The 70,237-nt window shown below is 48.4% G+C and overlaps 3 protein-coding genes across 3 annotated transcripts in view; 1 reads left to right on the forward strand and 2 right to left on the reverse strand.

The window, feature by feature from the left end:
- Positions 1-977: 977 nt before the first annotated feature.
- On the reverse strand, positions 978-11,740 carry LOC132571023 (zinc finger protein 665-like). The gene is made up of 5 exons (XM_060237654.1): positions 11,708-11,740; positions 9,886-10,015; positions 9,129-9,319; positions 5,858-6,038; positions 978-3,634 (listed from the first exon to the last, which is right to left on the reverse strand). Exons 1-5 carry the CDS (start codon positions 11,738-11,740, stop codon positions 978-980), a joined length of 3,192 nt encoding a protein of 1,063 aa, XP_060093637.1.
- A 9,326-nt stretch (positions 11,741-21,066) lies between these two features.
- Positions 21,067-60,257, reverse strand: LOC132571024 (zinc finger protein 208-like). Its single transcript, XM_060237655.1, has 9 exons — positions 60,051-60,257; positions 53,206-53,335; positions 50,418-50,585; positions 49,253-49,443; positions 45,536-45,665; positions 39,962-41,826; positions 26,589-26,599; positions 22,520-23,359; positions 21,067-22,351 (listed from the first exon to the last, which is right to left on the reverse strand). Exons 1-9 carry the CDS (start codon positions 60,255-60,257, stop codon positions 21,067-21,069), a joined length of 4,827 nt encoding a protein of 1,608 aa, XP_060093638.1.
- Positions 60,258-69,545: 9,288 nt separating this feature from the next.
- The window catches only part of LOC132571025 (zinc finger protein 213-like), a 6,315-nt gene continuing 5,623 nt past the window's right edge, over positions 69,546-70,237 (forward strand). The window contains exons 1-2 of the mRNA XM_060237656.1: positions 69,546-69,740; positions 70,194-70,237. The exon at positions 70,194-70,237 is cut by the window's right edge and continues 71 nt beyond it. Coding sequence (XP_060093639.1) covers positions 69,546-69,740; positions 70,194-70,237 — 239 coding nt within the window. The remainder of the gene's footprint in view (positions 69,741-70,193) is intronic.

The following is a 70,237-nucleotide window of genomic DNA, read 5'->3' on the forward strand; positions in this document are numbered from 1 at the left end:
TGAGTTCGCCATAGCTCTCAGAGGAGTTGTCCTTGAAAGGGCAACTGCTGGGAGAGCTCTCTCAGCCCCACCCACCTCACAGGGTGCCTGTTGTGGAGCAGGAAGATAAAGGAGATTGTGAGCCGCTCTGAGACTCTGAGATTCAGAGTGAAGGGTGGAGTATAAATCCAGTATCATCATCTTCTTCTCTGGTGGGGGAAGTCATCCACAGTGGTTAGGTCACCCCCCCCCTCTCCCTCCAGGCAGGGCTGTGCAAACTTTTGGGATGCCTTCCAGATCACGGGGTGGGGGGAGAGTGTCCTTCCCAGGCGTAGAATAGCCAAGCCCCAAACTACTGAAAACTCCACACAGAAAAGGAACTAACCAAGTAATACGACTTTATTAATCCAACCATGCCAAAGGGGAAGAAAAGAAAAAAGAGGCAACCTTTCAAGTAGGCGTAACAACAACCTCTTGGGGAGGGAAAAATAACTGGATGATTTCGCCCCACCGAAGAGAAGAAACCTTCAGGTAAGCCAAAGTTTCGTTTTCAGAATTCCTCAATAGCATTTTCTTGTTCAAATGCTTTTTGCACCAGAGTCTCAGAAAACCAACTACATGGAAAGTGCTGTAAGAGACAGGTTTATTCTCCCCCACCGACATGTCTGAGAGACGGGCAGCTTCGCTGGAGATGAAAGTCACTCCTTATCAAGAGCAGTGGAGCACTCCTCTGAAGTTTAGCATGGGAGGAAGGGACAGGCTTCATTCCCCGACCCCCCCCCCCCCCCCAAAAAAAAAAAAAGACTTTGGCAGGGCTCTGAGCTGGATCATAAATCTCACATCTCCAGGGCTCTAGCCCTGAGCTAACACAAGAACTCTGTAGGAAAACCCGGAGAGCTCCTGACACTGGACAAAAGGAGCCAGCTTTTCACCATCTCTTAAGACCCAGAGAGACCAATCAACAGCTGCCATTCCTCAATTCAGCCCACACTCATTCCTCACCGGAGGTCCCCACGATGAATCTTTTGATGTACTCTTAGTCTGCCATTAAGGGAGAAGCACTTCCCACACTCCAAATACTTAAATGGATTTTCCCCAGTATGAATCTTTTGATGTTTTTTTAGGCTGTCATTCCAAGAGAAGCACTTTCCACACTCCAAGCATTTAAGTGGCTTCTCCCCAGTATGAATCTTTTGATGTTCTTTTAGGTTGCTGTTCCGGGAGAAGCTCTTCCCACACTCCAAGCATTTATGTGGCTTCTCCCCAGTATGAGTCTTTTGATGTTGTTTTAGGGTGCCATTCTGAGAGAAGCACTTCCCACACTCCAAGCATTTATGTGGCTTCTCCCCAGTATGAATCTTTTGATGTGCTCTTAGGGTGCCATTCTCAGAGAAGCACTTTCCACACTCGAAGCATTTATGTGGCTTCTCCCCAGTATGAATCTTTTGATGTTCTTTTAGATTGCTGTTCCGGGAGAAGCTCTTCCCACACTCTAAGCATTTATGTGGCTTCTCCCCAGTATGAGTCTTTTGATGTTGTTTTAGGGTGCCATTCTGAGAGAAGCACTTCCCACACTCCAAGCATTTATGTGGCTTCTCCCCAGTATGAATCTTTTGATGTGCTCTTAGGGTGCCATTCTCAGAGAAGCACTTTCCACACTCGAAGCATTTATGTGGCTTCTCCCCAGTATGAATCTTTTGATGTGCTCTTAGGGTGCCATTCTCAGAGAAGCACTTTCCGCACTCATAGCATTTATGTGGTTTCTCCCCAGTATGAATCTTTTGATGTGACATTAGGTGGCCATTCCGAGAGAATCTCTTCCCACACTCCAAGCATTTATGTGGCTTCTCCCCTGTGTGAATGTTTTCATGTGACCTTAGGTGGCCACTTTGAGAGAAGCACTGTCCACACTCAAAGCATTTATATGGCTTCTCCCCAGTATGAACCTTCTGATGAGCTCTTAGGGTGTCATTCCGAGAGAAGCACTTTCCACACTCCAAGCATTTGAATGGCTTCTCCCCAGTATGAATCTTCTTATGTGTTCTTAGGGTTTCATTCCAAGAGAAGCACTTTCCACACTCTAAGCATTTATATGGCTTCTCTCCAGTATGAATCTTCTGATGTGCTCTTAGGGTGTAATTCCGAGAGAAGCACTTTCCACACTCCAAGCATTTGAATGGCTTCTCCCCAGTATGAATCCTTTGATGTGCTCTTAGGATGTCATTCCGAGAGAAGCTCTTCCCACACTCCAAGCATTTGAATGGCTTCTCCTCAGTATGAATCCTTTGATGTGACCTTAGTTGGCCATTCTGAGAGAAGCTCTTTCCACACTCCAAGCATTTATGTGACTTCTCCCCAGTATGAATCTTTTTATGTACAGTCAAGCCACCTTTCTGGGAGAAGCACTTTCCACACTCCAAGCATTTATATGGCTTCTTCCCAGTATGAAACCTTTGGTGTGTAGTTAGCTGGTCATTCCGAGAGAAGCACTTTCCACACTCCAAGCATTTATATGGCTTCTTCCCAGTATGAATCTTATCATGTCTTCTTAGGGCATTATTCCGAGAGAAGCACTTTCCACACTCCAAGCATTTGTATGGCTTCTTCCCAGTATGAATCTTTTCATGTGTTCTTAGAGCGTAATTCTGAGAGAAGCACTTTCCACACTCCAAGCATTTGTATGGCTTCTCCCCAGTATGAATCGTTTGATGTTGCTTTAGGCTGCCACTGAAAGAGAAGCACTTTCCACACTCTAAGCATTTGAATGACTTCTCCCCAGTATGAATATTTTGATGTGCAGTCAAGCTGCTATTATGGGAGTAGCACTTTCCACACTCCAAGCATTTATATAACTTCTCCCCAGTATGAATCTTTTGATGTGCTCTTAGGTTGCCATTCTGAGAGAAGCACTTTCCACACTCCAAGCATTTGTATGGCTTCTTCCCAGTATGAATCTTCTTATGTGTAGTTAGGCTGCCAATGAGAGAGAAGCACTTTCCACACTCCAAGCATTTATATGGCTTCTCCCCAGTATGAATCGTTTGATGTTGCTTTAGGCTGCCATTGAAAGAGAAGCACTTTCCACACTCTAAGCATTTGAATGACTTCTCTCCAGTATGAATATTATGATGTGCAGTCAAGCTGCTATTATGGGAGAAGCACTTTCCACACTCCAAGCATTTATAAGGCTTCTCCCCAGTATGAATCTTTTGATGTGTTTTTAAGGTGCTATTTTGAGAGAAGCATTTCCCACACTCCAAGCATTTATATGGCTTCTCCCCTGTGTGAAATCTTTGATGGACAGTTAGTGACCAACCCCAGTGGAAGCACTTTCCACATTCCACACATTTATGCCTTTTCAAGAATGCTGGAACTTTGTGAGATGTTTTAGTACTGAATTGGCAGCTGGACCCCTTCTGGTTCATGGTACCATTAGACCTTTTCTTTCTCTTCCGTGTTTCATCTTGGGATGAGACCTCAGGCTTCTTTCTACTCTGAAAGACCATCAATTCTTTCCTTTGCTTCTGTTTCCATTCCCTGTTCTTTCTGCAATGTCTCTTGGGTATCGCTTGACCGCCAGATTGTGCTTCCGCTTGTATGTTGTTGTCTTTTACCACAACTCTCCCTCCTGATTCTTTTCCAAACACATCTGCCACTGCAAAAGAGAGACCAAAATCATATATGAATGAAAAAGTTACAAAATACCAGTTAGCAGGTAAGGTCAGTAGTCAATGGTGCTTTCTATAACCACAGCCAAGGGCTTGGAAAAACCTCAGCAATATCTAAAGACACATCAGGATGACCTGGAAAAGAAGAAAGGGGTGACCAAGGGAAGAAGGAGCTGATTTCTTTCTTTCCACTCTTAGAGAACTTTGCTCTTGAGCTCCCATTCAGGTTAATAAGGTTTCTAGCAGACCTTTAGGCAACACATAAAACAGAACAGGAAAAAGAATGCTTAAAAAATCTTGAATTTTGTTGAAACATTTTGATTAAATAAAAAAGAATAAATATATCCAACAATTAAATCGAGAGACTGGCGATGTGGACAAAATAGATAATCCTAGAAACCTGGAAAATGATCTAGACTTGCAGAAGAATTGGAGAGGTGGGGAGAATATAGGGGGTTTCAACACCCCAAAATAATAGAAGCGGTGCCTGTCCCATAAGAAACAAAGGCCTTCAGTGGTCTTTGCAAATCCACCACTCAATATTGTCTGCCTTCAAGCTCTGGCTGAGGCAGGCGACAGGGCCTTGAAAGGGCTGCTCCAGCCTTTGAAGTGCAACTCCCCTGGGCCGGGCCCAGCAGCAGTCGGAGCCAGGAACTGGTCTGTCTGGCCCCTTCCGGCTCTATGATTCTATGACTTGCGGGGCTCGGCCAGGACTGGCTGCCTGCTACTCTTCAACAGACCAAGCAAATGCTGTGACCTTGATTACTATGAATAATCCATGAACAGTTTAAAGGGAAAGTATCCAGCCACCTTTACTATAATTAATATACCGCCCAAATCCTTACTGCATTAGAAACATGCAATTCCTTTTCAGAGTCATCAACAAATAAATAACATGCTATAAGCAGTGAAGAAAGACTCAAATTGCAGTGCAGCTCCTGTTGAAAGTCTTCAATATCAAAGTGAATCAATTGAAAATGTATTTCTCAATCCTCCATTAAAGGAAACATCGAGAAAGAAATCCACTGCCACAGGAGGTGGTGGCAGCTACAAGCATTGCCAGCTTCAAGAGGGGTTTGGATATGGAGCAGAGGTCCATCAGTGGCTATTAGCCACAGCATATCATTGGAACTGTCTGGGGCAGCGATGCTCTGTATTCTTGGTGCTTGGGGGGGCAGAATGGGAGAGCTTCTAGCCCAACTTGTGAACCTCCTTTTTTTACCCACTGTGTGACACAGAGTGTTGGACTGGATGGGCCATTGGCCTGATCCAACAGTGCTTCTCTTATGTTCTTATGAATGCAACAGGTGAGCCAGCTCTCGTCCTGTTTCCGAATTCTTCATCAGGCAAAGGATTAATCATAAATCCATACAATAGTAAAGGCTTGCTTGGGCCCAATGGTCTCCGCAAAGGTTTCAAAGCACGCGAAATGCTCTTGGTGGCTCACGAGCCGCACTGCAGCCTCTGTCTTTCTTCGATGCCTGTAGCACGTTATTTATTTGTTGATGACTTTGAAAAGGAATTTGGGGGGGCTTCCCGCTCATGGTGGAAGACAGCAGGGCCTGGCATGACGTGGTCCACGGGGTCACAAAGAGTCAGACTCGACTGTGCGACTGAACAACAACCCACTCAAACGCCCTCCATGACTCTGGGCCTGAGGAAATGATGACTCAAGAGGCAGAGGTAGTCTTGGAAACACCAGACTGGGGAATTCCTGGAGGTTTGAGGTTACAGCCCAGGGAGGGGAGGGGGGCCCTACAAATGAAGCTCCTCCTCTCTCAACTCCTTTTCCAAGTGCTGTCGACTAAATCAGGGACTTTGGAGACGCACAACTGAAGCCCCTTCTCTGGCCTGGTCCAATCCGTGGGGCTTTTCCTCCCTCCTCCCCTCAGCCCCACTCAGTCCAAGGAAGAGAGCCGCTGGGCCTCCAAATAGAAAGTCCGAAGCAGGAAACAGGAGCTGTGGGGATGTCCTAGCAGGAACCCAGCTGGATAGGGTCCATCTCTCCCGGTCAGAGCCCGCTTCATTAACAGGTTTCTCTTTGCAGAGTGAAAATATGCTATGCTTTCTTTTTCAGGAGCTGAAGATCCCAACTGTGCTCTTTCCTCTACAGGACATGAAAGTGTGCCCTGAAATGAAAGACTGTCAAAGGAAGTTTCCCCTCCCTCCCTCCTCTTCTGCGATTATAACAAAGCAGAAAAGATCCTTACCCAGAGAGGCCGCGGTCTCCAACATTTCCTCCATAACAGCCCAGTAGAGTTTTCTTTGGCCTGAATCCAGAAGAGCCCATTCCTCTTCTGTGAAGAACACGGCGACCCCCGCAAAGGACACGGGGGAGCTCTGGAAGAGGAAAACATGGCCCTCTCGATCATCTGTTCCTGTCTCTGACCACTGAAGAAAGAAGGAAGAACCCCACCAGCCAATCAATTGTCTCTTCCTCGTCTGAAGAAGTGGGCATGCACACGAAAGCGGACGGTCTGAATACAACTAGGTTGGTCTTAAAGGTGCAACTGACTCCTATTTTGTTCTACTACTTCAGACCAACACAGCTGCCTATTTGGATCTAGCCAATTATAGAATCCAATACATCAAACCAAAGGCACGGAAAATAGAACTAGTTTCTTTTTCAGACTCTGCCAGCTATTATATTCTGAACGTCTCCAAGAAATATAAACTCCGACAATTGCAAAGAACTGAGCTTCTCTTGGTCAAATCCAGTTAAATGTGTGTGTGTGTGGGGGGGATAATTGACTGTAAGGCTGACATTATACTATCTTGCATGTTTAATCCCAGAAATAAAGACAAGGAATGCTTGAGAGAAGATTTCTGCTTTTAACACTGTTGTCCGCAGAGACATTTTTGTGTTGCTCTAATGGTTACATCCAGCTGTGTAAACATAAACTGCCCGTCTTAAAGGCAAAGCGTCTTCCGTTTTGCCTCCTCTCTAACCAACCAAAGGCTGAGTCGCCCCAGGCCGTGTGATCCGTGGGGGCTGCTGAGGGACAGATTCAGGCAAAAAACTGAATAAATCCATTCCCTGTTTGTTCTTCCTCTTTTCTTGCTGCCTTCCACTCTCCCTAGCATGATTGCCTTTTCTAGTGACTCTTGTCTTCTCATAAGGTGACCAGGATATCTTGGCCAGCAGCGACACAACCTCACCCTTAAAAGCCTTTCCCAGCTCCTGCAGGGGCTGCCTTTCCCAGCCTGACTTCTCCTTCTGGTTTCTTTGGTCCAGTCTCCCTTTGGGTGAGGAGGGAGCCAAGAAACAGAGAAACTTGAACCATTTAAATTTCTCCATCGCCAGCCTGGAAGTTGGAGAATTTGCGAGCACTCCCTACTTCTGTCTCCTGGATGTTCGGGGCTACCCTTGCCCTGGGACCCCCCTGCTTCAGCCTTCCACAGGAGTCCTCTTTAGTCTTCACCGTTTCTGCCACCAATCAGGTGCCCGCTGCCTGTCTCAAAGTTGGAATGCTCCTTCCACCAATGTTCACTCCAGCTCTATAGAACTCTAATACAGCAGTGCTGAATTCGTTTGTTATGAGCTCCAGATCTGGCATAAATCAGACCTCCTCAGGCCGGGCCATCTGCCTCATAAAGTGTAATGCCAGGTAGGAGAGAGATAACTTTATAAAGGACACAGACAAACACAATTAAAGATTTTAAAAGACTTTAAAATAAAACACGCTTAAAACATTGGCACTTGTTGGTCTTAAAGGTGCTTTCTTTGTATTTCTCCCCTGAGATGCAGGGAACTGGGCAAAGGAAGCTCCAGCTCTTTCCTTCCTTCCCCAGGGGACCAGGAGGGGGAGGAGCCTCAGCCAATAGAAGGAATAGAGGCTTGGCTCAGTAGCTCTGCTGTGCAATTGAGAGAGCCTGGCAAAGCAAGCCCTCCCTCTCCCCCCCTTCTTCCCCAAGGGAGGAGCGTCAGCCAATGGAGAAAACAGAGGCTTTGCTCTGTAGCTCCTGTGCGAATGAGCAAGCCTGGCAAAGCAAGCTGTGATGCAGAAGGAAGCAAGGGAGAGGGAGAAGGAGGCAGATAACAGCCAGTTGCTCAGGGGCCTGATTCGGCCCCCAGGTCGCATCTTTGACCCCACTGCTCTAACCCATCTTGCTTTAGGAGATGTTCTGCATGTAGACTGAAGAGAGGGGGAGAGAAGAAGCCTCCTTGTCGTCTGACATCTTGGCCTTCTGGTTCTCCATATTCTGACCTAAGAGTAGCCTCTTGTCTGGAGAACAGGATGCGAGTCAAAACAAAGTGTGGGGGGGAAATACTGCCTGAAAAATTTCTAAGCTGATCTACGATAAAAATGTGAAAGAGAAGAGCCTCAGAATTGGCCACCAACCCATTTCAGCAACAAAGAATAAAAATATTGTGGCCCAGATTCATCCCACAACGGTAGTCACTTTCTCAAAAAAAGAGATCAGGTTAGTCTGACAGGAGTTGTTCTGGAGAAACCCTTAGTCATCACAGCCTTCCTTTCCAGGACTGACTGACTTCTTTATTTAAATACGTACATCCCACTTTTCTCTGATAAGGCAAAATCATAAATCATACTAAAAAGCATAATAGGGGTGTGAAGAAATACGCTTCCCCCCCTGCTCCAGTTTAGCCTATAGAGACCAATATAGTCTATGGGCCCCATAGGCTATAATGGAGAATTGACCTGCAATATCTGGGGCTTCAGGGTTGCTGTTGCTTTTTTATGTAGAGGCACCAAACTTGCAGCATAGCTGCTGTTGCCTCTCCTCAAACACCTCCCCAAGTTTCAAAAAGATCATAGAAAGGAGTCCAATTCTATGAGCCGTAGAAGAAGGTGACCGCATCCTCCATTGTTTCCAAAGGAAGGAAAATGCCTTGTGGGCATACAGCAGAAACCTATGAGCAGCCTGTTGAACATCTGTGCACCAGCACCCCCCAGTGCAGCATAGAGAGAGCTGTGCCGGTGAGGCAGGCAGGGCTGAGAGAGCTCTGAAAGAACTGCTCTTGAGAGAACAGCCCCGAGAGAACTTGTGACTGACCCCAGGTCACCCAGCTGGCTGCACGTGGAGGAGGAGGGGGGAATCAAACCCGGTTCTCCAGATTAGAGTCCACACACTTAACCACTGCACCGAACCAGACAATGAGCCCTGCTGGGTCAGACCGGGGGTCCATGTAGGAGTTAAGGATAAGAAGAACCCCAGGCTGGCTGTAGGGAACATATTCAAGGGGGTGAAAGCACAAGTAACCCACCCCCCACTCCACGGATCTTGGCCAGGAAGCCTCTCTCTCTGTCTGTCTCTGTCTGTGTCTGTCTCTCTGTCTCTGCCTCTCTCTGTCTCTGTCTCTCTGCCTCTCTCTCTGTCTGTCTCTGTCTCTCTCTCTCTGTGTCTCTCTCTCAGGGCTTCTTCCGGCCACCACTTCCTCCTCCACTCCTCTTCCTGCATGTTTCTCCCCCCTCCCCTGTTCCTGCCCAAGAGTTGGGGATGAAACCCTGAACTCACCTTTCCTGCAGACGAGCAAAGGCCAAGTTCTCCCTCCAGCCAGGGGAAGCACGAAAGGAGAGAGGCCTCGGGGAACTGCGTATCCCATACATTTTTATTTCCATCTGGAGGGAAAACTGCCCCCGGGGCACCTAGGAAAGGCAGGGTAGATCTCTCTTGCGCTCGCAAGTCCTCCTGGGAAATGTAGTCTTCTGCAACAGCAACACCCAGACAGAATTTTAAAAAGTGAGGCACTTCAGAATGTGGAAAGAAAATTTCTTTGCTCATTTGTTGTTTTGTGGGGCAGCTTCCTGTGCATATGAATCAGTCTTCCTTCTGTTTTCTCATCCCCCAACCCCCTTTCCATGTCCTCTTCAGCTCAACACAAAGCTTCCCTCCCAGCAGTGACCCAAAGAACCTCTGAAGCTGCCTTCTACTGAATCAGACCCCCCTGGGTCCCTCAAAGTCAGTCTGGTCTACTCAGACCGGCAGCGGCTCTCCAGGGTCTCCAGCTGAGGTTTTCCACTCCTATTTGCCTGGACCCCTTTGAGTTGGAGATGCCGGGGATTGAACCTGGGACCTTCTGCTTACCAAGCAGATGCTCTGCCACTGAGCCACCGTCCCTCCCCAAGCACCTCATCCCTGAGGGGAAGCCTTACACCACAAGGACAAAAAGGAAGAAGTGGAGAAATGAGTTCGAAACACCAAGAGGGTCAAAGGAAGATGCCGCCCCCTCTCTGCTCTGCCGTGTTCATAATAAAAGGGGAAAGAGCCTCACTCAGAGAGGTGGCCATCTCGTACGTTTCCTCCATCACTTCCCAGAAGAGTTTTCTTTGGCCTGGATCCAGCAGGGCCCATTCCTCCTCCGTGAAGAACATGGCCGCCTCCTCAAGGGTCACCGGGGAGCTCTGGAAGAGGGGAACACGGCCCGCATGAACAACCGTTCCTGTCCTTTCAAGAAGAAAAGCATCCCATCGCCCACTCCCTTGATTATATACTGAGAGTCTCCAAGAAATACAAATCCAGAAATCTGCATGAACTTGGGCTTCTCTCAATCTAAACCAATTAAATGGGGGGGGGGGGGAATTGACCCTGACTGTAAAAAGACTGTCTAGTATATTAATGGGATAATAATAGTTGGATGGGAAATCTTTTGAGATATAAATACCTTCCTTTGGCCAGGCTTAATACAATATAGTTATTAACAGACATTCTTACATTTTGACATATTACTGTTTTATTGCTTTTGCATGCTCATGCGACTCAGATCAAAGGTTTGCTCAGTTTGTTAATTTTACCATTCTGTCATTGAATCTTACATCTGTACCATTTCGCATTCTGAGCCACTGACTACCAGCTATGTGTGGTTTTGCTCACTGAACCGGATTCCTCATCGGAAGAAGTGTGCATCTACACGAAAGCTGACGTTCTGAATAACAATAAGTTGTTCTTCCATTTTAAAAAGTTTTGTTTCAGAAAGAGTAAGGGTAGGGGATAGGGAGAATAGAGAGCAGAATACATTTTAACCTTATTCTGCATAAAGATACTTTCAAAAAATACAAGCTTACATCTTCAATACTTTAGTTACATAAATTGTCCCATATTATTATCTCTATACTAAACATCATCAACATTTTAAAATTTTATACTATAAATCTTTTGGTTAAGTTATCTATTAGTTTGACAATTCCAGAAAAGGCAATTTTGTAATATAAAATACAGGGGGGAAATGGAGAAAAGTTAACACCAGAGAATCTTAAGAGCCTTGAGTGTCTAGCCAGGCATAAAATTTCATCCAGTATTTTCTTGCTTCTTCCTTAGATCTCCCAGCCAACAGCTGGGATAAAGTCCATCTCTGCAAAACTAAGTTGGTCTTAAAGGTGCCACTTCACTCCTATTTTGTTCTACTTCAGACCGACAGGGCTGACTACTTAGATCTAGTATATTAATCTGCATGTTTGACCCCAGAAATACATCAGCATTGTGTTTCCAGAGGTTTCTGCTTTAACTTTTTTTTTTGCAGAGACTTTCTGTGCTGCTCTAAAACTTACCTCTAGCTCTGTGAACATAAACTGGCCTAATTAAACCCCTCCTATACATTGTTCTATTTCCCCCCTTGCAAACCCGAGGCCCGCTCCTTCAGGCTGCCTGATCCTCAGGGCTCCTCCGCAGGGAAGTGCAGAAAGAGAAGCGGCCCCGGATCAGCCCGGCCGCCCCTCCAAGGCTGCAGAAGGAGCTGAGCCTCTCCTCCCCCCGGCCCTCCCTCTTGCACGCCCCTCCTCGCCCCAGATCCCATCACCTGCCCTCCTGCAGCTGCTGCAAAGGTGCCGGAGCCGGATCCTGCCCCCAGCAGGCGGGGGAGGGGAGGGCTGCTCATGCTGCCCCCTCCCACCCCTGGAAAAGGCGGGGCTGACTTGACTGGGGCTTGCAAGGCCTTCTGGGAAATGCAGTTCTCTCCCCCAGCTGGAAGGAGGAGGAGGGGCTGGCAAGAGAGGCTGGGGGGGGGGAGATGGTTGCCAACTCTCTCCCGGGGAGCTCCTGCAGCCCCTTGGCCCTGGCTGGCCTTCTGCCTGTCATCTCCTCCTCCTCCTCTCCCTCACCTGGGCTTGGCGCTGCAGCAAGCTCACCTGCATGGACATGAATATCTGGGAGGGATAAGTTAGATGCCCCTCCCGGAATATGCCAGGCAAGATGTTTCTTGCTCTTGCTAACCTTGGTGAAAGATCGCATTTGTCACGGCTGAACAGCATTTTCCCATTAAGCAGGAAACATGGGACACTTCTGGAAACGTGGCACACCTCCGAGGTCATCTAGTCCAGCCCCCTGCACAATGCAGGACACTCACAAGCACCTCCCCCTAAATTCACAGGATCCTCATTGCTGTCAGATGGCCATCTAGCCTCTGTTGAAAAACTTCCAAGAAAGGAGAGCCCACCACCTCCCAAGGAGGAAGCCTGTTCCACTGAGGAATCTTTCTAAACTCACAAACCCCTCCCCCTAAATTCACAGAATCTTCATTGCTGTAGGTGGCCATCCACCCTCTGTTGAAACACCTCCAAGGAAGGAGAGCCCACCACCTCCTGAGGAAGCCTGTTCCACTGAGGAACCGCTCTAACGGTCAGGAATCCTAGAGTTGGAAGGAACCTCCCGGGTCATCTAGTCCAACCCCCTGTACAGTGCAGGAAACTCACAAGCACCTCCCCCTAAATTCTCAGGATCCTCATTGCTGTCAGATGGCCATTTAGCCTCTGTTTGAAAACCTCCAAGGAAGGAGAGCCCACCACCTCCCAAGGAGGAAGCCTGTTCCACTGAGGAACCGCTCTAACAGTCATAGAATCATTGAGTTGGAAGGGACCTCCAGGGTCATCTAGTCCAACCCCCTGCCCAATGCAGGAAACCCACAAACCCCTCCCCCTAAATTCACAGGATCTTCATTGCTGTCAGATGGCCATCTAGCCTCTGTTTAAAAACCTCCAAGGAAGGAGAGCCCACCGCCTCCCAAGGAGGAAGTCTCTTCCACTGAGGAACCACTCTAAACTCACAAACCCCTCCCCCTAAATTCACAGGATCTTCATTGCTGTCAGATGGCCCTCTAGCCTCTGTTGAAAAACCTCCAAGGATGGAGAGCCCACCACCTCCCAAGAGGAAGCCTCTTCCACTGAGGAAGAAGAGGAGGAGGAGGAGGAAGAGGAGAAGGGAGAAGAGGAGGAGGAAGAGGAAGAGGAAGGAAAGGAGGAGGAGGAATAAAAGAAGGACTAAAAGGAAGAAGAGGAGGAGGAAGAAGAGGAAGGAGGAGGAAGGAGGAAGAGAAGAGGAGGAGAGAGGAGGAAGAGGAGGAGGAGGAGGAAAAGGAAGGAGAGGAAGAGGAGGAGAAAGAAGAGGAAGGAGAGGAAGTAGAAAAGGAGAGGAAGAAGAAGAGGAAGTAAAAGGAGGAGGAGAGGAAGAGGAGGAGGAGGAAGAGGAGAGGAAGAAAAGGAGAGAAAAAGGAGGAGGAAGTAGAAGAGGAGAAGGAGGAGGAGGGAGGAATAAGGGAAGAGGAAGAAAAGCAGGAGGAAGAGAGGAGGAAGAGGAAGGAGAGGACAAGGAGGAGAGGAAGAAGAGGAGGAGGAAGTTGACGAGGAGGAGGAGAAGGGTTTCCTCCGCTCTGCCGGGAGGTAGTTGGGGAGGGGGGACACTGGCAGGGGACATCCTATTAAAAGCCTCCCTATGACAGGGGGAGAGATGGAAGCACCCACCTCCTTCTCCTCTTCCTCACCACCTCCCACACCCCACTGGCTGGATCTGCAAAAGCGAAGCATCCCCCGTCCCAGGCCTGTAGCTACAGGGGCCCTTTGGAGGTCCCGCCCCCTGACTTCCTTTGGGGTGCCCCTGACGTCCCCCTCCCCCACCACGGGTGTAACAGCTGAGGGACTGCCCCCCTCCTTCTCCCCATGTTTAAATGGCGTGGGAGGGGCACCTTGGAGCAGCCGCTGCTCCCCCCAGACCTTGCAATGGCTGCCACTGGGTCCCCCTCCCACCTCTGCTAGCCCCCAGGGGCTTGTGCTGGCGGGGGAGGGCAGAAGGGAAGGTCAGGCCCGGGGTCAGAGCCACGCTGGCCAGGGGAGGGGACCTGTTAAGTGCCCCCTGACTCTTTAATATGCCCCCCTGGCTACGGGCCTGCCCCCTCCCCTCCCCTGCAGCCCAGGCGAGATCTAGGGCTAGAGCCCAGGCGAGATCTAGGGCTAGAATCCTAGAGGCAGAGGGGACCTCCAGGGTCATCTAGTCCAGCCCCCTGTACCAGGCAGGAAACTCACAAACGCCTCCCTTAAATTCACAGGATCCTCATTGCTGTCAGGTGGCCATCCAGCCTCTGTTGAAAAACCTTCAAGGAAGGAGAGCCCCCCCCCCCAAGGAGGAAGCGTCTTCCACTGAGGAAATGAGGAAGAAAAGGAGGAAGAAGAGGAGGAGGAAGAGAAGAGAAGGAAGGGAAGGAGGAGGAGAACAAAGAGGATGAGGAGGAAGAAGAGGAAGTAGAGGTGGAAGAGGAAGGAGAGGAGGAGGAGGAGAGAAAGAAGATGAAAAGGAGGAGGAAGAGAAGAGGAAGAAGAGGATGGTAAGCAGTGGGGTGCCGCAGGGCTCAATACTGGGTCCCATGCTCTTTAACTTGTTCATAAAGGATTTAGAGTTGGGAGTGAGCAGTGAAGTGGCCAAATTTGCAGATGACACTAAATTGTTCAGGGTGGTGAGAACCAGAGAGGATTGTGAGGAACTCCAAAGGGACCTGTTGAGGCTGGATGAGTGGGCGTCAACGTGGCAGATGCGGTTCAATGTGGCCAAGTGCAAAGTAATACACATTGGGGCCAAGAATCCCACCTACAAATACAAGTTGATGGGGTGTGAACTGGCAGAGACTGACCAAGAGAGAGATCTTGGGGTCGTGGTAGATAACTCACTGAAAATGTCAAGACAGTGTGCGTTTGCAATAAAAAAGGCCAACGCCATGCTGGGAAGTATTAGGAAGGGAATTGAAAACAAATCAGCCAGTATCATAATGCCCCTGTATAAATTGATGGTGCAGTCTCATTTGGAATACTGTTTGCAGTTCTGGTCGCCGCACCTCAAAATGGATGTTATAGCATTGGAGAAAGTTCAGAAAAGGGCAGCTAGAATGATTAAAGGGCTGGAACACTTTCCCTATGAAGAAAGGTTGAAATGCTTGGGACTCTTTAGCTTGGAGAAACGACTGCAGGGTGACATGATAGAGGTTTAAAAAATAATGCATGGGATGGAGAAAGTAGAGAAAGAAGTACTTTTCTCCCTTTCTCACAATAAAAGAACTCGTGGGCATTATTGCTGAGCAGACAGGTTAAAACGGATAAAAGGAAGTACTTCTTCACCCAATGGGTGATTAACATGTGGAATTCACTGCCATAGGAGGTGGTGGCGGCCATAAGCATAGCCACCTTCAAGAGGGGGTTAGGTAAAAATATGGAGCAGAGGTCCATCAGTGGCTATTAGCCACAGTGTGTGTGTGTGTGTGTGTGTATATATATATATATATAAATATTTTTTTTTGGCCACTGTGTGACAGAGTGTTGGACTGGATGGGCCATTGGCCTAATCTAACATGGCTTCTCTTATGTTCTTATGTTCTTATTTGCAAAACGTCAAAATAGCACCCTTAACGGAAAATATGAAGAAAATTTTGAATGATCCAATAGAAAAAGTTGAAATTGAAGCAGCTATTAATGCAATGAAAATTGGTAAACCACCTGGGCCAAATGGATACACGGCTAAATTTTTCAAAATTTTTAAAGAAGAATTAGTACCAAAATTACAAAAATTGATGAATGTGATAAGAATAAACGGGGAAATACCAAACACTTGGAAGGAGGCTGTAATTTCGTTGATACCCAAAGAAGATAGAGATGTCACGAATGTACAGAACTAGAGACCAATTTCATTATTAAATAATGATTATAAGATATATACAAGAATCTTGGCAGAACGACTTAAACAATATTTGATTAATTTTATAAAGGAAGATCAAGCAGGATTTCTCCCTAAAAGGCAAATAAGAGATAATATAAGAACAGTTGTAAATATTGTAGAATATTATGAAAAACATCCAGAAAAGGAAGTTGCATTATTCTTTGCGGATGCAGAGAAAGCTTTTGATAATTTGAACTGGGATTTTATGTTTGCAGTAATGAAAAAGATAGAACTTGGAGAGCACTTCATAAGAATGATAAAAGCAATATATACGGAACAGAGTGCAAAGTTGTGTATAAATGCAGATCTTACAGATAATATGATGATTAGTAAAGGTACAAGACAAGGTTGCCTGCTTTCACCATTGCTGTTTATTATGACTCTTGAAATTTTGTTGATGCAATACAAGATGATAAAGAAATAGAAGGACTGAAAATTAGAGGATTTACTTATAAATATAGAGCATTTGCTGATGATATAATGTTTATAATTGAAAATCCAATACAAATAACACCTTTGCTGTTAGCTAAGATACAAGAATATGGAAAACTGGCGGGTTTTCATGTCAATAAAGAAAAGTCAAAACTTTTATGTAAAAATATGCAAGCAAGCAAACAAAAGGAATTGCAGAGTTTGACAGGATGTGAAGTTGCTACCAAAGTAAAATATTTGGGCTTAGAGATAACAATGAAGAATATTGATTTATTTAAAAATAACTATGAAAAGCTATGGCATAAGAGGGATGAAGATTTGATAAAATGGAACAAACTTAATTTGTCATTGTTGGGCAGAATAGCTGCAATTAAGTTGAATATTTTGCCGAGAATAATGTATTTGTTTCAAACCATTCCCATTGTGAAAGACAGTAAACAATTTAATAAATGGCAAAGGAAGATTTCAGAATTTGTATGGGCTGGGAAGAAACCAAGGATTAAAATGAAAATTTTAACAGATGCTAAAGAAAGAGGAGGATTCCAGCTACCAGACTTAAGAATATATCACAATGCAGTTTGCTTAGTATGGATAAAAGATTGGATGACGCTGTTAAATAAAAAACTTTTAATGTTGGAAGGTCATGGAAATAAATTCGGCTGGCACGCTTACATGTATTATGGGAAGAAAAAAATGGATGGTTTTTTTCTCTCACCATTATATAAGAAATAATTTGTTAAATATATGGATGAAGTTTAAGAAGTATGGTGATGAGAGAAAGCCATTATGGATAGTGCCAGAAGAAGTGATAAAAATAACAGCTAAGACCGAAGAAGAAAGAGGGTTGTCATACAATCAACTATTAAAAATACAGAGTGACAAAATAGAATTGAAATCTGCAGAGGAGTTGAACAATAAATATGATTGGTTTCAAATGCAACAAATAAAGAGCCTGGGGAAAATCATATCAAAACTGAAGGAATAAGATGAGAGCAAACAGAAATGGAGAAAGTTCTGCTTAGAGAAAATGAAAAATTAATTTCAAAAATATATGTTACTTTTAAAATGGTCTACGGAAGATGAAGTATTAAAATCTCAAATGATTAAATGGGCAATTAATGTAAATAAAGAAATACAGATGGACACATGGGAATATCTTTGGAAGAACTCTATGAAGCTTTCAACATGTCAGAGTAGTAAAGAAAACTGTTTTAAAATAATGTATAGGTGGTATATGACTCCAAAAAAATTGGCAAGAATGAATAAAAAGATGCCAGATAGATGTTGGAAATGTAAAAAACATGAAGGTTCTTTCTATCATATGTGGTGGACTTGTGAAAGAGCAAAAAAATATTGGCAGATGATTCTACAAAAAATGTCTAGAATCTTGGGATATGAATTTAAGAAAGCTGCAGAGACTTTTCTGTTGGGATTACAAATGGAAAAATTTCCAAAAGAAGATTGAGCTTTGATTTGGTACTTGCTTTCAGCGGCTAGGACATTGTATGCGCAGTTGTGGAAACAAGAAAAATACCAGAAAAATGGGATTGGATTATAAAAGTTATAACATGGAGTGAGATGGACAAGTTAAAAAGAATCTTAAGAGACTATGATTTGGAAGTTTATAGAAAGGAGTGGAAAAAGTTTAGAGGTTATGTGGAAGAACAATGGAAAATAAAAGGACATTGGACAATTTTTTAAATAATGATTAAATATTAGGGGGAAAATATATAAATCCAGGTTCTTATGGTTTAAGGGTACCTTTAAGTGTTAGTATTTTAAGTTTATAACATCGGCGGGAGTCAAGTAACGGGGGGAGGGGGAATTAGAAATTAGCATATGGGATAAATAAAAGAAGCTATTAATGGATATTCTTACCATATGTTACTAATAAAATTGTTTAAAACTATAAGATGCCCCACGGACAGAGGGCCAGGTGCAGGGCGCCCACGGTCTTTGTGCTGCTCCCCCCTCTGGCCTCCTACCTCCTGCTCCAAATGACTGCCAGGACCAGTGGGATGAAATGGAATTGAAAGAGTTTCCGGCTCAACATGAGGAAGGACTTCCTGACCATTACAGCGGTTCCTTAGTGGAACAGGCTTCCTCCTGGGGAGGTGGTGGGCTCTCCTTCCTTGGAGGTTTCTCAACAGAGGCTAGATGGCCATCTGACAGCAATGAGTATCCTGTGAAATTAGGGGGAGGTGTTTGTGAGTTTCCTGCATTGTGCAGGGAGTTGAACTAGATGACCCTGGAGGTCGCTTCCAACTCTATGATTCCTGACCGTGAGAGCGGTTCCTCAATGGAACAGGCTTCCTCCTCGGGAGGTGGTGGGCTCTCCTTCCTTGGAGGTTTCTAAACAAAGGTTAGATGGCCATCTGACAGCAATGAGGATCCTGTGAATTTGGGGGGGGGGGTTTGTGAGTTTCCTGCATAGTGCAGGGGGTTGGTCTAGATGACCCTGGAGGTCCCTTACAACTCTTCTATGATTCTAACAGGCTTCCTCCTTGGGAGGTGGTGGGCTCTCCTTCCTTGGAGGTTTTTCAACAGAGGCTAGATGGCCATCTGACAGCGATGAGAATCCTGTGAATTTAGGGGGAGGTGTTGGTGAGTTTCCTGCATTGTGCAGGGGTTGGACTAGATGACCCTGGAGGTCCCTTCCAGCTCTAGGATTCCTGACCATTAGAGCGATTCCTCAGTGGAACAGGCTTCCTTCTGGGGAGGTGGTGGGCTCTACTTCCTTGGAAGTTTCTAAAGAGAGGCTAGATGGCCATCTGGCATCAATGAAGTATCAGACATTGTAACTTGCCTTTAATCATACTGTAGGTACATATGCTTGCTTGACATGACTAACCCCATTTTGTAGGCTATATTTTCTGCATTGCTACTAACCTTGAGAATAAAGATCTGCATTTCAAACAAGGACAGTTGCTAACCGCAAGGGAGGAATTTCTCACTTGGTACAGAAACATCTGGGGCCTTTGAAGATGGCATGCCCCAAGGTGACCAGCGGGGTTCCTTCCCTGAGAAAGAGATAAGGGAGTATGGGAATCGTCAACTGTCTCTTAGAGTGTGAGAATGGTTTTATTGTTGTGCTTTCATGTACTATACAAAAACACCAGGCTTGGCCTTGGAATGTATCAAACTCAATTTGCTTCTACACCAGACCGCTTGTTCTCAAATAAATGGATTAATTTTGAAACAAAATGATTTGTTCTTAGTTGAAGTTCCAACGTCTGACATGAAGGTTCTGTGAATTTAGGGAAAGGTGTTTGTGAGTTTCCTGCACTGTACAGGGGCTTGGACTAGATGACCCTGGAGGTCCCTTCCAACTCTAGGATTCCTGAATGTGAGAGCAGTTCCTCAGTGGAACAGGCTTCCTCCTTGGGAGGTGGTGGGCTCTCCTTCCTTGGAGGTTTTTCAACAGAGGCTAGATGGCAATCTGACAGCAATGAGGATCCTGTTAATTTAAGAGAAGTGTTTGTGAGTTTCCTGCATTGTGCAGGGGGTTGGACTAGATGGCCCTGGAGGTCCTTTCCAATTCTAGGATGCTATGATTCTATGACAGCATTGCTGTTTCTGTGTCCAGTTAAAGGCTGATTGTCACATCGAGGTCAGCAATTTTTCTCCCCTTTGGCAGGGGATCCTGGAGGTTTTTGCCATCTTCTGGGCAGGGAGGAGGGGCACTGGGAGTGTCGAGGTGGGGGGAGGTATTTGTGAAGTTCCTGCAGTGTGCAGGGGATTGGGCTCAATGACCTGGGAGGTCCCTTCCAGCTCTACAATCTATGGCCAAATAGATCCCCGTGGTAACAACACATCAACAATTAAGTCATAAACGTAGAAATGTCCATCCAATTAAAAGTGTCTCAGAAAACTGGTGATATCCCACACTGTCCCTTCTCACCTGCAGCTCCACAGCTATGCAGCTTTCTCCAAATGCAGATTTGCCAAAAAAAAAAACACCCCCTCCTACAGCTGTTTCCCTGGTTCATTCTCCTTCAGTTTGGTGTAGTGGTGAAGTGTGCGGACTCTTATCTGGGAGAACCGGGTTTGATTCCCCACTCCTCCACCTGCACCTGCTGGAATGGCCTTGAGTTAGCCATAGCTCTCAGAGGAGTTGTCCTTGAAAGGGCAACTGCTGGGAGAGCTCTCTCAGCCCCACCCACCTCACAGGGTGCCTGTTGTGGAGCAGGAAGATAAAGGAGATTGTGAGCCGCTCTGAGACTCTGAGATTCAGAGTGAAGGGTGGAGTATAAATCCAGTGTCATCATCTTCTTCTCTGGTGGGGGAAGTCATCCACAGTGGTTAGGTCACCCCCCCTCCCCCTCCAGGCAGGGCTGTGCAAACTTTTGGGATGCCTTCCAGATCACGGGGTGGGGGGAGAGTGTCCTTCCCAGGCGTAGAATAGCCAAGCCCCAAACTACTGAAAACTCCACACAGAAAAGGAACTAACCAAGTAATATGACTTTATTAATCCAACCATGCAAAAGGGGAAGAAAAGAAAAAAGAGGCAACCTTTCAAGTAGGCGTAACAACAACCTCTTGGGGAGGGAAAAATAACTGGATGATTTCGCCCCACCGAAGAGAAGAAACCTTCAGGTAAGCCAAAGTTTCGTTTTCAGAATTCCTCAATAGCATTTTCTTGTTCAAATGCTTTTTGCACCAGAGTCTCAGAAAACCAACTACATGGAAAGTGCTGTAAGAGACAGGTTTATTCTCCCCCACCGACATGTCTGAGAGACAGGCAGCTTCGCTGGAGATGAAAGTCACTCCTTATCAAGAGCAGTGGAGCACTCCTCTGAAGTTTAGCATGGGAGGAAGGGACAGGCTTCATTCCCCGACCCCCCCCCCCCCAAAAAAAAAGACTTTGGCAGGGCTCTGAGCTGGATCATAAATCTCACATCTCCAGGGCTCTAGCCCTGAGCTAACACAAGAACTCTGTAGGAAAACCCGGAGAGCTCCTGACACTGGACAAAAGGAGCCAGCTTTTCACCATCTCTTAAGACCCAGAGAGACCAATCAACAGCTGCCATTCCTCAATTCAGCCCACACTCATTCCTCACCGGAGGTCCCCACGATGAATCTTTTGATGTACTCTTAGTCTGCCATTAAGGGAGAAGCACTTCCCACACTCCAAGTACTTAAATGGATTTTCCCCAGTATGAATCTTTTGATGTTTTTTTAGGCTGTCATTCCAAGAGAAGCACTTTCCACACTCCAAGCATTTAAGTGGCTTCTCCCCAGTATGAATCTTTTGATGTTCTTTTAGGTTGCTGTTCCGGGAGAAGCTCTTCCCACACTCCAAGCATTTATGTGGCTTCTCCCCAGTATGAGTCTTTTGATGTTGTTTTAGGGTGCCATTCTGAGAGAAGCACTTCCCACACTCCAAGCATTTATGTGGCTTCTCCCCAGTATGAATCTTTTGATGTGCTCTTAGGGTGCCATTCTCAGAGAAGCACTTTCCACACTCGAAGCATTTATGTGGCTTCTCCCCAGTATGAATCTTTTGATGTTCTTTTAGATTGCTGTTCCGGGAGAAGCTCTTCCCACACTCTAAGCATTTATGTGGCTTCTCCCCAGTATGAGTCTTTTGATGTTGTTTTAGGGTGCCATTCTGAGAGAAGCACTTCCCACACTCCAAGCATTTATGTGGCTTCTCCCCAGTATGAATCTTTTGATGTGCTCTTAGGGTGCCATTCTCAGAGAAGCACTTTCCACACTCGAAGCATTTATGTGGCTTCTCCCCAGTATGAATCTTTTGATGTGCTCTTAGGGTGCCATTCTCAGAGAAGCACTTTCCGCACTCATAGCATTTATGTGGTTTCTCCCCAGTATGAATCTTTTGATGTGACATTAGGTGGCCATTCCGAGAGAATCTCTTCCCACACTCCAAGCATTTATGTGGCTTCTCCCCTGTGTGAATGTTTTCATGTGACCTTAGGTGGCCACTTTGAGAGAAGCACTGTCCACACTCAAAGCATTTATATGGCTTCTCCCCAGTATGAACCTTCTGATGAGCTCTTAGGGTGTCATTCCGAGAGAAGCACTTTCCACACTCCAAGCATTTGAATGGCTTCTCCCCAGTATGAATCTTCTTATGTGTTCTTAGGGTTTCATTCCAAGAGAAGCACTTTCCACACTCTAAGCATTTATATGGCTTCTCTCCAGTATGAATCTTCTGATGTGCTCTTAGGGTGTAATTCCGAGAGAAGCACTTTCCACACTCCAAGCATTTGAATGGCTTCTCCCCAGTATGAATCCTTTGATGTGCTCTTAGGATGTCATTCCGAGAGAAGCTCTTCCCACACTCCAAGCATTTGAATGGCTTCTCCTCAGTATGAATCCTTTGATGTGACCTTAGTTGGCCATTCTGAGAGAAGCTCTTTCCACACTCCAAGCATTTATGTGACTTCTCCCCAGTATGAATCTTTTTATGTACAGTCAAGCCACCTTTCTGGGAGAAGCACTTTCCACACTCCAAGCATTTATATGGCTTCTTCCCAGTATGAAACCTTTGGTGTGTAGTTAGCTGGTCATTCCGAGAGAAGCACTTTCCACACTCCAAGCATTTATATGGCTTCTTCCCAGTATGAATCTTATCATGTCTTCTTAGGGCATTATTCCGAGAGAAGCACTTTCCACACTCCAAGCATTTGTATGGCTTCTTCCCAGTATGAATCTTTTCATGTGTTCTTAGAGCGTAATTCTGAGAGAAGCACTTTCCACACTCCAAGCATTTGTATGGCTTCTCCCCAGTATGAATCGTTTGATGTTGCTTTAGGCTGCCACTGAAAGAGAAGCACTTTCCACACTCTAAGCATTTGAATGACTTCTCCCCAGTATGAATATTTTGATGTGCAGTCAAGCTGCTATTATGGGAGTAGCACTTTCCACACTCCAAGCATTTATATAACTTCTCCCCAGTATGAATCTTTTGATGTGCTCTTAGGTTGCCATTCTGAGAGAAGCACTTTCCACACTCCAAGCATTTGTATGGCTTCTTCCCAGTATGAATCTTCTTATGTGTAGTTAGGCTGCCAATGAGAGAGAAGCACTTTCCACACTCCAAGCATTTATATGGCTTCTCCCCAGTATGAATCGTTTGATGTTGCTTTAGGCTGCCATTGGAAGAGAAGCACTTTCCACACTCTAAGCATTTGAATGACTTCTCTCCAGTATGAATATTTTGATGTGCAGTCAAGCTGCTATTATGGGAGAAGCACTTTCCACACTCCAAGCATTTATAAGGCTTCTCCCCAGTATGAATCTTTTGATGTGTTTTTAAGGTGCTATTTTGAGAGAAGCATTTCCCACACTCCAAGCATTTATATGGCTTCTCCCCTGTGTGAAATCTTTGATGGACAGTTAGTGACCAACCCCAGTGGAAGCACTTTCCACATTCCACACATTTATGCCTTTTCAAGAATGCTGGAACTTTGTGAGATGTTTTAGTACTGAATTGGCAGCTGGACCCCTTCTGGTTCATGGTACCATTAGACCTTTTCTTTCTCTTCCGTGTTTCATCTTGGGATGAGACCTCAGGCTTCTTTCTACTCTGAAAGACCATCAATTCTTTCCTTTGCTTCTGTTTCCATTCCCTGTTCTTTCTGCAATGTCTCTTGGGTATCGCTTGACCGCCAGTTTGTGCTTCCGCTTGTATGTTGTTGTCTTTTACCACAACTCTCCCTCCTGATTCCTTCTCAAACACATCTGCAACTGCAAAAGAGAGACCAAAATCATATATGAATGAAAAAGTTACAAAATACCAGTTAGCAGGTAAGGTCAGTAGTCAATGGTGCTTTCTATAACCACAGCCAAGGGCTTGGAAAAACCTCAGCAATATCTAAAGACACATCAGGATGACCTGGAAAAGAAGAAAGGGGTGACCAAGGGAAGAAGGAGCTGATTTCTTTCTTTCCACTCTTAGAGAACTTTGCTCTTGAGCTCCCATTCAGGTTAATAAGGTTTCTAGCAGACCTTTAGGCAACACATAAAACAGAACAGGAAAAAGAATGCTTAAAAAATCTTGAATTTTGTTGAAACATTTTGATTAAATAAAAAAGAATAAATATATCCAACAATTAAATCGAGAGACTGGCGATGTGGACAAAATAGATAATCCTAGAAACCTGGAAAATGATCTAGACTTGCAGAAGAATTGGAGAGGTGGGGAGAATATAGGGGGTTTCAACACCCCAAAATAATAGAAGCGGTGCCTGTCCCATAAGAAACAAAGGCCTTCAGTGGTCTTTGCAAATCCACCACTCAATATTGTCTGCCTTCAAGCTCTGGCTGAGGCAGGCGACAGGGCCTTGAAAGGGCTGCTCCAGCCTTTGAAGTGCGACTCCCCTGGGCCGGGCCCAGCAGCAGTCGGAGCCAGGAACTGGTCTGTCTGGCCCCTTCCGGCTCTATGATTCTATGACTTGCGGGGCTCGGCCAGGACTGGCTGCCTGCTACTCTTCAACAGACCAAGCAAATGCTGTGACCTTGATTACTATGAATAATCCATGAACAGTTTAAAGGGAAAGTATCCAGCCACCTTTACTATAATTAATATACCGCCCAAATCCTTACTGCATTAGAAACATGCAATTCCTTCTCAGAGTCATCAACAAATAAATAACATGCTATAAGCAGTGAAGAAAGACTCAAATTGCAGTGCAGCTCCTGTTGAAAGTCTTCAATATCAAAGTGAATCAATTGAAAATGTATTTCTCAATCCTCCATTAAAGGAAACATCGAGAAAGAAATCCACTGCCACAGGAGGTGGTGGCAGCTACAAGCATTGCCAGCTTCAAGAGGGGTTTGGATATGGAGCAGAGGTCCATCAGTGGCTATTAGCCACAGCATATCATTGGAACTGTCTGGGGCAGTGATGCTCTGTATTCTTGGTGCTTGGGGGGGCAGAATGGGAGAGCTTCTAGCCCAACTTGTGAACCTCCTTTTTTTACCCACTGTGTGACACAGAGTGTTGGACTGGATGGGCCATTGGCCTGATACAATAGTGCTTCTCTTATGTTCTTATGAATGCAACAGGTGAGCCAGCTCTCGTCCTGTTTCCGAATTCTTCATCAGGCAAAGGATTAATCATAAATCCATACAATAGTAAAGGCTCGCTTGGCCCAATGGTCTCCGCAAAGGTTTCAAAGCACGCAAAATGCTCTCGGTGGCTCACGAGACGCACTGCAGCCTCTGTCTTTCTTCGATGTTTATAGCACGTTATTTATTTGTTGATGACTTTGAAAAGGAATTTGGGGGAGCTTCCCGCTCATGGTGGAAGACAGCATGGCCTGGCATGACGTGGTCCAGGGGGTCACAAAGAGTCGGACTCCACTGTGCGACTGAACAACAACCCACTCAAACGCCCTCCATGACTCTGGGCCTGAGGAAATGATGACTCAAGAGGCAGAGGTAGTCTTGGAAACACCAGACTGGGGAATTCCTGGAGGTTTGAGGTTACAGCCCAGGGAGGGGAGGGGGGCCCTACAAATGAAGCTCCTCCTCTCTCAACTCCTTTTCCAAGTGCTGTTGACTAAATCAGGGACTTTGGAGACGCACAACAGAAGCCCCTTCTCTGGCCTGGTCCAATCCGTGGGGCTTTTCCTCCCTCCTCCCCCCAGCCCCACTCAGTCCAAGGAAGAGAGCCGCTGGGCCTCCAAATAGAAAGTCCGAAGCAGGAAACAGGAGCTGTGGGGATGTCCTAGCAGGAACCCAGCTGGATAGGGTCCATCTCTCCCGGTCAGAGCCCGCTTCATTAACAGGTTTCTCTTTACAGAGTGAAAATATGCTATGCTTTCTTTTTCAGGAGCTGAAGATCCCAACTGTGCTCTTTCCTCTACAGGACATGAAATTGTGCCCTGGAATGAAAGACTGTCAAAGGAAGTTTCCCCTCCCTCCCTCCTCTTCTGCGATTATAACAAAGCAGAAAAGATCCTTACCCAGAGAGGCCGTGGTCTCCAACATTTCCTCCATAACAGCCCAGTAGAGTTTTCTTTGGCCTGGATCCAGAAGGGCCCATTCCTCTTCTGTGAAGAAGACGGCGACCCCCGCAAAGGACACGGGGGAGCTCTGGAAGAGGAAAACATGGCCCTCTCGATCATGTCTCTGACCACTCAAGAAAGAAGGAAGAACCCCACCAGCCAATCAATTGTCTCTTCCTCGTCTGAAGAAGTGGGCATGCACACGAAAGCTGACGGTCTGAATACAACTAGGTTGGTCTTAAAGGTGCAACTGACTCCTATTTTGTTCTACTACTTCAGACCAACACAGCTGCCTATTTGGATCTAGCCAATTATAGAATCCAATACATCAAACCAAAGGCACGGAAAATAGAACTAGTTTCTTTTTCAGACTCTGCCAGCTATTATATTCTGAATGTCTCCAAGAAATATAAACTCAGACAATTGCAAAGAACTGAGCTTCTCTTGGTCAAATCCAGTTAAATGTGTGTGTGTGTGGGGGGGGGGGGGATAATTGACTGCAAGGCTGACATTATACTATCTTGCAAGTTTAATCCCAGAAATAAAGACAAGTAATGTTTGAGAGAAGATTTCTGCTTTTAACACTGTTGTCTGCAGAGACATTTTGTGTTGCTCTAATGGTTACATCCAGATGTGTAAACATAAACTGCCTGTCTTAAAGGCAAAGCGTCTTCCGTTTGTCTTCTCTCTAACCAACCAAAGGCTGATTCGCCCCAGGCCATGTGATCCTCGGGGGGCTGCTGAGTGACAGATTCAAGGCAAAAAACTGCATAAATCCATTCCCGGTTTGGTCTTCCTCTTTTCTTGCTGCCTTCCACTCTCCCTACCATGATTGTCTTTTCTAGTGACTCTAGAACCAGTTTGGTGTGGTGGTTAAGCGTGCGGACTCTTATCTGGGAGAACCGGGTTTGATTCCCCCCTCCTCCACTTGCAGCTGCTGGAATGGCCTTGGGTCAGCCACAGCTCTCTTATCTGGGAGAACCGGGTTTGATTCCCCCCTCCTCCACTTGCAGCTGCTGGAATGGCCTTGGGTCAGCCAGAGCTCTCTTATCTGGGAGAACCGGGTTTGATTCCCCACTCCTCCACTTGCAGCTGCTGGAATGGCCTTGGGTCAGCCAGAGCTCTCTTATCTGGGAGAACCGGGTTGGATTCCCCCCTCCTCCACTTGCAGCTGCTGGAATGGCCTTGGGTCAGCCACAGCTCTCTTATCTGGGAGAACCGGGTTTGATTCCCCACTCCTCCACTTGCACCTGCTGGATTGGCCTTGGGTCAGCCACAGCTCTCTTATCTGGGAGAACCGGGTTGGATTCCCCCCTCCTCCACTTGCAGCTGCTGGAATGGCCTTGGGTCAGCCACAGCTCTCTTATCTGGGAGAACCGGGTTGGATTCCCCCCTCCTCCACTTGCACCTGCTGGATTGGCCTTGGGTCAGCCACAGCTCTCTTATCTGGGAGAACCGGGTTTGATTCCCCACTCCTCCACTTGCAGCTGCTGGCATGGCCTTGGGTCAGCCACAGCTCTCTTATCTGGGAGAACCGGGTTTGATTCCCCCCTCCTCCACTTGCAGCTGCTGGCATGGCCTTGGGTCAGCCAGAGCTCTCTTATCTGGGAGAACCGGGTTTGATTCCCCACTCCTCCGCTTGCACCTACTGGCATGGCCTTGGGTCAGCCACAGCTCTCTTATCTGGGAGAACCGGGTTTGATTCCCCACTCCTCCACTTGCAGCTGCTGGCATGGCCTTGGGTCAGCCAGAGCTCTCTTATCTGGGAGAACCGGGTTTGATTCCCCACTCCTCCGCTTGCACCTACTGGAATGGCCTTGGGTCAGCCACAGCTCTCTTATCTGGGAGAACCGGGTTTGATTCCCCCCTCCTCCACTTGCAGCTGCTGGAATGGCCTTGGGTCAGCCACAGCTCTCTTATCTGGGAGAACCGGGTTTGATTCCCCCCTCCTCCACTTGCAGCTGCTGGAATGGCCTTGGGTCAGCCAGATCTCTCATAGGAGTTGTCCTTGAAAGGGCAGCTCTGTGAGAGCCCTCTCAGTCCCTCACCTCACAGGGTGTCTGCTGTGGGGGAAGGAAATATAAGAGATTGTAAGCCACTCTGAGTCTCTGATTCAGGGAGAAGGGTGGGTATAAATCTGCAATTCTTCTTCTTCTTCTCGTCTTCTCATAACGTGACCAGGATATCTTGGCCAGCAGCGACACAACCTCACCCTTAAAAGCCTTTCCCAGCTCCTGCAGGGGCTGCCTTTCCCAGCCTGACTTCTCCTTCTGGTTTCTTTGGTCCAGTCTCCCTTTGGGTGAGGAGGGAGCCAAGAAAGAGAGAATCTGGAACTATTTAAGTTTCTCCATCACCAGCCTGGAAGTTGGAGAATTTGCGAGCACTCCCTACTTCTGTCTCCTGGATGTTCGGGGCTACCCTTGCCCTGGGACCCCCCTGCTTCACCCTTCCAAAGGAGTCGTTTTAAGTCTTCACTGTTTCTGCCACCAATCGGGTGCCCTCTGCCTATCTCAAAGTTGGAATGCTCCTTCCACCAATGTTCACTCCAGCTCCATAGAACTCTAATACAGCAGTGCTGAATTCGTTTGTTATGAGCTCCAGATCTGGCATAAATCAGACCTTCTCAGGCCGGGCTATCTGCCTCATAAAGTGTAATGCCAGGTAGGAGAGAGATAACTTTATAAAGGACACAGACAAACACAATTAAAGATTTTAAAAGACTTTAAAATAAAACACGATTAAAACATTAGCACTCGTTGGTCTTAAAAGTGCTTTCTTTGTATTTCTCCCCTGGGATCCAGGGAACTGGGCAAAGGAAGCTCCGGCTGTTTCCTTCCTTCCCCAGGGGACCAGGAGGGGGAGGAGCCTCAGCCAATAGAAGGAAGAGAGGCTTGGCTCAAAAGCTCTGCTGTGCGATTGAGAGAGCCTGGCAAAGCAAGCTCTCCCCCCCCCTTCTTCCCCAAGGGAGGAGCGTCAGCCAATGGAGAAAACAGAGGCTTTGCTCTGTAGCTCCTGTGCGATTGAGCAAGCCTGGCAAAGCAAGCTGTGATGCAGAAGGAAGCAAGAGAGAGGGAGAAGGAAGCAGATGACAGCCAGTTGCTCAGGGGCCTGATTTGGCCCCCAGGTCGCATCTTTGACCCCACTGCTCTAACCCATCTTGCTTTAGGAGATGTTCTGCATGTAGACTGAAGAGAGGGGGAGAGAAGAAGCCTCCTTGTCGCCTGACATCTTGGCCTTCTGGTTCTCCATATTCTGACCTAAGAGTAGCCTCTTGTCTGGAGAACAGGATGCGAGTCAAAACAAAGGGGGGGGGAATACTGCCTGAAAAATTTCTAAGCTGATCTACGATAAAAATGTGAAAGAGAAGAGCCTCAGAATTGGCCACCAACCCATTTCAGCAACAAAGAATAAAAATATTGTGGCCCAGATTCATCCCACAACGGTAGCCACTTTCTCAAAAAAAAGAGATCAGGTTAGTCTGACAGGACTTGTTCTTGAGAAACCCATGCTGGCTCTTTGTCATCACAGCCTTCCTTTCTAAATGCTCCAGGACTGACTGACTTCTTTATTCAAATACTTATATCCCACTTTTCTCTGATAAGGCAAAATCATAAATCATACTAAAAAGCATAACAGGGGTGTCAAAATACGCTTCCCCCCCTGCTCCAGTGTAGCCTATAGAGACCAATATAGTCTATGGGCCCCATAGGCTATAATGGAGAATCGACCGGAGTATCTGGGGCTTCAGGGTTGCTGTTGCTTTTTTATGTAGAGGCACCAAACTTGCAGCATAGCTGCTGTTGCCTCTCCTCAAACACCTCCCCAAGTTTCAAAAAGATCAGACCAAGGAGTCCAATTCTATGAACCGCAGAAGGAGGTGACCTCATCCTCCATTGTTTCCAAAGGAAGGAAAATGCCTGGTGAGCATAAACCTATAAGCACCCTGTTGAACATCTGTGCACCAGCACCCCCCAGTGCAGCATAGAGGGAGCTGTGCCTGTGAGGCAGGCGGGGCTGAGAGAGCTCTGAAAGAACTGCTCTTGAGAGAACAGCCCCGAGAGAACTTGTGACTGACCCCAGGTCACCCAGATGGCTGCATGTGGAGGAGGAGGGGGGAATCAAACCCGGTTCTCCAGATTAGAGTCCACACACTTAACCACTGCACCGAACCAGACAATGAGCCCTGCTGGGTCAGACCGGGGGTCTATGTAAGAGTTAAGGATAAGAAGAACCCCAGGCTGGCTGTAGGGAACATATTCAAGGGGGTGAAAGCACAAGTAACCCACCCCCCACCCCACCCCACGGATCTTGGCCAGGAAGCCTCTCTCTCTCTCTCTGTCTGTCTCTCTCTGCCTGTCTCTCTCTGTCTCTCTCTCAGGGCTTCTTCCAGCCACCACTTCCTCCTCCACTCCTGTTCCTGCATGTTTCTCCCCCCTCCCGTTCTTGCCCAAGAGTTGGGGATGAAACCCTGAACTCACCTTTCCTGCAGACGAGCAAAGGCCAAGTTCTCCCTCCAGCCAGGGGAAGCACGAAAGGAGAGAGGCCCCGGGGAAGGGCATACTCCATATGTTTTTATTTCCATCTAGAGGGAAAACTGCCCCCGGGGCACCTAGGAAAGGCAGGGTAGATCTCTCTGGCGCTCGCAAGTCCTCCTGGGAAATGTAGTCTCCTGCAACAGCAACACCCAGACAGAATTTTAAAAAGTGAGGCACTTCAGAATGTGGAAAGAAAATTTCTTTGCTAATTTGTGGTTTTGTGGGGCAGCTTCCTGTGCATATGAATGAATCTTCCTTCTTGTTTTCTCACCCCCTTTCCATGATCTCTGTCCTCTTCAGCTCAACACAAAGCTTCCCTCCCAGCAGTGACCCAAAGAACCTCTGAAGCTGCCTTCTACTGAATCAGACCCCCCTGGGTCCCTCAAAGTCAGTCTGGTCTACTCAGACCGGCAGTGGCTCTCCAGGGTCTCCAGCTGAGATTTTTCACTCTTCACTCCTATTTGCCTGGACCCTTTTGAGTTGGAGATGCCGGGGATTGAACCTGGGACCTTCTGTTTACCAAGCAGATGCTCTGCCACTGAGCCACCATCCCTCCCCAAACATCTCATCCCTGAGGGGAAGCCTTGCACCACAAGGACAAAAAGGAAAAGGTGGGGAAATGAGTTCGAAACACCAAGAGGGTCAAAGGAAGATGCCACCCCATCCCTGCTCTGTCGTGTTCATAAAAAAAGGGGAAAGAGCCTCACTCAGAGAGGCGGCCGTCTCATACGTTTCCTCGATCACTTCCCAGAAGAGTTTTCTTTGGCCTGGATCCAGCAGGGCCCATTCCTCCTCCGTGAAGAACATGGCCGCCTCCTCAAGGGACACCGGGGAGCTCTGGAAGAGGGGAACACAGCCTGCGTGAACAACCATTCCTGTCCTTTCAAGAAGAAAAGCATCCCATCGCCCACTCCCTTGATTATATACTGAAAGTCTCCAAGAAATACAAATCCAGAAATCTGCATGAACTTGGGCTTCTCTTCGTCTAGACCAATTAAATTGGGGGGGGGGGAATTGACCCTGATTGTAAAAAGACTGTCTAGTATATTAATGGGATAATAATAGTTGGATGGGAAATCTTTTGAGATATGAATACCTTCCTTTTGACCAGGCTTAATACAATATAGTTATTAACAGACATTGTTACATTTTGACATATTACTGTTTTATTGCTTTTGCATGCTCAGATCAAAGGTTTGCTCAATTTCTTAATTTTACTACCATACCATACCATACCATACCATACCATACCATACCATACCATGCCATAGACCTTTATTGGCATTAATACAAGAATACAGTATACTTTAAAACCAACAGCAACACTATAGAATATAATAAAACCTTAAAAAACCAGCAAAAGTTAAATGACATAAAATAGCAGTAAGCTATGCATGAGTAAAAGCCTCTCTGACTTGGATCGCAACCTGTAAAAAGCAAGCAACGTGAGTAGTGACAAAGTTGTGTTTCCCGTGGAGTAAAAAACGAACCTTGGCATTGTCAGTAAGGTCTTGATGGTCAGAAAGCAGTGCATCTAGGTATCTTGCACGTGAACTGCTATAAAAAGGGCAGTCCAAAAGAACATGAGGGACCGTTTCGATGACTCCTTGACTACAAGGGCATCGTCTAAGATTGCGGGGGATTCTGTGGTATCTTCCGAAAAGGATGGCCGATGGTAATGCATTAAATCTAGCCAGCATGAATGCTCTTCTTTGGTGAGGATCAGTTAAAAGGAGGAAATAGGGAGCTAAAAGCCCAGGAATCTGGGATAAACCCAGATAGCTTGGGGAGCAAGTTTTCCGAGCTGCCTCAGTTAGACGTTGCAACTGGATATCTACGTTTGATGGATTGAAATACCGCAGAAGCAGAGAATAGATAAAATGCATCCAAGGAATTTCCTATGGATGTGATTTTCTTTTGGATCAAGGTAAACCATTTGGATGCATGATGGTCCATCAGCATCAAAAAGGTGAAAGAATTCTGAACAGAATTAAATAAAAGATGCAGACAAAACTTAAAGGTCAAAAGCCAGGCGCAAGTTTCCAGCAGCAACAGTCCAGTTTCCATCCAGATTGCAGCATAAGGAACACAGTTGGGTAGTCCCAGAATTTTCCTCAAAAAGAAGGATTGCAGGCCTTCAGTGGTGTGATCGAAGGCACTGATCCATATGGGGGCACCATATAAAAGTTGGGGGCTAGATTTTGCATTAAAAGCTCTTAGGGCCAAAGGGACATATCGGTTCCCTTTCAAATAAAAGAAACGGGCAATAGCCAAGGCACTAGTTCTTGCCACTGTTAGAGCGCACCTGCGATGGGTTGCCCAGCTCCCATTGTAGGAAAAATTAATCCCCAGATATTTGGTAGTTTTGACCTGTTCAATAGGGTTTCCCTGGACTGACCATAATAATTGCTTCCAAGATTTAGAGAAAACTAAAATCTTTGTTTTCCCATAATACAGGGTTAACTCGTTGTTATTGAGATAGGTCATAGGCACCTCAATCCAATTTGGGAACATGACAATAAGACGGCGTCATCCGCATATAAAAGGATGGGAACGTGACGGTGAGCAATTTTGGGGGCATGCCCATCGATTGCATATAAAACAGGGGCTAGATCATTTAAAAAAAGATTTAAAAGGCTGGGGCAAGGATACAGCCCTGTTTCACACCCTTACAAATTGGAATTTCCGAAGTTAGATTTCCCTGGAGGTTGTACTTAACTTGACAGCTGGTGCGTGTAAACAGTTTTTTAATCAAGGCAAGCAATCCGATCAAAGGTTTGCTCAATTCGTTAATTTTACTATTCTGTCATTGAATCTTCAATCTGTACCATTTTGCATTCTAAACCACTCACTACCTGATAATTTTACTATTCTGTCATTGAATCTTAAATCTGTACCATTTCACATTCTGAGCCACTCACTACCAGCTACGTGTGGCTTTGCTCACTGAACCGGACTCCTCATCGGAGGAAGTGTGCATCTACACGAAAGCTGACGTTCTGAATAACACTAAGTTGGTCTTCTATTTTAAAAAGTTTTGTTTCAGAAAGAGTAAGGGTAGGGGATAGGGAGAACAGAGAGCAGAATACATTTTAACCTTATTCTGCATAAAGATACCTTCAAAAAATACAAGCTTACATCTTCAATACTTTATTTACATAAACTGTCCCATATTATTATACTAAACATAATCAACATTTAAAATTGTATACTATAAATCTTTTGGTTAAGTTATCTATTAGTTTGACAATTCCAGTAAAGGCAATTTTGTAATATAAAGTACAGGGGGGAAATGGAGAAAAGTTCACACCAGAGAATCTTCAGAGTCCTGAGTGTCTAGCCAGGCATAAAATTTCATCCAGTATTTTCTTGCTTCTTCCTTAGATCTCCCAGCCAACAGCTGGGATAAAGTCCAGCTCTGCAAAACTAAGTTGGTCTTAAAGGTGCCACTTCACTCCTATTTTGTTCTACTACTTCAGACCAACACGGCTGACTACTTGGATCTAGTATATTAATCTGCATGTTTGACCCCAGAAATACATCAACATTGTGTTTCCAGAGGTTTCTGCTTTAACTGTTGTTGTTTTTTTGCAGAGACTTTCTGTGCTGCTCTAAAAGTGACCTCTAGCTCTGTGAACATAAACTGGCCTAATTAAACTCCTCCTATACTGTGTTCCATTTCCCCCCCTTGCAACCCCGAGGCCCGCTCCTTCCAGGCTGCCTGATCCTCAGGGCATCTCCGCAGGGAAGTGCAGAAAGAGAAGCGGCCCCGGATCAGCCCGGCCGCCCCTCCAAGGCTGCAGAAGGAGCTGAGCCTCTCCTCCCCCCGGCCCTCCCTCTTGCACGCCCCTCCTCGCCCCAGATCCCATCACCTGCCCTCCTGCAGCTGCTGCAAAGGTGCCGGAGCCGGATCCTGCCCCCAGCAGGCGGGGGAGGGGGAGGAGAAATTGCCCCCATTTCCTTCTCCCCCTCCCACCCCTGGAAAAGGCGGGGCTGACTTGACTGGGGCTTGCAAGGCCTTCTGGGAAATGCAGTTCTCTCCCCCCAGCTGGAAGGAGGAGGAGCGGCTGGCAAGAGAGTCGGGGGGGGGGGGGAGATGGTTGCCAACTCTCTCCCGGGGGAGCTCCTGCAGCCCCTTGGCCCTGGCTGGCCTTCTGCCTTTCATCTCCTCCTCCTCTCCCTCACCTGGGCTTGGCGCTGCAGCAAGCTCACCTGTATGGGAGTGACCATCTGGGAGGGATAAGTTAGATGCCCCTCCCGGAATATGCCAGGCAAGATGTTTCTTGCTCTTGCTAACCCTGCTGAAAGATCGCATTTGTCGTGTCTGAACAGCATTTTCCCATTAGCAGGAAACGTGGGACACTTCTGGGCTTCCAAGGCATGGAATCCGAGAGTTGGAAGGGACCTCCGAGGTCATCTAGTCCAGCCCCCGCACAACGCAGGAAACTCACAAACACTCCCCCCCCCTGCCTGAGTTCAAAGGATCCTCATTGCTGTCAGGTGGCCATCCAGCCTCTGTTGAAACACCTCCAAGGAAGGAGAGCCCACCACCTCCCAAGGAGGAAGCGTCTTCCACTGAGGAACTGAGGAAGAAGAGAAGGAGGAGGAGGAAGAAGAGGAGGAGGAAGGAGGAAGTTAGGAAGGGAATTGAAAACAAATCAGCCAGTATCATCATGCCCCTGTATAAATCGATGGTGCGGTCTCATTTGGAGTACTGTGTGCAGTTCTGGTTGCCGCACCTCAAAAAGGATATTATAGCATTGGAGAAAGTCCAGAAAAGGGCAACTAGAATGATTAAAGGGCTGGAGCACTTTCCCTATGAAGAAAGGTTGAAACGCTTGGGACTCTTTAGCTTGGAGAAACGTCGACTACGGGGTGACATGATAGAGGTTTACAAGATAATGCATGGGATGGAGAAAGTAGAGAAAGAAGTCCTTTTCTCCTTTTCTCACAATACAAGAACTCATGGGCGTTCGATGAAATTGCTGAGCAGATAGGTTAAAACGGATAAAAGGAAGTTCTTCTTCACCCAAGGGGTGATTAAAATGTGGAATTCACTGCCACAGGAGGTGGTGGCTGCCACAAGCATAGCCACCTTCAAGAGGGGTTTAGATAAAAATATGGAGCAGAGGTCCATCAGTGGCTATTAGCCACAGTGTGTGTGTATATATATATATTTTTTTGCCACTGTGTGACACAGAGTGTTGGACTGGATGGGCCGTTGGCCTGATCCAACATGGCTTCTCTTATGTTCTTATGTTATGTTAAGAGGAAGAAGAGGAGGAGGAAGGAGAAAGAGGAGGAGAAGGAGGAAAAGGAGGAGGAAGAGGAAGAGGAAGGAGAGGAAGAAGAGGAAGTCGAAGAGGAGGAAGTAAAAGAGAAGGAGGAGGAGAGGAAGAAGAGGAGGAGGAGAAGAAGAGGAAGAGAAGAGGAGGGGGAGGAAGAGAGGAGGAGGAAGAGGAGAGGAAGAAGAGGAGGAAGTAGAAGTGGAGGAGAAGGGTCTCTCCCGCTCTTCCGGGCAGGTGGTTGAGGAGGGGGGACACGGGGGGGGGCAGAGTGAGGCACCTCCCCATGATAAGGGGGGAGATGGAAGCGCCCACCTCCTTCTACTCTTCCTCTTCCTCAACACCCCCCCCCCCCACTGGCTGGAGCTGCGAAAATGAAGCAGCCCCTTTCCCAGGGCTGTAGCTATGGGGGGGCCTGTGGAGGCCCCGCCCCCTGACTTCCTGTGGGGTGCCCGTGACTCCCCCCTCCTTCTCCCCATGTTTAAATGGCGTGGGAGGGGCACCTTGGAGCAGCCGCTGCTCCCCCCAGACCTTGCAATGGCTGCCACTGGGGGCCCCTCCCACCTCTGCTAGCCCCCAGGGGCTTGTGCTGGAGGGGGAGGGCAGAAGGGAAGGTCAGGCGCCCGGGGTCAGAGCCACGCTGGCCAGGGGAGGGGACCTGTTAAGTGCCCCCTGACTCTTTAATATGCCCCCCCTGGCTACGGGCCTGCCCCCTCCCTCCCCTCCCCTGCAGGTGTGATGAGCCCAGGCGAGATCTAGAGCTAGAATCCTAGAGGGGGAAGGGACGTCCAGGGTCATCTAGTCCAGCCCCCTGCACCAGGCAGGAAACTCGCAAACGCCTCCCCCTAAATTCACAGGATCCCCATTGCTGTCAAATGGCCATCTAGCCTCTGTTTAAAAACCTCCAAGGAAAGAGAGCCCACCACCTCCCAGGGAGGACCCCCCTCCGGACCACCAGAAGGGGATGGGGGGGTTAAGTTTGCAGATCCAGGCTGCAAAACCGCTGGGGATGTGCGGAGGGAGTCTGGGAAGGCCAGAGACACCCCCCCCCCCCCTCCACAGCAGCTGCCATTTTCTCCAGGGGAGCTAAGCGCTGCAGTCATTCCGGGCAGGAGATCTCCAGGCCGAACCTGGAGGCTGATGGCATCCCTAGCAGGGAGGAGACTGAGTCCTGCTCAGCAGCCTCGAACTCCTGAGCCCCCTGCCCAGAAGGAAGAGCCGGCAGAGGCGTCAGGGGCGATTCCAGCACTGGGCTGCTGCTTCTTCGCTGCCTTGGGACTGCGGCTGGAGAAGAGGTTGCCCTCCTGTGAGAATCTCCCTGCCTGGCCCAGGAGAAGCCCCCGGGCAGGGCTGGCAGAGAGGGCAGGAACAGCCGCTTCCTTGGAGGGCTGCTTTTCTCTGTGCGGGGAGCCTCCAGCCCTGAGCGAGCCATCCAGGCCCTGGTCTTCTGCACAGGGACCCTGCGGCCTCTTCCCCACCAGGCTGGCGGCCCCCTGCCAGCAAGGACTGCCCCACGGAGGGAGGGAGGGCCAGGAGCAGGGCGCCCACAGTCTTTGTGCTGCTCCCCCCTCTGGCCTCCTACCTCCTGCCCCCAAATGACTGCCAGGACCAGGGGGCTGAAATGAAATCAAAAGAGATTCCGGCTCAACATGAGGAAGGACTTCCTGACCCTGAGAGCGATTCCTCAGTGGAACAGGCTTTCTCCTTGGGAGGTGGTGGGCTCTCCTTCCTGGGAGGTTTTGAAACAGAGGCTGGATGGCCCTCTGACAGCAAGGAAGCTCCTGTGAATTTAGGGGGAGGTGTTTGTGAGTTTCCTGCATTGTGCAGGGGGCTGGACTAGATGACCCTGGAGGCCCCTTCCAACTCTTCTATGATTCTAACAGGCTTCCTCCTTGGGAGGTGGTGGGCTCTTCTTCCTGGGAGGTTTTTCAGCAGAGGCTAGATGGGGGGTGCTTGTGAGTTTCCTGAGTTGTGTAGGGGGTTGGGCTAGATTACCCTTCCAACTCTAGGATTCCTGACCATGAGAGCAGTTCCTCAGTGGAACAGGCTTCTTTGGGAGGTGGTGGGCTCTCCATCCTTGGAGGTTTTTAAACAGAGGCTGATGGCCGTCTGACAGCAATGAGGATCCTGTGAATTTAGGGGAAGTGTTTGTGAGTTTCCTGCATTGTGCAGGGGGTTGGACTAGATGACCCTGGAGGTCCCTTCCAACTCTTATGATTCTATGATTCTAGGGCAGCATTGCTGTTTCTGTGTCCAGCGAAATGCAGATTGTCACTTTGGGTTCAGTCAGCAATTTTTCTCCCCTTTGGCAGGGGATCCCGGAGGATTTTGCCATCTTCTGGGCAGGGAGGAGGGGCATTGGGGGTGTCGAGGGGGGGAGGTATTTGTGAAGTTCCTGCACTGTGCAGGGGATTGGGCTCAATGACCTGGGAGGTCCCTTCCAGCTCTACAATCTATGGCCAAATAGATCCCTATGGTAACAACACATCAACAATTAAGTCATAAACGTAGAAATGTCCATCCAATTAAAAGTGTCTCAGAAAACTGATATGCCACACTGTCCCTTCTCACCTGCAGCTCCACAACTATGCGCCTTTCTCCACACGCAGATTTGTCAAAAAAAACCCTCCTACAACTGTTTCCCTGGTTCATTCTCCTTCAGTTTGGTGTAGTGGTTAAGTGTGCGGACTCTTATCTGGGAGAACTGGGTTTGATTCTCCACTTCTCCACCTACACCTGCTGGAATGGCCTTGGGTTAGCTATAGCTCTCACAGGAGTTGTCCTTGAAAGGGCAGCTTCTGGGAGAGCTCTCAGCCCCACCCAGGGTTGCCTGTTTTTGAGGAGGAAGATAAAGGAGATTGTAGGCCACTCTGACGCTCTGTCCTTGAAAGGGCAGCTTCTGGGAGAGCTCTCTCAGCCCCACCCACCTCACAGGGTGCCTGTTGTGGAGGAGGAAGATAAAGGACATTGTGTGCCGCTCTGAGACTCTGAGATTCAGGGCAGAGTATAAATCCAATATCTCCATCTTCTTTTCTGGTGGGGGAAGTCATCCACAGTGGTTAAGTCACACACCCTCTCGCTCCAGGAAGGGCTATGTAAACTTTTGGGATGCCTTCCAGATCACAGGGCGGGGGGGGGGGGGTAGAGTGTCCTTCCCAGGCGTAGAATAGCCAAGCCCCAAACTACTGAAAACTCCACACAGAAAAGGAACTAACCAAGTAATACAACTTTATTAATCCAACCATGCAAAAGGGGAAGAAAAGAAAAAAGAGCCAACCTTTCGAGTAGGCGTAACAACAGCCTCTTGGGGAGGGAAAAATAACTGGATGATTTCACTCCACCGAAGAGAAGAAACCTTCAGGTAAGCCAATGTTTCGTTTTCAGAATTCCTCGATAACGTTTTCTTGCTCAAATGCTTCTTGCACCAGAGTCTGAGAAAACCAACTACATGGAAAGTGCTGTAAGAGACAGGTTTATTTTTCCCCACCGACATGTCTGAGAGACGGGTAGCTTCGCTGGAGATGAAAGTCACTTCTTATCAAGAGTGGTAGAGAATTTCTTTGAAGTTTAGGATGGGAAGAAGAGACAGGCTTCATTCCCCGCCCCGCCCCCCCCCCCCAAAAAAAAAAAAGACTTTGGCAGGATCATAAATCTCTGAGCTGGATCATAAATCTCACATCTCCAGGACTCTAGCCTGAGGGCTAAAACAAGGACTCTAGGAAAACCCGGAGAGCTCCTGACGCTGGACAAAAGGAGCCAGCTTTTCACCATCTCTTAAGACCCAGAGAGACCAATCAACAGCTGGGGGATTCCTCCAAACTGGACTCTTGACCGTGTCGTTCCTCAATACAGCCCACCCGCATTCCTCAACGGAGGTCCCCATGATGAATCTTTTGATGTGACCTTAGGCTGCCATTAAAGGAGAAGCACTTCCCACACTCCAAGCATTTATATGGCTTCTCCCCAGTATGAATCCTTTGATGTTCTTTTAGGCTGCTATTCCAAGAGAACCTCTTCCCACACTCCAAGCATTTATGTGGCTTCTCCCCAGTATGAACCTTCTGATGTACTCTTAGGATGTCATTCCGAAAGAAGCACTTTCCACACTCCAAGCATTTGAATAGCTTCTCCCCAGTATGAATCTTCTTATGTGCAGTTAGGCTGCCATTGAGAGAGAAGCACTTTCCACACTCAAAGCATTTATATGGCTTCTCCCGAGTATGAATCTTTTCATGCAGTTTTAGCGTGTTATACCGAGAGAAGCACTTTCTACATTCCAAGCATTTGAATGACTTCTCCCCAGTATGAATCTTTTGATGTGCAATCAAGCCGCCATTCCCGGAGTAACACTTTCCACACTCCAAGCATTTATATGGCTTCTCCCCAGTATGAATCTTCTGATGTGCTCTTAGGGTGTAATTCCGAGAGAAGCACTTTCCACACTCCAAACATTTATATGGCTTCTCTCCAGTATGAATATTCTGATGTTCTCTTAGGGTGTCGTTCCGAGCGAAGCTCTTCCCACACTCCAAGCATTTGAATGGCTTCTCCTCAGTATGAATCCTTTGATGTGACCTTAGTTGGCCACTCTGAGAGAAGCTCTTCCCACACTCCAAGCATTTATGTGGCTTCTTCCCAGTATGAATCTTTTGATGTTTAGTCAAGCCACCTTTCTGGGAGAAGCACTTTCCACACTCAAAGCATTTATATGGCTTCTTCCCAGTATGAATCTTTTCATGTGTTCTTAGGGCGTCATTCCGAGAGAAGCACTTTCCACACTCCAAGCATTTGTATGGCTTCTTCCCAGTATGAATCTTTTCATGTGTTCTTAGGGCATTATTCCGAGAGAAGCACTTTCCACACTCCAAGCATTTGTATGGCTTCTTCCCAGTATGAATCTTTTCATGTGTTCTTAGGGCGTAATTCTGAGAGAAGCACTTTCCACACTCCAAGCATTTATATGGCTTCTCCCCAGTATGAATCGTTTCATGTTGCTTTAGGCTGCCATTGAAAGAGAAGCACTTTCCACACTCTAAGCATTTGAATGACTTCTCCCCAGTATGAATATTTTGATGTGCAGTCAAGCTGCTATTCCGGGAGTAGCACTTTCCACACTCCAAGCATTTATATGGCTTCTCCCCAGTATGAATCTTTTGATGTGCTCTTAGGTTGCCATTCTGAGAGAAGCACTTTCCACACTCCAAGCATTTGTATGGCTTCTTCCCAGTATGAATCTTCCTATGTGTAGTTAGGCTGCCAATGAGAGAGAAGCACTTTCCACACTCAAAGCATTTATATGGCTTCTCCCCAGTATGAATTGTTTGATGTTGCTTTAGGATGAAATTCCGAGAGAAGCACATTCCACACTCTAAGCATTTGAATGACTTCTCCCCAGTATGAATATTTTGATGTGCAGTCAAGCCGCTATTATGGGAGTAGCACTTTCCACACTCCAAGCATTTATATGGCTTCTCCCCAGTATGAATCTTTTGATGTACAGTCAAGCTGCTATTATGGGAGTAGCACTTTCCACACTCCAAGCATTTATATGATTTCTCCCCAGCATGAATCTTTTGATGTGTTTTTAAGGTGCCATTTTGAGAGAAGCATTTCCCACACTCCAAGCATTTATATGGCTTCTCCCCTGTGTGAAACCTTTGATGGACAGTTAGTGACCGACTCCAGTGGAAGCACTTTCCACATTCCACACATTTATGCCTTTTCAAGAATGCTGGAACTTTTTCAGGTGCTTTAGTACTGAATTGGCAGCTGGACCCCTTCTGGTTCATGGGACCATTAGACCTTTTCTTTCTCTTCTGTGTTTCATCTTGGGATGAGACCTCAGGCTTCTTTCTACTCTGACAGACCACCAATTCTTTCCTTTGCTTCTGTTTCCATTCCCTGTTCTTTCTGCAATGTCTCTTGGGTACCGCTTGACCCCCAGATTGTGCTTCCACTTGTATGTTGTTGTCTTTTCCCACAACTCTCCCTCCTGATTCCTTCTCAAACACATCTGCAACTGCAAAAGAGAGACCAAAATCATATATGAATGAAAAAGTTACAAAATACCAGTTAGCAGGTAAGGTCAGTAATCAATGGTGCTTTCTATAACCACAGCCAAGGGCTTGGAAAAACCTCAGCAATATCTAAACACACATCAGGATGACCTGGAAAAGAAGAAAGGGGTGACCAAGGGAAGGAGGAGGTGATTTCTTTCTTCCCACTCTTGCAGTAGCTTGCTCTTGAGCTTCCATTCAGGTTAATAAGGTTTCTAGCAGATGTTTAGGCAACACATAAAACAGAATAGGAAAAAGAATCCTTAAAAAATTTTGAATTTTGTTGAAATATTTTGATTAAATGAAAAAGAATAAATATATCCAACAGTTAAATTGAGAGACTGGCGATGTGGACAAAATAGATAATCCCAGAAACCTGGAAAGTGATCTAGACTTGCAGAAGAATTGGAGAGGTGGGGAGAATATAGGGGGTTTCAACACCCCAAAAGAATAGAAGCAGTACCTGTCCCATAAGAAACAAAGGCTTTCAGGAGTCTTTGCAAATCCACCACTCAATATTGTCTGCCTTCAAGCTCTGGCTGAGGCAGGCGACAGGGCCTCGAAAGGGCGGCTCCAGCCTTTGAAGTGCAACTCCCATGGGCCGGGGCCAGCAGCAGTCGGAGCCAGGAACTGGTCCGTCTGGCCCCTTCCGGCTCTATGATTCTATGACTTGCAGGGCTCGCCCACGACTGGCTGCCTGCTACTCTTCAACAGACCAAGCAAATGCTGTGTCCTTGATTACTATGAATAATCCATGAACAGTTTAAAGGGAAAGTATCCAGCCACCTTTACTATAATTAATATACTGCCCAAATCCTTACTGCATTTGAAATATGCAATTCCTTCTCAGAGTCATCAACAAATAAATAACATGCTATAAGCAGTGAAGAAAGACTCAAATTGCAGTGCAGCTCCTGTTGAAAGTCTTCAATATCAAAGTGAATCAATTGAAAATGTATTTCTCAATCCTCCATTAAAGGAAACATCGTGCAAGGAATTCACTGCCACAGGAGGTGGTGGCGGCTACAAGCATAGCCAGCTTCAAGAGGGGTTTGGATAAAAACATGGAGCAGAGGTCCATCAGTGGCTATTAGCCACAGTATATTATTGGAACTGTCTGGGGCAGTGAAGCTCTGTATTCTTGGTGCTTGGGGGGGGCAGAATGGGAGGGCTTCTAGACCAACTTGTGAACCTCCTTTTTTTGCCCACTGTGTGACACAGAGTGTTGGACTGGATGGGCAATTGGCCTGATCCAACAGGGCTTCTCTTATGTTCTTATGTGACACAGAGTGTTGGACTGGATGGGCCATTGGCCTAATGCAACAGGGCTTCTCTTATGTTCTTATGTGACACAGAGTGTTGGACTGGAGGGGCCACTGGCCTGATCCAACAGGGCTTCTCTTCTGTTCTTATGTGACACAGAGTGTTAGACTGGAGGGGCCACTGGCCTGATCCAACAGGGCTTCTCTTATGTTCTTATGTGACACAGAGTGTTGGACTGGAGGGGCCACTGGCCTGATCCAACATGGCTTCTCTTATGTTCTTATGTGACACAGAGTGTTGGACTGGAGGGGCCACTGGCCTGATCCAACAGGGCTTCTCTTATGTTCTTCTGTGACACAGAGTGTTGGACTGGAGGGGCCACTGGCCTGATCCAACAGGGCTTCTCTTCTATTCTTATGTGACACAGAGTGTTGGACTGGAGGGGCCACTGGCCTGATCCAACAGGGCTTCTCTTCTGTTCTTATGTGACACAGAGTGTTGGACTGGATGGGGCCACTGGCCTGATCCAACAGGGCTTCTCTTCTGTTCTTATGTGACACAGAGTGTTGGACTGGAGGGGCCACTGGCCTGATCCAACAGGGCTTCTCTTCTGTTCTTATGTGACACAGAGTGTTGGACTGGAGGGGCCACTGGCCTGATCCAACAGGGCTTCTCTTAAGTTCTTAAGTGACTCAGAGTGTTGGACTGGAGGGGCCACTGGCCTGATCCAACAGGGCTTCTCTGATGTTCTTATGTGACACAGAGTGTTGGACTGGAGGGGCCACTGGCCTGATCCAACAGGGCTTCTCTTATGTTCTTATGTGACACAGAGTGTTGGACTGGATGGGCCACTGGCCTGATCCAACAGGGCTTCTCTTATGTTCTTATGTGACACAGAGTGTTGGACTGGAGGGGCCACTGGCCTGATCCAACAGGGCTTCTCTTCTGTTCTTATGTGACACAGAGTGTTGGACTGGAGGGGCCACTGGCCTGATCCAACAGGGCTTCTCTTAAGTTCTTAAGTGACTCAGAGTGTTGGACTGGAGGGGCCACTGGCCTGATCCAACAGGGCTTCTCTTATGTTCTTATTTGACACAGAGTGTTGGACTGGAGGGGCCACTGGCCTGATCCAACAGGGCTTCTCTTCTGTTCTTATGTGACACAGAGTGTTGGACTGGAGGGGCCACTGGCCTGATCCAACAGGGCTTCTCTTAAGTTCTTAAGTGACTCAGAGTGTTGGACTGGAGGGGCCACTGGCCTGATCCAACAGGGCTTCTCTTATGTTCTTATGTGACACAGAGTGTTGGACTGGAGGGGCCACTGGCCTGATCCAACAGGGCTTCTCTTATGTTCTTCTGTGACACAGAGTGTTGGACTGGATGGACCACTGGCCTGATCCAACAGGTCTTCTCTTATGTTCTTCTGTGACACAGAGTGTTGGACTGGATGGGCCATTGGCCTGATCCAACAGGGCTTCTCTTATGTTCTTATGAATGCAACAGGTGAGCCAGCTCTCGTCCTGTTTCCAAATTCTTCATCAGGCAAAGGATTAATCATAAATCCATAGAATAGTAAAGGCTCGCTTGGGCCCAATGGTCTCCGCAAAGGTTTCAAAGCACGCGAAATGCTCTAGGTGGCTCACGAGCCGCACTGCAGCCTCTGTCTTTCTTCGATGCCTGTAGCACGTTATTTATTTGTTGATGACTTTGAAAAGGAATTTGGGGGGGCTTCCCGCTCATGGTGGAAGACAGCAGGGCCTGGCATGACGTGGTCCAGGGGGTCACAAAGAGTCGGACTCCACTGTGCGACTGAACAACAACCCACTCAAACGCCCTCCATGACTCTGGGCCTGAGGAAATGATGACTCAAGAGGCACAGGTAGTCTTGGAAACACCAGACTGGGGAATTCCTGGAGGTTTGAGGTTACAGCCCAGGGAGGGGAGGGGGCCCTACAAATGAAGCTCCTCCTCTCTCAACTCCTTTTCCAAGTGCTGTCGACTGAATCAGGGACTTTGAAGACGCAGAACAGAAGCCCCTTCTCTGGCCTGGTCCAATCCGTGGGGCTTTTCCTCCCTCCACCCCTCGGCCCGACTCAGTCCAAGGAAGAGAGCCGCTGGGCCCCCAAATAGAAAGACCGAAGAAGGAAACAGGAGCTGTGGGGATGTCCTAGCAGGAACCCAGCTGGATAGGGTCCATCTCTCCCGGTCAGAGCCCACTTCATCAACAGGTTTCTCTTTGCAGCGTGAAAATATGTTATGCTTTCTTTTTCAGGAGCTGAATGATCCCAAGCATGCTCTTTCCTCTACAGGACATGAAAGTGTGCTCTAGAATGAAAGACCGTCAAAGGAAGTTTCCCCTCCCTCCCTCCCCCCTCTTCTGCGATTATAACAAAGCAGAAAAGATCCTTACCCAGAGAGGCCGCGGTCTCCAACATTTCCTCCATAACAGCCCAGTAGAGTTTTCGTTGGCCTGGATCCAGAAGGGCCCATTCCTCTTCTGTGAAGGAGACAGCGACCCCCGCAAAGGACACGGGGGAGCTCTGGAAGAGGAAAATGTGGCCCTCTCGATCATGTCTCTGACCACTCCAGAAAGAAGGAAGAACCCCACCAGCCAATCAATTGTCTCTTCCTCGTCTGAAGAAGTGGGCATGCACACGAAAGCTGACGGTCTGAATACAACTAGGTTGGTCTTAAAGGTGCAACTGACTCCTATTTTGTTCTATTACTTCAGACCAACACAGCTGCCTCTTTGGATCTAGCCAATTATAGAATCCAATACATCAAACCAAAGGGACGGAAAATAGAACTAGTTTCTTTTTCAAACTCTGCCAGCTATTATATCCTGAACGTCTCCAAGAAATATAAACTCCGACAATTGCAAAGAACTGGGCTTCTCTTGGTCAAATCCAGTTAAATGTGTGTGTGTGTGTAAGGGCGGGGGGGGGGATAATTGACTGTAAGGCTGACATTATACTATCTTGCATGTTTAATCCCAGAAATAAAGACAAGTAATGTTTGAGAGAAGATTTCTGCTTTAAACACTGTTGTCTGCAGAGACATTTTGTGTTGCTCTAATGGTTACATCCAGATGTGTAAACATAAACTGCCCGTCTTAAAGGCAAAGCGTCTTCCGTTTTGTCTCCTCTCTAACCAACCAAAGGCTGAGTCGCCCCAGGCCGTGTGATCCGTGGGGGCTGCTGAGGGACAGATTCAAGGCAAAAACCTGCATAAATCCATTCCCTGTTTGTTCTTCCTCTTTTCTTGCTGCCTTCCACTCTCCCTAGCATGATTCTCTTTTCTAGTGACTCTTGTCTTCTCATAAGGTGACCAGGATATCTTGGCCAGCAGCGACACAACCTCACCCTTAAAAGCCTTTCCCAGCTCCTGCAGGGGCTGCCTTTCCCAGCCTGACTTCTCCTTCTGGTTTCTTTGGTCCAGTCTCCCTTTGGGTGAAGACCTGCCTACCTGAGGGACCGTCTTTCCCCATATGAACCCCAAAGAGCACTGAGGTCAGCAGGGAAGAACCAACTGACCATCCCCAGGCAGGAGGAGGCAAAACTACAGAGCACTCGCATGCGGGCCTTCTCTATCGTAGCCCCACACCTACGGAACCAGCTCCCGGAAGAAGTGCGGGCCCTGCGGGACTTTGAACAGTTTTGCAGGGCCTGCAAGACCATTCTCCTTGGGATGGCCTTCACCGATTAAAAAGATAGAGGGAGTTGCCTAAGTGATTTTCACCATCTGTTGAAGTAGCACCAGAATGTTAATTTTGTAATTTTAGAATCTTAATTAAACTGTTAAACTAGCTATTTCTTCTAAATATTTATTGTATAATTTACTGTATTTGATTTGATGTTGTCAGCTGCCCTGAGCCTGCTTCAGCGGGGAGGGCGGGATATAAATAAAATGATTGATTGATTGATTGAAGAGGGAGCCAAGAAACAGAGAATCTGTAACCATTTAAGTTTCTCCATCACCAGCCTGGAAGTTGGAGAATTTGCGAGCACTCCCTATTTCTGTCTCCTGGATGTTCGGGGCTACCCTTGCCCTGGGACCCCCCTGCTTCAGCCTTCCACACAGCAGTCCTTTTAAGTCTTCACTGTTTCTGCCACCAATCGGGGGCCCTCTGCCTGTCTCAAAGTTGGAATGCTCCTTCCACCAATGTTCACTCCAGTTCCATAGAACTCTAATACAGCAGTGCTGAATTCGTTTGTTATGAGCTCCAGATCTGGCATAAATTAGACCTCATCAGGCCGGGCCATCTGCCTCATAAAGTGTAATGCCAGGTAGGAGAGAGATAACTTTATAAAGGACACAGACAAACACAATTAAAGATTTAAAATAAAACACGCTTAAAACTTTAGCACTCGGTCTTAAAAGTGCTTTCTTTGTATTTCTCCCCTGGGATCCAGGGAACTGGGTAAAGGAAGCTATGGCTCGTTCCTTCCTTCCCCAGGGGACCAGGAGGGGGAGGAGCCTCAGCCAATAGAAGAAAGAGAGGCTTGGCTCAGTAGCTCTGCTGTGTGATTGAGAGAGCCTGGCAAAGCAAGCTCTCCCTCTCCCCCCCCCCTTCTTCCCCAAGGGAGGAGCGTCAGCCAATGGAGAAAACAGAGGCTTTGCTCTGTAGCTCCTGTGCGATTGAGCAAGCCTGGCAAAGCAAGCTGTGATGCAGAAGGAAGCAAGAGAAGGGAGAAGGAAGCAGATGACAGCCAGTTGCTCAGGGGCCTGATTTGGCCCCCAGGTCGCATCTTTGACCCCACTGCTCTAACCCATCTTGCTTTAGGAGATGTTCTGCATGTAGACTGAAGAGAGGGGGAGAGAAGAAGCCTCCTTGTCGCCTGACATCTTGGCCTTCTGGTTCTCCATATTCTGACCTAAGAGTAGCCTCTTGTCTGGAGAACAGGATGCGAGTCAAAACAAAGGGGGGGGGGAAAATACTGCCTGAAAAATTTCTAAGCTGATGTATAACAAAAATGTGAAAGAGAAGAGCCTCAGAATTGGCCACCAACCCATTTCAGCAACAAAGAATAAAAATATTGTGGCCCAGATTCATCCCACAACGGTAGTCACTTTCTCAAAAAAAGAGATCAGGTTAGTCTGACAGGACTTGTTCTGGAGAAACCCTTAGTCATCACAGCCTTCCTTTCCAGGACTGACTGACTTCTTTATTTAAATATGTACATCCCACTTTTCTCTGATAAGGCAAAATCATAAATCATACTAAAAAGCATAATAGGGGTGTGAAGAAATACGCTTCCCCCCCCCTGCTCCAGTTTAGCCTATAGAGACCAATATAGTCTATGGACCCCATAGGCTATAATGGAGAATTGACCTGCAATATCTGGGGCTTCAGGGTTGCTGTTGCTTTTTTATGTAGAGGCACCAAACTTTCAGCATAGCTGCTGTTGCCTCTCCTCAAACACCTCCCCAAGTTTCAAAAAGATCAGAGCAAGGAGTCCAATTCTATGAGTCCCAGGAGGTGACCTCATCCTCCATTGTTTCCAAAGGAAGGAAAATGCCTTGTGAGCATAAACCTATAAGCACCCTGTTGAACATCTGTGCACCAGCACCCCCCAGTGCAGCATAGAGGGAGCTGTGCCTGTGAGGCAGGCGGAGCTGAGAGAGCTCTGAAAGAACTGCTCTTGAGAGAACAGCCCCGAGAGAACTTGTGACTGACCCCAGGTCACCCAGCTGGCTGCACGTGGAGGAGGAGGGGGGAATCAAACCCGGTTTTCCAGATTAGAGTCCACACACTTAACCACTGCACCAAACCAGACAATGAGCCCTGCTGGGTCAGATTGGGGGTCCATGTAAGAGTTAAGGATAAGAAGAACCCCAGGCTGGCTGTAGGGAACATATTCAAGGGGGTGAAAGCACAAGTAACCCACCCCCCACCCCGTACCCCACCCCACGGATCTTGGCCAGGAAGCCTCATCTCTCTCTCTCTCTCTCTCTGTCTCTCTCTGTCTCTCTGCCTCTCTCTCTCTGTCTGTCTCTGTATGTCTCTCTCTCTGTCTCTCTCTCAGGGCTCTTTCCAGCTACCACTTCCTCCTCCACTCTTCTTCCTGCATGTTTCTCTCCCCTCCCCTGTTCTTGTCCAAAATTGGGGATGAAACGGTGAACTCACCTTTCCTGCAGACAAGCAAAGGCCAAGTTCTCCCTCCAGCCAGGGGAAGCACGAAAGGAGGGAGGCCCCGGGGAACTGCGTATCCCATACATTTTTATTTCCATCTGGAGGGAAAACTGCCCCCGGGGAACCTAGGAAAGGCAGGGTAGATCTCTCTGGCGCTCGTGAGTCCTCCTGGGAAATGTAGTCTCCTGCAGAAGCAACACCCAGACAGAATTTACAATGTGAGGCACTTCAGAATGTGGAAAGAAAATTTCTTTGCTCATTTGTTGGTTTGTGGGGCAGCTTCCTGTGCATATGAATCAGTCTTCCTTCTTGTTTTCTCACCCCCCACCCCCTTTCCATGATCTCTGTCCTCTTCAGCTCAACACAAAGCTGTCAGCTTGTGTTCAATTGCCTGCTATTGATACTAACCATGCTGCCTATACTGTTTGTTTGTTTAAGACTAACCCCATTGCACCTCTGTAGAATGTTAGACATATTGGGGGGGGGTGAAGGAGGAAAGGAGGGGAGTCTTGGGCGCCAAGAGCAATAAACGGCTGGCAGAACAGAGATGCCGTTTCCCAGGTCCCCCAAGGCCACTGGCCGGAGGGAGGATGTACGAATGGTTCAGGAAGATAGATAACAGACGTGTGAAGCTCGTACCTCAGTGAGAGAAATGTAACTTTGTTTAGAGAATGATTTAAAGCCCCCTTTGATGTACTCCCATATATGCCCCAAGCTATTCAATGTATGTTATCACTCTCAAAGTTCTTCAACTGCAGAGACATTGTATTTCTAATAAAGAAACTTATTTCATAAAGAAAGAGTTCTATAATTCTGGAATTTCGATGAACCCTGCGCTGACATAAGCTTCCCTCCCAGCAGTGACCCAAAGAACCTCTGAAGCTGCCTTCTACTGAATCAGATCCCCCTGGGTCCCTCAAAGTCAGTCTGGTCTACTCAGACCTGCGGCAGCTCTCCAGCTGAGGTTTTTCACTCTTCACTCCTATTTGCCTGAACCCTTTTGAGTTGGAGATGCCGGGGACTGAACCTGGGACCTTATGCTTACCAAGCAGATGCTCTGCCACTGAGCCACCGTCCCTCCCCAAACATCTCATCCCTGAGGGGAAGCCTTACACCACAAGGACAAAAAGGAAAAAGATAAAAGAGGTAAGAGCCTCACTCAGAGAGGCGGCCGTCTCGTACGTTTCCTCCATCACTTCCCAGAAGAGTTTTCTTTGGCCTGGATCCAGCAGGGCCCATTCCTCCTCCGTGAAGAACATGGCCGCCTCCTCAAGGGACACCGGGGAGCTCTGGAAGAGGGGAACACGGCCCGCGTGAACAACCGTTCCTGTCCTTTCAAGAAGAAAAGGATCCCATCGCCCACTCCCTTGATTATACAGTGAAAGTCTCCAAGAAATACAAATCCAGAAATCTGCATGAACTTGGGCTTCTCTTAATCTAGACAAATTAAATGGGGGGGGGGGGGAATTGACCCTGACTGTAAAAAGACTGTCTAGTATATTAATGGGATAATAATAGTTGGATGGGAAATCTTTTGAGATATAAATACCTTCCTTTTGACCCAGGCTTAATACAATATAGTTATTAACAGACATTCTTACATTTTGACATATTACTGTTTTATTGCTTTTGCATGCTCATGCGACTCAGATCAAAGGTTTGCTCAGTTTGTTAATTTTACTATTCTGTCATTGAATCTTAAATCTGTACCATTTCGCATTCTGAGCCACTGACTACCAGCTCTGTGTGGCTTTGCTCACTGAACCGGATTCCTCATTGGAGGAAGTGTGCATCTACACGAAAGCTGACGTTCTGAATAACACGAAGTTGGTCTTCCATTTTAAAAAGTTTTGTTTCCGAAAGAGTAAGGGTAGGGGATAGGGAGAATAGAGAGCAGAATACATTTTAACCTTATTCTGCATAAAGATACTTTCAAAAAATACAAGCTTACATCTTCAATACTTTATTTACATAAATTGTCCCATATTATTATCTCTATACTAAACATCATCAACATTTTAAAATTTTATACTATAAATCTTTGGGTTAAGTTATCTATTAGTTTGACAATTCCAGTAAAGGCAATTTTGTGATATAAAAAACAGGGGGGAAATGGAGAGAAGTTCACACCAGAGAATCTCAAAAGTCTTGAATGTCTAGCCAGGCATAAAATTTCATCCAGTATTTTCTAGCTTCTTCCTTAGATCTCCCCGCCAACAGCTGGGATAGAAAGTCCAGCTCTGCAAAACTAAGGTGGTCTTAAAGGTGCCACTTCACTCCTATTTTGTTCTACTACTTCAGACCAACACTGCTGACTACTTGGATCTAGTATATTAATCTGCATGTTTGACCCCAGAAATATATCAACATTGTGTTTCCAGAGGTTTCTGCTTTCACTTTTTTATTGCAGAGACTTTCTGTGCTGCTCTAAAAGTGACCTCTAGCTCTGTGAACATAAACTGGCCTAATTAAACTCCTCCTATACTGTGTTCTATTTCCCCCCCTTGCAAACCCGAGGCCCGCTCCTTCCAGGCTGCCTGATCCTCAGCGCTTCTCCGCAGGGAAGGCCAGCAGTGGCGTCACTGGGCTGGGTTGCACCCTGGGGCCAAGTGAATTTGGCAGCAATCGCACACCTCCACACACACACACACACACACACACACCTCCCTTCGGTTTGATTGCTCTGGTTTTGGAGCGGCGCTCTGTCATGCGCCCCCGCCGCCGCCACGGCCGCCAAATGCCCCAAAGGCCAGCCCTGCAGCGGCTCCCACCTTTCCGGGGCCCCCCGAGGAAAGCGGCCGAGGAGACCAGCAGCTCCCAGCTGGCTGCAGCGCGACTCCGGAGTGTTAGGAGGAGGCAGGCGCCTTGCCTCCCTCCCTCCCTCCCTCCCTCGGCCTGCCCTGCAAGCAAGGAGCCCGCAGCAGGCAAGCCAGAAGCGCGGGGGGGGGGGGCGCCGCGGGCGCTTCTCCGCCGCCGGAGCTCGAGGGGGACAATGGCTGGCAGCTCCTGGGCGGGGGAGGCCGGCCTGCCTGCCTGCCTGCCAGTCCGCTTGCTCCAGCACGCCGCTCCCTCCCTCCCTGCAAGTGGGCGGGGGACTCCTTTGCATGCGCCGCCTTGGAGACCCTGCGGAGCCCGAGAGGAGCACAAAGGAAGCCGTCCTGCCCGCCCGCCTACGAAGCAGCTGCTGGTTTCCCGGATCGGGGCCTAGGCCTCCCCCAGGGCTTCTTACCCCCGTCCCTGGTTCCCCCCTGCATTTAATTGGTCCGGCCGGCTTAGCTGAGGCGGGAATTTGGGGGCAGGGGCTGGACGATCAGTGCCTGGGGCCAACTTGGGGGGGGCATGGGTCAGTGCCTGGGGCCAATGACAATGCTCGGGGGGGGCAATGGCCCCCTTGGCCCCGCCCTAGTGACGCCGCTGCCCCTGGGTCCCTCAAAGTCAGTCTGGTCTACTCACACCGGTGGCAGCTCTCCAGGGTCTCCAGCTGAGGTTTTCCACACCTCTTTGCCTGGACCCTTTTCAGTTGGAGATGCCGGGGATTGAACCTGGGACCTTCTGCTTGCCATGCAGGTGCTCTACCCCTGAGCCAGCATCCCTTCCCTGCTCTCCAAGGTCTCCAGCTGAGGTTTTTCACACCTATTTGCCTGGACCCTTTTGAGTTGGAGATGCCGGGGACTGAACCTGGGACCTCCCGCTTACCAAGCAGATGCTCTACCACTGAGCCACAGCCCCATTCATGGCTCTCCAGTGTCTCAAGCTGAGGTTTTTCACGCCTACTTGCCTGGACCCTTTTTAGCTGGAGATGCCAGGGACTGAACCTGGGACCTTCTGCTTGCCAAGCAGATGCTCTGCCACTGAGCCACCGTCCCTCCCCAAACATCTCATCCCTGAGGGGAAGCCTTACACCACAAGGACAAAAAGGAAGAAGATAAAAGAGGTAGGAGCCTCACTCAGAGAGGCGGCCGTCTCGTAGGTTTCCTCCATCACTTCCCAGAAGAGTTTTCTTTGGCCTGGATCCAGCAGGGCCCATTCCTCCTCCGTGAAGAACATGGCCGCCTCCTCAAGGGACACCGGGGAGCTCTGGAAGAGGGGAACACGGCCCGCGTGAACAACCGTTCCTGTCCTTTCAAGAAGAAAAGGATCCCATCACCCACTCCCTTGATTATATACTGAGAGTCTCCAAGAAATACAAATCCAGAAATCTGCATGAACTTGGGCTTCTCTTCATCTAGACCAATTAAGAACATAAGAGAAGCCATGTTGGATCAGGCCAATGGTCCATCCAATCCAACACTCTGTGTCACACACTGGCCAATATATGTGTGTGTGTATATACACACGTACACACACACACACATATATACTGTGGCTAATAGCCACTGATGGACCTCTGCTCCATATTTTTATCCAATCCCCTCTTGAAGCTGGCTATGCTTGTGGCCGCCACCACCTCCTGTGGCAGTGAATTCCACATGTTAATCACCCTTTGGATGAAGGACTTCCTTTTATCCGTTTTAACCTGACTGCTCAGCAATTTCATTGAATGCCCACGAGTTCTTGTATTGTGAGAAAGGGAGAAAAGAACTTCTTTCTCTACTTTCTTCATCCCATGCTCTTTGGGAAACAACAGAGAAGGCAACAAGATAGGAGTCAAGGGGCACCTTTAAGACCAACTTAGTTTTACTCAGTATGGAAGCTTTCATGTGCTCTTAAGCACACTTCATCAGACGAGGAATCCGGCACAGTGAGCAAAGCCACACGTAGCTGGTAGTCAGTGGGTCAGAATGGAAAGTGGTACAAATTTAAGATCCAATGACAGAATAGAAAAATTATCTGGTAGGGAATGGTTTAGAATGCAAAATGGTACAAATTCAATGACAGAACAGTAAAATTAACAAACTGAGCAAACCTTTGATCTGAGTAGCATGAGCATGCAAAAGCAATAAAACAGTAATATGTCAAAATGGGAGAATGTCTGTTAATGACTACATTGTATTAAGCCTGGGTCAAAAGGAAGGTATTTATATCTCAGAAGATTTCCCATCCAACTAATTTACCTTTTAACATGTAACATACATATAGATTGCAATTAGGAGAAAAATACATTAAAATTAGTGGGAGATGAGTTCAGTATATATAGTGGGATAAGCAGCCGATATCCATGTTTGAGTGTGTCATAGAATCATAGAGTTGGAAGGGACCTCCAGGGTCATCTAGTCCAACCCCCTGCACAATGCAGGAAAATCACAAACCCCTCCCCCTAAATTCACAGGATCTTCATTGCTGTCAGAGGCCATCTAGCCTCTGTTTAAAAACCTCCAAGGAAGGAGAGCCCACCACCTTCCCAGGAGGAAGCCTGTGGGAACTTAGAATCATAGAGTTGGAAGGGACCTCCAGGGTCATCTAGTCCAATCCCCTGCACAGTGCAGGGAACTCACAAACACCTCCCCCTAAATTCAGAGGATCTTCATTGCTGCCAGATGGCCATCTAGCCTCTGCTGAAAAACATCCAAGGAAGGAGAGCCCACCACCTCCCGAGGAAGCCTATTAGGAACCGCTCTAACGGTCAGGAAGTTGAACATATGAACATATGAAACTGCCTTATACTTAATCATAAGAACATAAGAGAAGCCATGTTGGATCAGGCCAATAGCCCATCCAGTCCAACACTCTGGGTCACATAGCGGCAAAAATTTTTATATATACACACACACTGTGGCTAATAGCCACTGATGGACCTCTGCTCCATATTTTTATCTAAACCCCTCTTGAAGATGGCTATGCTTGTGGCCGCCACCACCTCCTGTGGCAGTGAATTCCACATGTTAATCACCCTTTGGGTGAAGAAGTACTTCCTTTTATCCGTTTTAACCTGTCTGCTCAGCAATTTCATCGAATGCCCACGAGTTCTTGTATTGTGAGAAAGGGAAAAAAGTACTTCTTTCTCTACTTTCTCCATCCCATGCAATATCTTGTAAAATCAGACCTTCAGTCCATCAAAGTCAGTATTGTCTTCTCAGACTGGCAGCAGCTCTCCAGGGTCTCAAGCTGAGGTTTTCACACCTACTTGCCTGGACCCTTTTTTGGAGATGCCGGGGATTGAACCTGGGACCTTCTGCTTCCCAAGCAGATGCTCTACCACTGAGCCACCGTCCCTCCATTAAGTTCTTCCTAATGTTGAGCCGGAAACTCTTTTTATTCAATTTCAGCCCACTGGTTCTGGTCCTACCTTCCGGGGCCACAGAAAACAATTCCACATCATCCTCTCAATGCAGCTAAAAGAGAGATACATTGGATAGTGACGTTCTTATCCACCTAATTTACTTTTTGACATGTCAACATCATTCCGGTTTGCCATAGGAAAAAAAGAATACAATAACATATATTGAAAATGGGTTAAGTATATATAAAATGAGATAAACAGCCAATATCCCTACTTTCAGCAGGCCAATGCAAAAATTCATTCTGATACACTATTCTAAAAGAGAAATACATTGGAATACTGCGGATGTATAACTTACTCAGTGAGAGTCTTTCTCGCCAATGCAACCCCACAACGGGGCCAGGCGCCTCCTGGGGGTGGGGAGGGGGCTGCAAAAGAAGCAGGAGCCCCCCCAACCTCCCCCCACCCCCGCGAGGCAAGACCAGAAAGAGGAGAGAAGGACCCAGGAGGAGCCCCCCCCCAAGGCTGCAAAACCAGCTGAGCCCGGGGTGGTGGTGGGGGAGCCCCTCCCTCTTGTCCTCCCCCAGATCCCATCCCCCCCAGGGACCCCGCCCCCCTTGCTCACCTGCCCTCCTGCTGCTGCAAAGGAGCCAGAGCCGAATCCTGCCCTCAGCAGGCGGGGGAGGGGGAAGAGAGGGGGGGCTGCTCATGCTGCCCCCTCCCACCCTTGGAAAAGGCGGGGCTGACTTGACTGGTGCTTGCAAGGCCTTCTGGGAAATGCAGTTCTCCCCCCCCCCGCTGGAAGGAGGAGGAGAGTTTGAGGGGGGGGAGATGGTTGCCCCCCCCATGGCAAGCGGGCCCCCTTCAACATTAGGCAGCATGTTAAAAATGTTAATGACCTTTTAGCAGCTTGAACATATAACAGAAGTTCCAATATTATCCCTGTATTGCTGTTTAAGTTTTAAAAAATTAATCAAATCACTTTGGGGGAATGCTTTATATTTAATATTATAATAAATATTATAATGAATAATATGATATAATAATAATACTTTTTATTTATATCCCGCCCTCCCTGCAAAAGCAGGCTCAGGGCGGCTCACAACACATAGATACAATGTACAGTAAAACCATATACAATAGTTACAATTTCAATGATAAAATCATACATGTGACACTCAGTGCAAAACACTGGAACTGGAAGGTAGCAAATGTCACCCCCATCTTTAAAAAAGGTTCCAGAGGAGATCCGGGAAATTACAGGCCAGTCAGTCTGACTTCAATACCGGGAAACACTGGAAAGCCCCCAACCCCCTGCTGGCATTCTATCTTCATTGTATATATATATATATTAAAATATACAGTCCTCTTTAAATGCTGTTTAAGTGGCTCCCCAGGGTTCCAGAAGAGATCCGGGAAATTACAGGCCAGTCAGTCTGACTTCAATACCGGGAAAGTTGGTAGAAACCACTATCAAGGACAGAATGAGTAGGCACATTGATGAACACGGTTATTGAGGAAGACTCAGCATGGGTTCTGCAAGGGAAGATCTTGCCTCACTAACCTGTTGCATTTCTTTGAGGGGGTGAATAAACATGTGGACAAAGGAGACCCGATAGATGTTGTTTACCTTGACTTCCAGAAAGCTTTTGAGAAAGTTCCTCATCAAAGGCTCCTTAGAAAGCTTGAGAATCATGGAGTAAAAGGACAGGTCCTCTTGTGGATCAAAAACTGGCTGAGTAATAGGAAGCAGAGAGTGAGTATAAATGGGCAGTCTTCGCAGTGGAGGACGGTAAGCAGTGGGGTGCCGCAGGGCTCGGTACTGGGTCCCATGCTCTTTAACTTGTTCATAAATGATTTAGAGTTCGGAGTGAGCAGTGAAGTGGCCAAGTTTGCGGATGACACTAAATTGTTCAGGGTGGTGAGAACCAGAGAGGATTGTGAGGAACTCCAAAGGGATCTGTTGAGGCTGGGTGAGTGGGCGTCAACCTGGCAGATGCGGTTCAATGTGGCCAAGTGCAAAGTAATGCACATTGGGGCTAAGAATCCCAGCTACAAATACAAGTTGATGGGGTGTGAACTGGCAGAGACTGATCAAGAGAGAGATCTTGGGGTCATGATAGATAACTCACTGAAAGTGTCAAGACAGTGTGCGTTTGCAATAAAAAAGGCCAATGCCATGCTGGGAATTATTAGGAAGGGAATTGAAAACAAATCAGCCAGTATCATAATGCCCCTGTATAAATCGATGGTGCGGTCTCATTTGGAGTACTGTGTGCAGTTCTGGTCGCCGCACCTCAAAAAGGATATTATAGCTTTAGAGAAGGTGCAGAGAAGGGCAACTAGAATGATTAAAGGGCTGGAGCACTTTCCCTATGAAGAAAGGTTGAAACGCTTGGGACTCTTTAGCTTGGAGAAACGTCGACTGCGGGGTGACATGATAGAGGTTTACAAGATAATGCATGGAATGGAGAAAGTAGAGAAAGAAGTACTTTTCTCCCTTTCTCACAATACAAGAACTCGTGGGCATTCGATGAAATTGCTGAGCAGACAGGTTAAGAGGGATAAAAGGAAGTACTTCTTCACCCAAAGGGTGATTAACATGTGGAATTCACTGCCACAGGAGGTGGTGGCGGCCACAAGTATAGCCACCTTCAAGAGGGGTTTAGATAAAAATATGGAGCACAGGTCCATCAGTGGCTATTAGCCACAGTGTATGTGTGTATATAACATTTTTTGCCACTGTGTGACGCAGAGTGTTGGACTTGATGGGCCGTTGGCCTGATCCAACATGGCTTCTCTTATGTTCTTATGTTCTTATGTTCTTTTTAATGATGGAGGTGACATTTGCTACCTTCCGGTCCTCAGAAACGGAGGCAGATTTCAATGAAAGATTACATATTTTTGTCAGAAGATCCACAAGTGCACCTTAGAGTTCTTTCAGAACTCTCGGATGTATGCCATCCGGACCTGGTGACATTAGTTTTTAATTCGTCTATCAGTTGTAGGACCTCCTCTCTTGTCACCTCAATCTGACTCAGGTCTTTCAACACCCCTTCCAAAATAAGTGGTTCTGGAGTAGGCAAACACTTCTCGTCTTCCACAGTGAAGACCGAGCAAAAAATGCATTCAGCTTCTCAGCCATTTCCCTATCCTCCTTCAGTAATCCTTTTACCCCTTGGTCATCCAAGGGCCCCACTGCCTCCCTGGCTGGTTTCCTGCTTCTAATATATTTGAGGAAATTTTTATTGTTGGTCTTTATGTTTTTTAAAATATGCTCCTCATAGTCCTTTTTTGCCTGCCTCATCACAGTCTTGCATTTGATTTGCCACAGCCTGTGTTCCCTTTTATTAATCTCACTTGGACTAGCTTTCTACCGCTTAAAGGAGTCTTTCTTACGTTTTACAGCTTCCATTACAGCTTAGAGGGAACACTGATAACAATCTATATCTACATTTAGTATCTACTGTATCCTGCCAGTAATATGTACAATATATGTACGCTGTAAATTACTAAAAGATATATAGATTTATTTTGCAAAAAAATTAATTAACCCCCTGCACAATGCAGGAAACTCACAAACACCTCCTCCTAAATTCACAGGATCTGCATTGCTGTCAGATGGCCATCTAGCCTCTGTTTCAAAACCTCAAAGGAAGGAGAGCCCACCACCTCCCAAGGAAGCCTATTCCACTGAGGAACATCAGACCCTTGGTCCATCAAAGTCAGTATTGTCTTCTCAGACTGGCAGCGGCTCTCCATGGTCTCACGCTGAGGTTTTTCACAGCTACGGTATTTGCCTGGACTCTTTTTTGGAGATGCCGGGGATTGAACCTGGGACCTTCTGCTTCCCAAGCAGATGCTCTACCACTGAGCCACCGTCCCTCCCCTTATGTTCTTAAGCACTCTCTGGGTGCCGTCTGCCAAGCAGTTACAGATCCACCTAAGGGTAACAGGATCCAAAGACACACTTTGCCAACTTGTTAATGAGACTGAACATTTGCTAAAGAGCAGCTGCTGTTTCAGATGCCTCCCCCTCCCCCCCCAATCCACACATCTACGAAGCTGCCAGATACGGAATCAGACCCTCCGTGGTCCGTCAAGGCCTGTGGGGAGGATGGGTTGCCCTCTCTCTCCCCCTTTCCCCCTCCCATTTCCCCTACCAGCCCCTCTCCTCCTTCCCAGGCAGGACTCTCCCTCTTCCTCCTCTCTGTGGGGCTGCAAGCGGAGAGTTTAGTTCAGGGGACAGAGCAAACACTTGAAGGTGAGGATCTGACACTCCTGGGTATCCAAATCCAGCCTCTGTTCTTCAGCCATAGCTGGGAGGTGAGCTCATCTGTCATTCCAGAGGCCAAAGGACAACAGCAGCTGTGATTGGACTCGGTGTGCTAAATGCAGACAGGACCCAGGCCTGGAGAAATCAGAACGGGTAAAACGAGACAGGAAACCCGGGTTTGGATTCATTCCAGGTGGGGATGCCTGAGATTTCATATCTGTCGCAGCCGGCAGCCTCTCTGTTGACAACATCTGGGTGCTTCCTGGTCACATCTGGAGTCCCGTGTTTTATCTCCAGGGGCAACAGAAAGCCCCTCCTCGATATGCTGGTCTGTTCAGGGAACAGCATCAGCTCACACGGTCTCCCCCCGGCTGAATTTTACGGTCCTCGTTGCAGCTGCGACAAAGCTTCAGCCCCCTTTTCCTGAGCGGGCTGAAGGAGGCGATCCCGCCCCCGGCGCGGACTGCAGAGTTACTCCCGAGCAGCAGCAGGAGGCGTGGAGAGGGCAGCTCGGCTGGTGCTCCTGGCGCCTTCCGCTGCAGCGCCGAAGGGGTTAAGCCCATAGAGAGAGGGGGAGGGAGGCCTTGGCTAGAGAGGCCGAGGAGGAGGGGCTCCTGGGGGGGGGAAGAGTTTGCATCTGGGGGGGGGGAGGCCCTTGCTGGCTGCAGCAGGCGGAGGAGGAAGCCCTGCAGAGAGGGGGTCTCCTCAGAAGTAAGGAGGGGAGCTGGGCGTTGACACTGGAGCGGGGAGGGGGGATCCCCTTCTCAAGCAGGGGTTGCACAGGGCTGGCCACGCCCCGGTGAGAAAACCCTCCCCATTGCTTTTTTTTGGGGGGGGATTCTGGGCAAGGCGGGGGACGGGGTGGGGCACAAGGCCAGAGAGTCCTCTCCCCCCCTAAGACGGTCATTTTCTCCAGGGGGGGACTGGCCGGTTGCAATTCTGGGGGGGCTTCAGGCCCCAGCTGGAGGGTGGCAACCGTGTCCAACAGGCACGGGTTTTGCACTGCTTTGTAATGACAGGTTGCATGCAGGGGGGGGAGGTGGTTAGAATGGCAAAGCTGGTCTTCTGTGGACCCCCAAGCAAATAAAAGGCTGCCCCCTGGCCCAGAGTGTTAAAGCTGCTGTCCTGCAGTCCTAAGCTCTGCTCACGATCTGAATTCGATCCCCGGCGGAAGCTGGGTTTTCAGGGAGCCGGCTCCAGGTTGACTCAGCCTTCCATCCTTCCGAGGTTGGTAAAAGGAGTCCCAAGCTTGCTTTGGGGGGGAAGCGTAGAGGACTGGGGAAGGCAATGGCAAACCACCCCGTAAAAAATCTGCCGTGAAAACGTTGTGAAAGCAACGTCACCCCAGAGTGGGAAACGACTGGTGCTTGCACAGGGGACCTTTCCTTTTCCTTCCCAGCTAGAGAAGCATAAGAAAGAGATGGGGCGGGGGGGGGGCGGAGAGAAGGTGAGCCGCCTGCCCGCCTAGGAAGCCTCAGCCTTGCCCCCCTCCTGAGACCCAAAGAGGCCTCCCCCCCCCCAGTGTGGGGTAGGGGCTGCCAGCAGGTGTCCCAGGCCTGCCCTGCGGAGGAGAGGAGCATTTCCAAAAGGAAGACAGAAAGGGCACAGGGCATCCAGCACAGGGAGCATTGCAGAGGCAGCGGCGTCAAGCCCCCCATATGTGGGTTCAAGGACCCACCTCCGGCAGGGTTTGCAGAGTGGGCACCCAGGGAGAGGACGTGGCTGTCTCTGCCCCCTCCCTCCACCGCTCACTTGGCAAAGGCAAACCTGACACGATGCCAGATTGTGGGGGGGGAGGAAGGGCAGCCTTTTGCCAGGCAAGAGAGGTACGACTCCCCCTCCCTCCCCACAGCAGGGAGAAAGAGAAGGGCGCAGTCCCAGGGGGCCTTGGGGGTTCAGGTCCCGCTAAGGGGGCTGCCAGCAAGAACACAAAACTCGCCTTGTGCGGGCTAGGAGGCCCAGAAAGGAGTCCGGGTGGGATCAAGGGGGACAAATCCCTCATGCTGATTGGCTGGCCTGAATGCCTGGCATTTTGGCTGCCCCCCCCCCTCGCAGCCATCTCCAGCAGGGCCCAGAAAGAGGCAGAGGAGCCCCCCCCCCAGAGGTGTCTGAGGGCTGGACAGAGGCCGGACTCTGGGAAATGGCCCTTCTGTCTGGATGGGTTCGAATGTGGGAGCAGGAGAACATGGTGGTTCTTCTCTGGATGAGAGACTTCTTATACCTTTCTCCTGATCTCAGAGCTCTAAGGCTTCAGGCCGGTCGAAGAGATGCGTAGAATGGTAAAGGGGTCACATGAGAACATAAGAGAAGCCATGTTGGGTCAGGCCAGCGGCCCATCCAGTCCAACACTCTGTGTCATGTAAGGACATAAGAGAAGCCCTGTTGGATCAGGCCAGTGGCCCCTCCAGTCCAACACTCTGTGTCACAGAAGAACATAAGAGAAGCCATGTTGGATCAGGCCAGTGGCCCCTCCAGTCCAACACTCTGTGTCACATAAGAACAGAAGAGAAGCCCTGTTGGATCAGGCCAATGGCCCATCCAGTCCAACACTCTGTGTCACATAAGAACATAAGAGAGGCCATGTTGGATCAGGCCAATGGCCCATCCAGTCCAACACTCTGTGTCACGTAAGAACATAAGAGAAGCCATGTTGGATCAGGCCAGTGGCCCCTCCAGTCCAACACTCTGTGTCACATAAGAACAGAAGAGAAGCCCTGTTGGATCAGGCCAATGGCCCATCCAGTCCAACACTCTGTGTCACATAAGAACATAAGAGAAGCCATGTTGGATCAGGCCAGTGGCCCCTCCAGTCCAACACTCTGTGTCACAGAAGAACATAAGAGAAGCCATGTTGGATCAGGCCAGTGGCCCCTCCAGTCCAACACTCTGTGTCACAGAAGAACATAAGAGAAGCCATGTTGGATCAGGCCAGTGGCCCCTCCAGTCCAACACTCTGTGTCACATAAGAACAGAAGAGAAGCCCTGTTGGATCAGGCCAATGGCCCCTCCAGTCCAACACTCTGTGTCACATAAGAACATAAGAGAAGCCATGCTGGATCAGGCCAGTGGCCCCTCCAGTCCAACACTCTGTGTCATGTAAGTAATAATAATAATAATAATAAATTTTATTTCTATCCCGCCCTCCCCACCTCAGCAGGCTCAGGGCGGCTAACAACATTTTATAAAAACATACAATAATAATAATAAAACCTTTAAGTTTAACAATATAAAACATCAACAATAAACTTAATAACATTAAAAACCAGTTCAATAAATACAGTTATTCTGCGGTATAGTTCTTCAACCGCATTGGCGGCTCCTTAATTTCTGATCTTCCTAACAGTCCGGGTGTGCAAATTTGAAAAGGACGGTCTTGCAGGCCCTGCGGAACTGCTCAAGGTTCCGCAGGGCCCGCACCTCCTCGGGGAGTCGGTTCCACAGAGTAGGAGCCGCAATCGAGAATGCCCGTGCTCTGGTGCTCTGATATTTTATCTCCTTCGGCCCGGGGATGGTCATTAGATTTTTCCCGACTGACCTCAGTGCTCTCTGGGGTTCGTATGGGGAAAGACGGTCCCTCAGGTAGGCAGGTCCTCGGCCATATAAGGCTTTAAAGGTAACGACCAACACTTTGTACTGGACTCGGTATACAATCGGCAGCCAGTGCAGTTCACGCAGCCCCGGCTGTATATGCTCCCGTTTTGGGAGCCCCAGCAACAGCCTGGCTGCCGCGTTCTGCACTAGCTGCAGTCTCCGAGTCCGGCACAGAGGTAGCCCCAAGTAGAGGGCATTACAGTAGTCTAATCTTGAGGTGACCGTTGCGTGGATCACTGTTGCGAGGTCCCGGCGCTCGAGGAAAGGGGCCAACTGCCTTGCCCGCTTCAGATGGAAGAATGCTGACTTGGCAGTGGCTGCTATCTGGGCCTCCATTGATAGTGAAGGCTCCAGTAAAACACCCAGGCTCTTTACCTGGCGCGCTGCTTTCAATAGCGCACCATCGAAGGCCGGGAGAGCTATTTCCCTTCCCAGAGCGCCGCGACCCACGCAAAGGACCTCTGTCTTCGCTGGGTTCAGTTTCAGCCCACTCAGCCTGAGCCATGTCGCAACAGCCTGTAAAGCCCGGTCGAGATTCCCTGGTGCGGAGTCGGGCCAGCCGTCCATTAGTAGATAGAGCTGGGTGTCATCTGCATATTGATGGCAACCCAGCCCAAACCGCCGGGCAATCTGGGCGAGGGGGCGCATATAGATGTTGAACAACATCGGGGAGAGAACTGCTCCCTGAGGCACCCCGCAATCCAGTGTGCGCCTCCGGGACCGTTCCCCCCCAATAGCCACCCTCTGTCCCCGACCCAGGAGAAAGGAGGAAAGCCATTGCAAGGCCGACCCCTCAACCCCAATGTCGGCGAGGCGGCGCGTCAGTAGCCGATGGTCGACTGTATCGAATGCAGCCGACAGATCTAACAACATCAGCACCGCAACGCCGCCTCGGTCCAGTTGCCGTTGGAGGTCATCCACCAAGGCGACCAGCACCGTCTCCGTCCCATGGCCCGGCCGGAAGCCCGACTGACATGGGTCCAGGACAGAAGCGTCATCCAGAAACCTCTGAAGCTGCAACGCCACAGCCCTCTCAATAATTTTACCTAGAAACGGTAAATTAGACACCGGTCGATAGTTCGCCAATTCGGCCGGGTCTGCTGTAGCTTTTTTCAAGAGAGGGCGGACCAAGGCCTCTTTTAGGGGTGTTGGAAATTGCCCCTCTAAGAGGGACCTGTTTATGATGTCCCGTAAAGGACATCTAAGCTCCCCCTGGCAAGATTTAATCAGCCAGGAGGGGCAAGGGTCCAGATCACATGTTGTCGGGCGAGCAGCAGAGAGGATTCTGTCGACTTCCTCCAGGCTGAGCGGGTCGAAGTGGTCCAGCACTAAACCTGAAGACAGGCACGGAACCTCAATTTCACTCACTGTATCCAAGGTGGTAGGCAGGTCTTGGCGGAGCAACGAGATTTTATCTGCAAAATATCTCGCAAATGCCTCACAGCCTATTTCCAATTCTCTAACGTTTGGTTTGCCTTGAGGCAACGTTATAAGATCCCCGATTATTCTAAATAATTGTGCTGGGCGCGAGTTTGCAGATGCAATCCTGGTTGCAAAGTATTCTTTCTTTGCAGCCTTGACTGCCATCTCATAAGACTTCATAAACGTTCTATAGGATGTTCTCGTTGCTTCGTCCCGAGTATGCCTCCACTGCCTCTCTAGTCGTCTGAGCCCTTGCTTCAGCCGGCGCAACCCCAAGGTGTACCATGGGGCCAGCTTCGTACGAGGGCGTAGAGGACGCCGGGGTGCAATTTCGTCGATAGCCCTGGATAACTGGCCCTGCCAGATCTCCACCAGGTCATCGAGGGAATTGCCAGTGGGCCAAGGATCCCTCAGGACCGTTTGGAACCGTTCCGGGTCCATCAGGCCCCGAGGGCGAGCCAAAATAGGCTCTCCGCCCATACAGGGTTGGGGCAGCATCCCCATACGGGCCTTAAGGGCTAGGTGATCCGACCATGGTATCGCTTCTACGGCGATATCGTTCACCAAAATCCCGGACGCAAAGATCAGGTCTAATGTGTGCCCGGCCTGATGCGTGGGAGTCGTGACAAATTGAGAGAGTCCTAGTGTCGCCATGGACGACACCAGGTCCATCGCCTGAGTGGAGGCCGTGTCGTCGGCATGGACGTTGAAGTCACCCAGGACCATAAGCCTCGGGTACTCCAACGCCCAGCCCGCCACTGCCTCCAATAGTGATGGTAAGGCGTTGGCTGGTGCGTTAGGCGGACGGTACACCAGCCAAACTGCCAACCCCTCTCCAACATCCCACGCCAGACCGGCGCATTCAATCCCATCAATCTTTGGGCCCGGGAGAGCCCGAAAGGAGTAATCCTCCCGTATGAGTAGTGCTACGCCTCCCCCCCGCCCGCTACTCCGTGATTGGTGAAAGACCGAGTATCCCGGGGGGGACATCTGGGAGAGAGCTACTGTCTCCCCGTCCCTCACCCAGGTCTCGGTCACGCAAGCCAGGTCCACGTTCTGCTGTAGCAGAAACTCCCTAAGGGTTGCGGTCTTGTTATTTATGGACCTGGCGTTACATAACACCAATGACAGAGGCGAGCATTTCTTCTTAGACCCACTACCCGCCACCATTGGGATGGGAAGTAGACTGGAAGGTGGCCGAGCACCACTTTGTCTCTGTCTCCTTCCATTATATTTCTGTCTATTCCCACCGTCATATCTTCCCCTCCCCAGGAGCACTGGAATCCCCTGGCCGGACATCTGAATCAGCCCAAGATAAAGTCACCGGTATCACTCTCCACCTTGTCTCCACCTGCCACTTCTGTTTACCCTCCACACCAACCCCACCGATTCCTGATTGGTAACTCACTATTTATGTCTCAAGTTAATTTAGTAACCCTCCCAATCCACCTTACAATCAATTAGTTCGGATTCTACAATTTCATTGGTTCTTAAACTTATTAATAAATAATCCCTCCCCCCCATCCTAAATAATAAGTTAAGATTTTTTTTTTTTAAATCTGAATATTAATTTTATCGCTAATTGATTGATGAAATAATCTATAATTAAATTAACAATAATAATAATTAATACTACTAGCGAGTTAGCCGTCATTCATCCATGGGGTGTAAGTCCAGGCAGTCTATTGGGTCGTTATTGCACACTGCCCGTAGATGTTCTTCATTAGTAATGTTTACTAAGTTAGTCTCAATGATGATCTCGATGATGTTAAAATGCAGGTGCCGGTGGGATCAGGATGTTGGATCAGTTTCAGTGATGTTAAAGTGCGAGTGCAAATGGTGACCACTTCAGGCTTAATTCAGCCGCTCAGGCAGCTGTAGCCTGGCAGTCAGGGGAGGGGGGAGGCAAGTCCCCCTTGCGGTCTCTTGGCTGGTCCGGCGCTTCAGGTCTTCTCTGGCTCAGCGCTCAACCGGGGTTCCCCTGAGCCCCGTATAGGGCTTCTCTAACTGGGGATACCCGGCTGCTAAGTCAGTTGTGCCATTCAGCGCTTGCAGGCAGAGGGAGAGGGTGGGCGGGCCGGTGGGCGCGAGATGACAGGGGCGAAGGAGGAGGGGGGGGGAGCAGGGCGGGGGCAGAGGCATCCGCCAACGCCCTAGTCTTGGGGCTCACTAGCCTCTCCTCGGCTCCTCCACTCCCCGGGGCTCCGTTGATACTCCCCAGTCCTCCCAGCCGAGGACATAAGGACATAAGAGAAGCCCTGTTGGATCAGGCCAGTGGCCCCTCCAGTCCATCACTCTGTGTCACAAAAGAACAGAAGAGAAGCCCTATTGGATCAGGCCAATGGCCCCTCCAGTCCAACACTCTGGGTTGCAGAAGAACATAAGAGAAGCCCTGTTGGATCAGGCCAGTGGCTCCTCCAGTCCAACACTCTGGGTCACATAAGAACATAAGAGAAGCCCTGTTGGATCAGGCCAATGGCCCCTCCAGTCCAACACTCTGTGTCACATAAGAACATAAGAGAAGCCCTGTTGGATCAGGCCAATGGCCCCTCCAGTCCAACACTCTGGGTCACATAAGAACATAAGAGAAGCCCTGTTGGATCAGGCCAATGGCCCCTCCAGTCCAACACTCTGGGTCACATAAGAACAGAAGAGAAGCCCTGTTGGATCAGGCCAATGGCCCATCCGTCCAACACTCTGTGTCACATAAGAACAGAAGAGAAGCCCTGTTGGATCAGGCCAATGGCCTATCTAGTCCAACACTCTGTGTCACATAAGAACGTAAGAGAAGCCCTGTTGGATCAGGCCAATGGCCCATCCAGTCCAACACTCTGTGTCACATAAGAACATGAGAGAAGCCATGTTGGATCAGGCCAATGGCCCATCCAGTCCAACACTCTGTGTCACATAAGAACATAAGAGAAGCCCTGTTGGATCAGGCCAATGGCCCATCCAGTCCAACACTCTGTGTCACACAGTGGCCAAAAAAGAACAGGTGGCATCAGGAGGTCCATCAATGGGGCTAGGTCAGGACACTAGAAGCCCTCCCACTGTGCCCCCCCAAGCACCAAGGATATGATACCCAATTGGGAGGGGTTGAAAACACAGAAGAAGACAGAAACAGGATACAGGATGACCTTGACAGGCTGGAAAACTGGGCTATAACCAATAAAATGAATTTTACCAGGGATAAATGTACAGTTCTGCATTTAGGTAGGAAAAATCCAATGCATGGTTATAGGATGGGGAAGACTTGTCTTAGCAGTAGTATGTGTGAAAAGGATCCAGGGGTCTTAGTGGATCATACGCTGAACATGAGTCAACAGTGTGATGTGGTGGCTAAAAAGGCAAATGCAGTTTTGGGCTGTATCAACAGTAGTGTCCAGATCACGTGATGTGATGGTATCGCTTTACTCTGCTCTGGTAAAACTTCACCTGGAGTCTTGTGTTCAGTTTTGGCCACCACATTTTAAGAAGGATATAGACAAGCTGGAAGGGGTCCAGAGGAGGGCGACGAAGATGGTGAGGGGTCTGGAGACCAAGTCCTCTGAGGAAAGGCTGAAGGAGCTGGAGATGTTCAGCCTGGAGAGGAGGCGGCTGAGAGGTGATAGGATCACCATCTTCAAGTCCTTGAAGGGCTGTCATAAGACCAACAAAGTTTTGTTTTGGGAAGAAGTTTTTGTGTTGCAAGCATCCTTCTTCAGATACAAAGTGTGTCTGCACATGAAAACTTCTCCGGGGAGTGAAACTTGGGCGGTCTTCAAGGTGCCTGACTCAAAACCTTGCTTTATTTAAACGCAATAGGAGTCGATTGCACCTTTAAGACCAACTTCCTGACCATGAGAGCGGTTCCTCAGTGGAAGAGGCTTCCTCCTTAGGAGGTGGTGGACTCTCCTTCCTTGGAGGTTTTTCAACAGAAGCTAGATGGCCATCTGACAGCAATGAGGATCCTGTGAATTGAGGGGGAGGGGTTTGTGAGTTTCCTGCATTGTGCAGGGGGTTGGACTAGATGACCCTGAAGGTCCCTTCCAACTCTAGGATTCCTGACCATTAGAGCGATTCCTCAGTGGAACAGGCTTTCTCCCTGGGAGGTGGTGGGCTCTCCTTCCTTGGAGGTTTTTCAACAGAGGCTAGATGGCCATCTGACAGCAATGAAGATACTGTGAATTTAGGGGGAGGTCTTTGTGAGTTTCTTGCCTTGTGCAGGGGGTTGGACTAGATGACCCTGGAGGTCCCTTCCAGCTCTAGGAATCTATGATTCTATATAAAGCATCACTGTCCCAGACAGAGCACCATCTATACCTTGTGTGCTCCATATGCTTATCCTATCCCCTCTTAAAGCTGGCTATGCTTGTAGCCGCCGCCACCTCCTGTGGCAGTGAATTCCACGTGTTAATCATCCTTTGGGTGAAGAAGGACTTCCTTTTATCTGTTCTAACCGGACTGCTCAGCAATCACTCCCACATGTCCTTTCTGTGGTTTTACCTTAAGAATTAGCCTCCAGCACAGACTGGGTGAACATAAGGAGAGGCTAAGCTCGTGAATGTCCTTAAAGAGCCGAACAGGGACCAAAGATCCTTTGAGATATATCTAAAATAGCTTAGTTTGTGTTAAGAGAAAAATGGTCTGCAAACCACAAGAAGCCCTTTTGTTTTGATCCTCGAGGGTAATACTTGTGGGTCTCCTGGCCATATGAAGGCGTGTGAGGTTCACTGGTGTGTCTCCGTTCTCTTTGAGTTTCCCTAGGACTGTCTGGGTTTCTCCTTCCCCCCAGAGAGAAGCTTCACTTCATCCCCAAGTGACAAGACGCAGCTTTTACCTGAGAGAAGGGGAAAAAGATGGAGGAGCGGAACCCAGAAGGACCTGGAGCTGGTGAGACGGCAGGGAAAGGCCGCCTTCCCACCCAAGCTGGGAATTCTGAATTCTGGCAAAGCCAAGGGCCAGTTATCTGTAATCAGCTGCCTGCAGCCTCAGATGTGCATTTCCGACGCTTCCAGCAGTTCCGCTACCAGGAGGCCGAAGGGCCTCGAGAGGTTTGCAGCCAGCTCCATGGACTTTGCAGCCAGTGGCTGGAGCCGGAGAGGCACACCAAGAAGCAGATCACGGACCAGGTTCTGTGCTGGGTCAGAGGATGTGGGCCGGAGACCAGTTCCCAGGCGGTGGCCCTGGCCGAAGATTTCCTCCTGGAGGAGAAGAGGCAGGCAGAACAGGTGAGGGGATTCTCTCCAGGTACGTTCAGTTCAAACGATGTCTGGCCTTTTCCTAAAGGTTCTCTGCCAGATGTCTGTCTGAGTGTTAATCCTCCACATGGGATATTTCATGGCCTCTTTCAGCAGCCTCTTCTACAAGAGAATTCCTTCTCCCTCCAGATAACTCACCATCAGGTCTGCTGCTGGAAGGGTGCAGAGTCTGGGAGTGGGGCAGGATCCATTCCTTGGTCTTCTTCCCATTCCATCTCTCACCCCCCTCCCTCCCTGCTCTTTTAGATGTGGGCCTCGTCCGTGAAGAAAGAAGCTACATTCCCGGAGGC

The sequence above is a fragment of the Heteronotia binoei genome, chromosome 5 (genome assembly GCF_032191835.1).
Source record: "Heteronotia binoei isolate CCM8104 ecotype False Entrance Well chromosome 5, APGP_CSIRO_Hbin_v1, whole genome shotgun sequence".
In the NCBI taxonomy this organism is placed as follows: Eukaryota; Metazoa; Chordata; class Lepidosauria; order Squamata; family Gekkonidae; genus Heteronotia; species Heteronotia binoei.

Coding starts and splice junctions, on each gene's coding strand:
- LOC132571023 (XM_060237654.1), bottom strand. CDS start 11,740: ATGCAGGTGAGCTTGCTGCAGCGCCAAGCCCAG. Junction 9,320..9,885: donor CGAGATGGCCACCTCTCTGA/GTGAGGCTCTTT, acceptor TTGCTGTTGCAG/AAGACTACATTTCCCAGGAG. Junction 3,635..5,857: donor GGAGACCGCGGCCTCTCTGG/GTAAGGATCTTT, acceptor TCTCTTTTGCAG/TGGCAGATGTGTTTGGAAAA.
- LOC132571024 (XM_060237655.1), bottom strand. CDS start 60,257: ATGGGCTTAACCCCTTCGGCGCTGCAGCGGAAGGCGCCAGGAGCACCA. Junction 45,666..49,252: donor TTTGCTTGTCTGCAGGAAAG/GTGAGTTCACCG, acceptor TTCCTCTTCCAG/AGCTCCCCCGTGTCCTTTGC. Junction 41,827..45,535: donor GGAGACCGCGGCCTCTCTGG/GTAAGGATCTTT, acceptor TCTCTTTTGCAG/TTGCAGATGTGTTTGAGAAG.